This window comes from Sphaerodactylus townsendi, linkage group LG02 (genome assembly GCF_021028975.2).
Source record: "Sphaerodactylus townsendi isolate TG3544 linkage group LG02, MPM_Stown_v2.3, whole genome shotgun sequence".
In the NCBI taxonomy this organism is placed as follows: domain Eukaryota; kingdom Metazoa; phylum Chordata; class Lepidosauria; order Squamata; family Sphaerodactylidae; genus Sphaerodactylus; species Sphaerodactylus townsendi.
In genome coordinates, this window is record NC_059426.1 from 30,902,246 (window position 1) to 30,970,330 (window position 68,085).

The 68,085-nt window shown below is 43.4% G+C and overlaps 1 protein-coding gene across 2 annotated transcripts; it reads right to left on the bottom strand.

The window, feature by feature from the left end:
* Positions 1 to 2,823: 2,823 nt before the first annotated feature.
* On the bottom strand, positions 2,824 to 57,832 carry LOC125427466 (collagen alpha-1(XXVIII) chain-like). Of its 2 annotated transcripts, XM_048486939.1 has the most exons (37): positions 57,716 to 57,832; positions 56,045 to 56,205; positions 52,715 to 53,283; positions 50,578 to 50,598; positions 48,508 to 48,567; positions 47,220 to 47,273; positions 46,421 to 46,465; positions 43,123 to 43,149; positions 42,848 to 42,892; positions 42,147 to 42,191; positions 41,276 to 41,329; positions 36,838 to 36,906; positions 36,398 to 36,466; positions 34,987 to 35,055; positions 34,074 to 34,142; positions 33,536 to 33,604; positions 33,376 to 33,444; positions 31,437 to 31,505; positions 30,274 to 30,345; positions 28,417 to 28,485; positions 26,932 to 27,003; positions 25,361 to 25,429; positions 24,391 to 24,459; positions 23,770 to 23,838; positions 22,570 to 22,638; positions 20,298 to 20,366; positions 18,172 to 18,240; positions 17,747 to 17,815; positions 15,726 to 15,806; positions 14,938 to 14,973; positions 14,086 to 14,122; positions 11,510 to 12,067; positions 10,320 to 10,561; positions 8,541 to 8,622; positions 8,302 to 8,454; positions 6,465 to 6,653; positions 2,824 to 5,402 (listed from the first exon to the last, which is right to left on the bottom strand). In XM_048486939.1, the coding sequence occupies exons 2-37, from the start codon at positions 56,196 to 56,198 to the stop codon at positions 5,395 to 5,397; spliced, it is 3,639 nt and encodes a 1,212-aa protein (XP_048342896.1). In that variant the 5' UTR covers positions 56,199 to 56,205; positions 57,716 to 57,832; the 3' UTR covers positions 2,824 to 5,394. The 2 variants fall into 2 exon arrangements, with proteins under 2 accessions (XP_048342896.1, XP_048342897.1); XM_048486940.1 differs by lacking the exon at positions 8,302 to 8,454.
* Between the last annotated feature and the right edge of the window lie 10,253 nt (positions 57,833 to 68,085).

Sequence of the window (68,085 nt, forward strand, 5' to 3'; positions counted from 1 at the left end):
GTCCCGCTCTGTAGCTGATTGCTAAATGGGATCTGCATGTTTAGAAGCAGGTAACCTTTGAATTCCAGCTTCTGGAAAGAGGCAGGCAGCACAATCCGGGGGGGGGGGGGTAGCTGCGCTACAGCCAGGGACAGCACTGCCACGGTGCTGCTGCACCAGCTCCTAAACGGCTTGCTGCATCACAGCCATCAACCCAACAGCAATGCTCCCTCTACCTTTGTGGAAGTGCTGTTTGCAGCACAATGACTGTGCCACTATTTGTCACCAGCACAAGTTCATGCCAGCAAATGGGAGTCTTCCTGGGCCACAAGGGTTCAGAAGGCTGACTAATGGTGGCCCTGACCCCAGGAACAACCCCCTTTGGTGCCAATCCAAGCATCTGTGCTCCTGCCGTGGCTGCACAAGTGCCCTGCAAAGTCCTCCCACACTGCCAGTATATGTGCCAAGAGGCATTTACCCTGGCGCTGGGGTCATGCCGCTTCCTCAGTCCTTTCATCATCATCCTACCCCTCACCTATGGATTTCACTTTTGAAGATACTGATTGGTCAGTATAGGAAGCTGGATGTTGGATTAGATAGGCCTTTGGTCTAATTCAGCAGAAATCTTCTTAGGTTCTTAAGAAAACTCGCCAAAGCATAGTTTTCAGAATTCACTACAGAACAGTGTTGAGACTGGTACCAAAATATGTGATGGCTAATATTCCTGCAATTAAACAGAAAAGCATGCTAGTGCATTGCACACACTCTAAATGCTACACTACTAACTACAAGTTTGTTTTGTAAAGTATCGTGTATGTAAAATCACTTCCACCCCAACTGACTGTTGATCAAAATTGGGTCTCTTTATTTAAAATACTGAGGTCCTTTTCATTGTTTACATTTTTCGTGATACCATATGTTCTGTGGTAAAAGATTTTGTCATGCGACGTGACTAAAGCAACAATCTGATTCTTAATTAAAATGGTGAGATAAGATGCTGGTTTTACAAGGACAGTCTAGGATTTTTCTGCATGTACAGTAAAAGCACAGATACTTAATTAACAAAGAAATATTTTATTAGCTAGTATATATTTAATTCACAAAAGCTCACCGCGCTTGTTTCATGAGATACACATCAGCCACTATCAGTTTTTGTAAAACAAGAACAAAAATGTCTTCAATAACCTCTTGCTGCATTTATGAAGAACAGACAATAACATTGAATTTGTGAACATTCTGGTATTGGCATACAGTGACAACATAACTTTACTGGAGCACTGATGTTATTTGTCTACTGATGCATACATTTTAGACAGTTATTTGACGATTCCTCAAAGTGAAGAACTGAACTGTCTCCTTGACAATTTCCCCTTTTGGTTATGTGACAGTGCAACTCTAATCAGAGTTATGCCATGTCAGAGCCAGCATAGTATAGTGGTATAGTGGTTAAGGTGTTGAACTAGGTCAGTGATGGTGAACCTTTTCGAGACCGAGTGCCCAAATTGCAACCCAAAACCCACTTATTTATCGCAAAGTGCCAACACGGCAATTTAACCTGAATATTGAGGTTTTAGTTTAGAAAAAATGGTTGGCTCCGAGGCATGCGTTACTTAGGAGTAAGCTTGGTGGTAGTCGGTGGCTTTGCTTTGAAGCAACTGTGCAACGCTTCCAATGGGTGAATCACAACCCTAGGAGGGTTTACTCAGAAGCAAGCCCCATTGCCAGCAACCAAGCTTACTCCCAGGTAAAGGATCGCACTTTAGTTCTTTGCATGAAAATCAGTGGGGTTTAACAGCGCTTAACAGGGTTACCTATACTTCTTCCCCAAAACTAGGTCTTAGGTTTAATGCTAATAATCAACCCCAGCGGCCCAGGCCAGCCTAGATGTGTGTTTTGGGGGGGCTATTTCCCCCCCCCCCATGATGAACTCTGTTTGTGCGTGCCCACAGAGAGGGCTCTGAGTGCCTCCTCTGGCACCCGTGCCATAGGTTCGCCATCACTGGACTAGGTTCTGAGAAACCCAGGTTTGAATCCTTACTCTGCTAAGCAAACTTGCTGGGTGACCTTGGCCTAGTCACACACTCTCAGCCTCGACTCTGGTATTCGGATGGGAGAGCTCCAAGGAATACCAGAGGCAGGCACTCGTAGACCACCTGCCTTGAAAATCCTACAAGGTCACCGTACCTCAGTTGTGACTTGACAACAAAACACCCCCACACCCACCCCAAGCCTACTGACTTCAACTCTATTTAGGATTGCCCTGTCAGTCTGCATAGTATTTAGGTCACTCTCGTGACTCTTAAAACTAATTGGGGATGTGTTGACTGCATACCAGCATTAACTTTCTGCTCAGCCTGCAATGTTAAAGCCTCCTCAGTGTATAGTGACTAATAAAAGGGAAGCCTTTCCTCTGTTTCACGTGCCTTATATTTTGAAGTGCTAGTGTCTGTAAGCAAAGAATAAGGTTTATTTTGTAAAAAAACACAAAAAATTTGCAACAGCCACAAAGCACCTGGTAGTTCTGAAAATACAAGATTTGTGTTTGCGAAATCTAGCCCTGCTGTATACTTAGAACAGCTTGTTAATTATAAGTGCAGATGGGTCATGACAAGAGCAAGGTGCAACTCATTCCCCTCTGTCTATCTTCAAGGTCGTTTCCTTAACATCCCACAAAGTGAGCGTTGCTGTTGGTACTGTCCCAATGCTATAGACTCAATCCCTCATATCCTGCTTTACTGTTCGAGGTATAATGATATTAGAACCGATCTGGGAGCTTTACTACCTCTAGAATTTATGTTTCTCTCAGACAAACTAAAAATGTCTAAGCTATTGAACAGCCCTCATGTAGAAATTTCTGAAGCAGTTGCTACATTTTTAATCCATGTTCTACATGATATATAACAATGATCCTGTTTTTGTATTTGGAATGTATGGTACTTCTGGTTTATGCCTAATAAAGGTTTTTGGATTGAATTGGATTGGATTTGTGTTTGAACGGCTTTGAGGAAGCTTTAGAGGTTTACTGTGCTAACATGATATTCAAATTGGCTTCATTGTGGCTTGGGCCTTGCTGAAAATGACCACTGCAAGACAAAATGACCCCAGAGATGTTGAGGACTCTTTCTAAAATAGTATGAGGAAGAAGTCAGAGGTCTGCACTGGCCATGAAAATTTGTGTGCTGTACTGTTCAACAGAAGCCCAGCGCATTGCTGAAACACATTAATGTCAAGCTCTGTTCCTTTTGTGAGAAATGTGTGAGAGGAAGCATCAAATTGCAACTTGATTATAAACAAATCTGTCCAGGATGGGAATCTAAATCATATTTAGTTACATATGTCTGATGCTGTGTATCAAGAATGAGTTTGACGCACCATTTTAATTATTGTGTATTGTCAGATGTTAAATTTATCTAATGGCAGTAGGAGTTTGAATAGCCTAACTAGCATGTTAGTGCAGCATAGACATTTCATGACATACAGCTCTGAGAAAATTGGGCTTTCGCTGTAGTTTTAATACAGCTTCCACTTCATAATGCTATTTGACAGAGTGTGCACCTGTGTGGCTTTTTTTGCAATTTTTCAGCAATTACCAAACCATATTGCAAACTCAAGATACAAAAAGATCCTGATAGAAAATCTACAGAATACAAATCATGTGAAAAAGGCTTGCAGCTACTTAAAGAATGATTAATTTGTCATGATGTATGTCTCAAAGCAGCCAGAAATCATTTGAAGAAAAAGAAACTGTGAAACATGAAATAATAAAGTTCCAATGTGTTGACCAATAATTCTTTGTTACTGTTTTTTTCCCTTTTTTAGGCTTTGATACAAGAAAGAAATAGCTGATGCAGATCTCCTAATTTGATGCATATTTACTTAGAAGGAAATCCTACTTTGTTCAGGGGGCCTTATTCCTAGCTAGGCTGCATAAATATTTAACTTCTAACCCTAATATTTGCTGAGTAACTTTGGCCGGTGTAGCAATCCTCAGTCATTACTCCAGAATAGTCCTTATAGTACCTGAAAAAAAATGTAAGGAGGCTTTTATGGTGTTCTTGATAAAGGCAGAAACAGCAGTTATGGACTCCAGAAGCTCTTGTTAGATTATTGGACAGTTTTGCAAAAACCATAGGAACTGACCAGATTTCCTGGAAAATCTAGCACCTCTAGATTCCTAAATTCCAAAGAGTTGTACCACTAAACATTATACAGAAAGCACAGGTTTCTTAACAGAGGAAAAAATAAAGAGGCAGGGAGCATTTGCACAGAAGACTTGGTAGTCGAGAAGAGATGCTTCACCTTTCCGCCCAGTGATCTTGCCATTTTAACTCGTTCTAACTCACTTTCTCTCTTACAATTGTGGTTAAGTCTATCTAGTTTCAGTGAAGCATTTTTTTAGGGCGGGATTGGTGGGTGCAGGACAGAACAACCATCCCTCCCACCACAGTCCTTGACTATTTCCATAAAACACCTCCACCTTTATATTGCAAAATATCATTTTGAGGAACAAGTGTTTGCTTCTCTGCTAATGTCTCAGGATTTATGGAGTCTACCAGATGCTATGTAGTTAAGCCCAGCTAAGCACACTGACATAAATATACTTAAGTGTGCCTAATTGAATAGGATTAGGCTGTAAAAGGACTGATGGATTCTAGGAGACAGATAATTGCTGAGAAATGCATCAAGCCCCTTTAAGGGGCTGGAATGTTGCACCTTCCCAACCGGGCTTGTATCTATGCTGCATTGCCTTTTTCCACCTTCCAGTAAGCTGTATTGTGGAGCAGAATTATTAGGAATGAACTATTAGTTTCAATTCCTTCAATTTATGTTATTTTTTTTTAATTTAATTGAATTTGTATACCGCCCTCCCCTTGAGTCTCTTGCCTTGAAGGGTTCTCAAAGCAAGAATATCATTCTGTTTACTTCTGCAATTTATGTTTTGAGTAATTCTGTCTAATCCATATGACCTGTCTTTGACTTCTGAATTTTTTTTTGCAAAATTTAGAGGTGCAATTAGCCTAACCACCCCCCTTCCCTTTTTTGCAATCTATGAAGCATGAGGTTTCAGTTTAGCTCCAAATCAACGGTATAACCATGTGTAGATTTTCTCTCGTCTAAACTTTTTGTTCTTCAGTAGGCTTTGACTGGAGTAATTTTGCATACATTTGAATTTCTAGTTTCTTTGATTCCACTGTGTTAACACTGTATCTCCAAATAAATGTGCATTTCCAGAAACAGGATACCAACTGCTCCATTGACTCCATTTACTAGAATAAGTGGCTTGGGGATAGCAGCCTTAAGTTCAAAACATAAAACCACCTTAATACATATACACCAAATCTGTTATCCTTTGGCTGGAATAAAGGCCTTTCCAGTTGAAGTCTCCTTGGTGGACCTCTCCATTAACATTCTTCTTCAGACATCTATAAAACAGGGCAAGTTATACAGTTGTACCAGTAAATATGAATTTGTCAAATATGAACTTGTTACTTTAAACCAAATAGTGTGGGCAAAACCAACTAAGGATTATAAATATTTTCGGAAAATAATGGAAGCCCAGTCCAAGGGTATCTAAACTATCCGAGGGTAATTTATGGCTCCTTCCGCACAAGCAAAATAATGCTTTTTCAAACCACTTTCACAATTGTTTGCAAGTGGATTTTGCTATTCCGCACAGCTTCAAAGAGCACTGAAAGCAGTTTGAAAGTGCATTATTCTGCATGTGCGGAATGAGCCTATGAAGGCTTTCAAAAAAATATGGAAAGCGTTGTAGGAATACTTTACTGACTTCTGGCCTTACAATGTGATGTTATAATTAAAGATCGTTACAACAATCTAACAACTCATGATGGATCCATCCATTCATTAAAATTTCTCACATTGTCTTTCCTTCACTATCTTCCTGTACTGAATCACCCCGTTGTTTCTTTTTTTCTGTGTTAGGGGACACGGATTGACTATCACTGGAGTGGGCTGTGATTGGCTCCAGCTGCAGTTAGTATCCAGTGCTACACTGCAGCTTGAGGGAAGAATTGTGCTGGGTGAAGGGGTTCTGCCATTGTGGATTGAAAAAACAGTGCTGGGGGGGGGGGCGGGTCGTCAATATCACTTTATTTGTGCCGTGTTCTTGATACAAATCAGGATCTCTATCCTGTGCCACAGGTCTGAATCTCTGCTGTACAGACATAAAATGAGACAGGTATAGTCTTTCACGAGTAAACTTAATGTTTACATATTTTCTACGCTTTCCAATCTTGTAGTCCAGTACTATGATTGTGTACTTGCAAATATGTTCCACTGAGTCTGTTAGGATGTACTCCCTGGTAATTGTCTACATTGGATTTTAGTCTTAGGCTCTGATCTTGGGGGGAAGAGGAGGAGGAGGAAGGATATGCATAGTGATCCGATCTGTGATAATGTTTTCATTCAGAAAATTCAACACATTGGGGTAGTTTTCAACAGTGGAACAAGTAATTGATTCTTACCTCCGGAGAAAAATACACAGGTCTTTTTGCAGTCTTCTTCACTTTCAAAGCGATTCTCATTGCCATCACAGCCACCATACCAAAACTGAGCACAAGAATTAGCTTGCTTATCATAATACCATTTTATTATATATGTCCGGCATGGTCCTTGATCTAATTGTAATTTACATTGTGGAGTCGGGGTCTTTTCTTAAAAAAAGAAATAACAAAAAAACTATCCTCAGCATAGTACTTTTCAAATAATTGTGAAAGTAAAGCTGCCTCTGGAATAATTGTAATGTTTCAAAAATTTGTTTTACAAAATTGCTCACAGAGAATTAATAACAGATTTATGCATCTAGTCCAACAAGTTATTGTACAAAGAGATGTTTGATCAATCTCAAAATCAATGACCACAATCCAGAGAGACAGGCATGTACCCCCTAGAGCATAGGTGTCAATCTCGCGGCCCTCCAGATGTTATGGACTATAGTTCCCATCATCCCCTGCCAGAATGATGCTGGAGTTTGACACCTGTGCCCTAGAGGCTCCTACTTTTTCTTTTGAGGAGTAAGCCCTATTCCTTTCCTAATAACAGATCACAAACTGTGGCTGTTTCCGCACGGGGGAACAACAGCGCCCCAGGGATGGAAAAAACCCGGTCCCTGGGGCGCTGTTCACACAGGAGGCCGTCCTGGCCCCCCCTCCCAAGCAGCGTGAAGATGCTGCTTCCGAAACTCACTCAGGGGCCGAGTGTTTTGGAATACGCCGGCTGTCACCCGTTGCCAAGCGAACAGCAACGGTGGAAGCCGGCGTATTCCTGTGGCGCTCCCGAACAGCTGCCTACCTTTTCCCTGCCTTCCATCGATCTGAGGAGGGAAGAGGACACGCCTCCTTGCCTCCGTCGCTTCAGCCATCGCTCTGGTCAGGGGGCATGTCCCCTGGCCTACTCCGAGTGACGGAAGGCAGGGATAAGGTAGGCAGCTGTTCGGGGGGCTGTATGGCTGTGCGGAGCCTGCTCCGCCAGCAGTACAGCCTGTGGGGCCGTTCGTGCGAACAGCCCCAGGGCTTGCATCGGCATCAATCATGCCGATGCAAGCCCGCAAGCCTGGCTGTGCGGAAACAGCCTGAAGCCCACCAGAATTTCAAGAACAGCTGATGTCATGGCACTGAATTTACTTTTGAGAGGTGGTGAGGGAGCCATACTATGTGTACACCGCTGATCAATCTGCCTTGAGTCCAAGTGACAAAAGCAGAATATAAATAACATAAATAGATAAAATTATGGATTGTGGCCACTGCCAACTAAAAGAGGAGAGCCATATAAGCATCTTGCACTCTTTAGAGGAAGGGTAGAAACAAAAAAGAAGTGGATGATTACTAGGGACGGGTTTTTGTATGTATGTGGTGCCACTCTTAACTGTGAAATGCCTCTGCAGGCATATCTATAACCATCAAAGACTCCTCTATTCTCTCAAGCTTTTGTAGGGATGTGATACGGAAGCATTGTAGTTTTATCTACTGTTTTATTGGTTTCTTCATTAGTTTCACTTGTTTTATATTAGTTGTACTTGTTTTATATTTTTGTGTTAATTTATGTTTGTTTGTAAGCCATTGATGATTAACCTCTAATAAATAAAGCTATTATATACATACACAAAGAAATAAATAAGATTTCCTAAAGAAAGGCATAACTCAAATAAATACACTGATGAACTCACATTAAGTTACCAGATATAATTTCAGTGTGGACCATCTAGTCACTTTCAGCTACAGATCACTGGAATTTGTTTACTTGCTCTTAAATTTATATGTGCATCAAGAGAAATAAATATAAAACTTAGACTTATGTAACAACCTGGCTTTAGCGTAGGTGCTAGGGAAGAAGCTGGCGAATGGGAGGATGACTGTGGTTTTGATGGCGGTATTGATGGCAGTGGTGGCAGAGGTGAAGAAGATGATGATGGTGATGAAGATGATGATGGTGGTGGTGATGATGTTGATGTCACTACTGCAGGAATTAAATTTAAAAAGGAACAGTTTGGTTTTGATTGAGAAACATGACATGTTAGGAACCAGATGATGAAAATCTATTACCTTCAGTATTTTCTGGAGACAAGGATCGATTATTCAATCCAGTGTTAGAACTTTCATAAAGTCTCTTGGGTGATTCTTTCGCCTGAAACAAACATTCAGTTCATTAATTCTAACATTCAGGGAATCTAAGAAAATCTCAAAAAAGAATGTTTTAATTTAATCTTATTTCAGGCCTAAGTACATGTTACAAAGTCCCTAAGTCCTATCTGGGGGCCTTTCCCCACTTACCTTAAGCCCCGCGCTACTTGAGGAGAGTAGCGCAGGGTCCCCCGGAACTCCCCACGAGAGGGGTGGCGACAGCGAAGCTGCGCCGCCGCTGTCGCACCCCCTCAGTGCGCAGCATAGGGGGGATAGGGGAGATTGGGGAAACGCCCTGGGTCTGTCACAAGGAATTTCAATCAAGATACATGAATTTTCCACTGGGGATTTAATTCCTAGGAATGTAAGGGGTGTTTCAGATTGGGACCATGGCACACAAGGAGAGGTTGTTTAAGCCTTCCTTCCTGTGCCATTTTCCTGATCTGAAATTGGAAAGGGCCATGCTATTTGTCCCACTGGGGAAGCTTACATGTACACCATCAATACACTTGAGGCTGCTAATAGGACAAATAGCACTTCCCAGAGCTGTTTCAGGACAGGAGAATGGTTCAGAGGAGAAGGCTTAAACATTCTCTCCCCATGGGCTATGCTTCCTCTCTGAATTGGGCTGCTGCATACTTGGGAATGAGTTCCCAGTGGGCAGTTCCAAGTGTCTCATTTGTCATGACAGTTAGATCATGGTGATCATATCCTATCCAGCAGAGGTATGAGTCAGCAAGAAAGGAATGATCTGACAGCTGGAGAACAGCAAGCAGACCGGTTCTAACCAGATGCAAGAGACCTTTACAGTGATTGGTGGAACCATGTATATAAGCAACAGCAATGTACTTTGTGTTTGTTCCTTAGGGAAACAAGTGCCTGGCGAAGCACTTTGTTGGACTGCTTAATATACTCTGTATATAGTATATTGTACATAGAGCAACTCAACGGTAAAAGCCTTCTTTTGAAAGAAACAGCTGTGTGGAGTTTTTCTTCATGAAGGTGGGGGTTTGCTGTACATGCCCACTTGTCTACTTTGAGTAGTACCGCTCAAGTCTGCTATCAACTATCCCAGTGGACAATTCATAATGCCTCATTGACTATCTTTGTGGCAGATCCAGATACAACCAATTTGTAATATGTAGATAGTTTCTCAGAAATCTCAGATATGTTTGCGCAATTTACCTTATCCTCAAAGAACCGCTCACAGCTATATGTTTTGAGTTTAACAAAAAATCTGCAAAGCTCAAATTATTAAAATTAGTTTTAAGGCACAGTAAAAGCACTAACAAAGGTGATTTCAGACTTCAGGTTATAGTGCCGTTAAATTAACAGATTGTAACTGCCTTTGGTTTTGAACTAACTTTGGTCCTCAGACAATTTTGTTCCAGAGAGGCATCATAGAAATACCCTAAATAAAATAAACAAATGGACAAAAGTCTACAGCTAACCATTTACACTGTGTTCCACAGTAAGGCCCCTTCCGCACACGCAAAATAATGCGTTTTCAAACCACTTTCACAACTGTTTGCAAGTGGATTTTGCTATTCCGCACAGCTTCATAGAGCGCTGAAAGCAGTTTGAAAGTGCATTATTCTGCATGTGCGGAATGAGCCTGGGTTTCCTAAAAAGAGATATTAAAGACAACTCATTTACTGCAAGTAAAAGGAATTCAGAAAATATCCAGTGTCTGATGTATACCGGGGTTAATGGCTGAGAAAGCTGTTCAGGATTTATGGAATTCTCTTTCATGGGTGTTTCATATGTGATAGATGAAACCGACTGTCCAGTATTACTGTTAGTTTGAAATAAGTATTGAGAAGGATGAGAAACTATTGAGAGAATGGATGGTCCATTTATGCCTCCTCCGTTTCCAAGGCGATTATATATCAAGGCACCATGTTCATCTTCACAAAACTGGTTCACAAGTTTGGATTCCAGAGCTTCAAAGAAAAGAAAAAAAATCATATATGGTGAAACTTACATATTTTGGTCAAGAAATAAGATTATCCATGTAACAGTGATCATGTTTCAACAAACATAAAAGTGTAACCATTTCTTTGGTGTTTGTTTAGCCTGGGGTTGTTATTTTTTCACATTTGGTGCTCCAAAGTAACTGTTAGTATTTCTGTACCTACAAATGGGGACCCACGATACTCATGGGGAGAGATCCCTCCCCCATTACAATTTCCTACTTAGAAGAAGAGTTGTAGTAGTTTGGATTTATACCCCACCTTCCTGTAAGGAGACTCAAGGTGGCTTACAAGCTCCTTTCCCTTCCTCTCCCCACAACAGAACGGTGGATCCCCAAATTAGAAGAAAAATCTGTGGGGTAAGTGTGCCCCCTATCTTCAGATTTAGGTATCTGCAGATAGGGGGCACACTTGGGAATTAGATATGTAGATATCTGTAAAGGAAGCATAACGGATCGGATCTAAGTAACTTTTCCACTGGAGAAAAGGGGACCAGCAGAAAGGCTGGAGATCATGGAAACTTCATGGGCTAAAGCCATGTGGCTACAGAGCTGTAATAAGGAAGGGAACTGGACAAGATAAAAAAGCTGTAATATTGTTGCACATCATAACTTATTGACTGTGTGTGTCCACTGATTTTCTTTATAACTTTAGAGTGGGGGTAGTTCATTAATAAACATATACAAAAGCAAACTCAGTTTTGCATTCTGTCTATTTTTAGATGTTAGACAAGCACAAAAAAGATCTCCTTCTGTAAAGGATATATGTAAACATAACCTAAGAACAGTGGAAGACCATTCAACCAATAGTCCAGCTATCACAAGGTGGAGGCACCAAAAGAAGGGAATCGCTAACCTGAACATGACTTGTGAGGCAGATAAAGTCTTTTCTGAGCAGGGATTATACGTACTCACTCACCTGGAAGAGTATTAAAGTCATCTATGAGATACATATGCTCTCTGTCAGGGTCTGATGCAATCAGATTCAATTCACGCAAAAATTCAACTTGGGTTGGATCCGAGGCGTTTACAATTCCAATCGCATACATTTCAATGTTGGCTGCATGAGCTTCTCGGACAGCAAAATCCAGCTTAACAGCTTCTCTCTTATCTGCTTGGCCATCGGTTAAGACTATAGCAACTTTCCTTACACCAGTTCGGGCCCCGAAAAATCCTTCCTGAGTAGCTTTGCGGATGGCAGTCCCCGTGTAAGTACCTTCGCCCATATATAACATTTTCCTGATGGCTTGTTTCACATCCTGCTGGGTAGTGTATCTATTAAGTCCAAATTCAAGCCGAACTTCCAAACTGTAGAGGACGAGACCGATTCTGGTAGCATTTCTGCCTACGGTCACTCTGTCTACTAAAGCAGTAACAAAATCTTTGATTATTTCAAAGTTTTCCGGACCAACACTTTCCGAGCTGTCGATCACAAATACAAGCTCCATGGGTATCTCCTTGCATTTAATACCACAGCCTGTGTAAGAAAAAAAAACAAATCCTGAATATTCCAAATTTTGTTAAAGCTACAGAGCTCATAGTCAACCTTCCTTATAAGTAATGTATGTAAGCAACAAATTATTAATATATTTTAGATTCAGAGATCAGCCAGGGGGAACTGCTGGTGAATGTAGATTTTCCCCACATTGCCCTCATAACAGTCTCTTATAGCCTCCAAAAAGATTATTCCTGGGACTGATGTGTTGGAATAAGCAACTTCTGCATGCCTGGACACTGGCGCTGTGTATCTTATTCTAACTGTGTTGTTGCCTCTCTTGTTTGCCATCCTTGTCTGGGCCAGGAGACCGCCCACTAACTTCCTTTCTTCCCCATGCTGCTCTGTCTTCTTACCTGGCCTTCGTCCTGAGCGCATGGACAATGGCTACCTGCCTTGGTGGGGCTTTCCCACTGAAGCAGTCTCTCACCTGCACACACGTGACAGTGCGTTAGAGCGCCCACTTGTCGTAGGGAAAGTATTCCTTAGATTAGGGTTTCTTTCTAGCTACCTTTTTCCTGCAACAAAGCTGTGAACTGGAGATGCTTGAATAAATGTAAGTTTTACCTTTTACATTTATCTCTTGGGAAGTTTCTATAAACTGCACTCACACACACTATTGGGCTGATCCATAATTCTAAACTAAATCTAACATGAGGGACTCATGTGGATAAACAGCTTGTGTGGTTCAGTAAGGCTGCAGTGAGGAGCAGGGAATGATGGAAAGATCAGCCCCTCTTTTTCCATGATGGACACTTATGGAAGAAGGAGGGCTGCCATTTTGCCCCCTTTTCGTCCCTATTCCCTGTGGCTATCTGTCCACATGGGTCCCACATTGCCTGAAATCATCTTTCCAGTGCATGGACCTAGATATAACTTTTAATCGAAGGTGAGATAGCTGGAAGTCAACATATGATGTGTAGCACTGTCATGTTTTCTTTGTGTTTGCATGTTTTGTTTGTTGTATGTGTGAGAAAACAAAAATTATATTAAAAAAAGAAACCAGTAAGCTTTGAGATGTTTGCAAATAGCATCCTTAGCCCCTCTCTGATGCCCATGTACCATCTGTTTATTTTTGGCAATTTGCCGGCCGCCTCCTAGGGTTAGGACCGGATGCCATCCACCAATTTGAGGGTGGGTTGTACTGTTGCTACTGTTTTAACTGGATTTTATGGATTTTAATGATATTCGATTTGTCTTTTGTATACTGTTGCTGTTTTCTGTCTAACTTGTACACCGCTCTGAGCCCTTCGAGGATAGAGTGGTTTATCAAATCGAATAAATAATAATAATTAAAAAAATAAAAATACTCTGTTGTGAATCTTTGAGCCACAAGTGGAGAGACGGTCATTTTCCTAAAGAAAGTCCACAGGTACTTGTCTAACCTGATCCAGGATTATCTAGCAATCGTAGTCTCATTCTAGACTAAGGGTTGGACCCAGACAATTTTTTCACTCTCACCTAATTCCTGTTCTTACTATTGCCCCCAACTCACATGTGCTTTGTTTATGAGAATCCCCTGGACCCCTTTTCAGAAACAGAAATGCTAGTGAGATCCAATCCTGAAAATTGTTTGGATAGATTAAGCATTCCCTGCCTGCCTCTTTGTTTTAGGAAGCTTTTCTATATTACATTTCAGAGCTCCTGCCACAGATGCAGAGGCATAGCAAAAAGGGAAAAGCGCTCAGTACACTGGCGCGTACTCCGCCCCCCACCCCGCAACGCCCCTCCTGCCCCTGGAACACCCTCACCACACCCTCACAGGGGTACGCGCCCAGTGCATCACGTACCCCCATCCCCTTGGAGCTACTCCTCTGCATAGATGGGCTACTAAGGTCCACATTCTAGCCCCGCTTTTTGATGCTAAGCAACAGGAAATGGTCAGTGAGCTTTTGATTTTCCCTGGAAGTTTTAAATACCCTAACAAATGTTCTGATTGGAACAGAAGATAAAAAGGCAAAAAGTGACCTGATACAAGATAAGGCCTGTTGAAAACTTACCACAGATCTCTTTAATCAGTTTAATGATATCTTCTCTCTAGGTTAGAAAAGACACGGACATCATCTGACAACTGCTTTCTTTCCAGCAATAATTTATAACATGGTTTCTCCCGCACAGATGTAAAATTTCAGGCATTTGTTATCCCTAGTGAAGTGGCCGATATCATTCCTCCTATGAACTGAATTAAATTAGGAATGCTGTCCCATTAAATCAGTGCTTGAAGTTCATTGTGGATGAAGAAACAGGAGCAACGTGAAGAAGTTTATCTAATGTCTCCATAATGTACAGAGGAATACAGTTCCCAAGATCTAAAAATGTAGTAATCTTTCACCCTAACAAAGACATTTTTGTGTGGATACTAGTTGCTGGTACTGTACATTCCACATAGGCTAACCTTACTGTCCACAATGTAAGTGATAAATGTCAACATCTTCCCCTTGAAGTTCCTTAAGTCAGAAGAATGTCTTTGCCACCCACTCAAATAGATGTGCCAAGGCAGGTAAGTTGACTGACCAGGGAATCTTTCTAGGTTGGAACATCTGGATGGGTGTTGAGTCTAGTTCACTGAACTAATATTCTGATTTTAAATAGATGTGCTTCATGCTTTGAAGTGTGTCTTGATCTCACAATAAAAACCCCCACCTTGTCTGTATGGATCCCTTTGCCTTGAGATTCCCTAATGTTAGGGAGATGTTTTCAATGCTCTTTGTTTCCATTTCTCAGAAAATAAATAATATTTGTTAAATATTAGCACTCTCCTTTTTTCTTATTCTAATAAATACACTGATTGTTTTCCCTCTTATGAGTGACACAATTGCCTTATAGACACTTATTTACAAAAAATTGCTTACTGTGAGGCCTTGCTCTCCTTTTGTTCCAGTTTTGCCCTGAAATGAAGATTTATTTAGTTATTTCCAAATTTCTTAGTAACCTTTGATGTAATTCATAGAGAAGATTTCTACTGATTTGGTATTAGGATATAGTCCACCATGATTTACTGTTCTCACCAAACAAAACCCTGATGGGCTAATGAATTTTACACTCTTAACATGTGTAAAAGGGTATAAACACTTTCCTTCACAAATATCAGAAAAGGGCATTTTGGGATATTCAGTATAGCTTGCTGTCCTTTGCTCTGAACTGCTCCTGCATATCTGTCCCCTTGTGCGATGAAAAATGTATGTCTATGTCAGCTCTGATTGGCCAGTCCCTGCGCTGTCATAACCCACCTCAATCTCCAGCCAATCTCTGACAATTTCTGAAGAGGTGAATTAAAAATAAAGTGCTGAACAAACATCTGACCAGAAAAAAACCTCCCATAAAGCGTTCGAAAAACTGAAGTGGACACTCAGTCTAAAGAGCTTGGTCAAGGGGAAGCAGTAAACAGCATTCTTTCCTCAAGCTGTTCAGTTATTAACTGAAGGCTGGAGATAGAAAGCAGAGCTTGTCCTACAGCAGAAAAACTCTCAAAGATCTAATGGGTAAGTATTTCCTTAATATGGGGACAGGGAAAGTTTGCTTAATATTTTTCTCTACACCCAGAAATTCCATGCTAGTGCGAAAACTTCAGGTGAATTTATTTGTAGGATCATAGAAATGGACTTAAAGACAAACTCAGAAATATTGTCCAGGTACTTACAGGTTCCCCTGCTGCTCCAGGATCGCCCACATTACCTTTCTCTCCTTTTCTTCCTCTTTCACCTGCAGCTCCACGATCACCCTTGGAATTGATTACACAACATCCATAGGACACTGTAATTATATCTAATTATTTCCATTTCAAATCTCATGCACTAAGGGAAAGGCTAGACAATATTTCTAACATAACAGTGGGTTTGCTATCAAAATTGACTGGAGTATATAACTATCAAATATTGTTTAAAGTGATTTTTTTCCTGAAAATTCTCAAAGCTAGATAATACAAACAGTCACAACTTAACCCTGGAATATCCTGAATGCACGTTTGGCAAAGATGAAGTTAAATCTCTTCACTTAAAATGACACTTAAAATTGGATTGTATCTGGTGGCTTCAGAGTATGATTCTCCATCCCTGTTGGTTTTTTAAGTGTTTCCAAATAACTTTATTTGCACAATAAATTCAATGTTGTGATAAATTGATGTGTATCATTGAAACATTTTGTCAAGGTAGCATAACATAATATTTTTGTAGTGGGAGGGTAGAACATAGCTGTGCAAAGATGGCTGGTAGAAATGGGGATCTGCAGGGGAATAGGAAATAGACAAAAACGGTCCCCTTGGTCAATGACAATGTCATTCTGCTAACCCAATAGCCATTAAGATGTTGGCATAACACCTTTGTATCCTTCCCACTCCCTTAAATTTCCTGAGATAAGACAATCTGATTGTAAACATGGAACTTCCATTTTGTAAATGTCTAAATTAATGTCTTTGGGGGCTTCAGTTCCAATAACAAACTGGCAGATGGAACAAGTAGCTGTTTCTCTAACAAAACTGTGAGTTCTAGAAGTTACAGCAGCTCATCAGCCTACAAGATTATGAGCAGCCCAATCCAGATGGAGGGAAACTCCACCATGACCAAAGATACTGCAGAGGAGGTGGCACCATGCTGCCTCCAATGGAGCTTTTGGTGGTGCAGCAAGCAGTGGGAAAGAAAAATGTGTTTCAGAGTGCTATGCCAGGATATTCCCAGACTATAAGCCCTCCCTGGGCCGTCATCCACTCAGGTGCTGGTGTAACACCCTGGCAGTGCTCACTGGCATCCAGGCACCACACAGTTCCATGGTGGGTTTGGCCATCATGGAACTGTGTGGTGCCTGGACGCCATTATCTTTGCTCTCTCCACCAGTGTAGGTGCCTTTTAAGCCAGCCGGTTCGGGTAAACACGCTGTTGTGGGCCTCTCCTGCTCCCCAAAACTAATCTCCTTACATCCTAATAGGGTCCTAAGGCATGTATTATTTCAGCATACTATATCCATATTTGAAAATTTGCTTAGTCTTTTGGTATCTCAAGTAGGTTTTTCCCTATTTTTATTTTTTATAGATTACAAGGAACCCTAAACAGCTAGATGTGAGTCCAGTAGCACCTCCCTCCCTCCCTCCCTCCCTCCGTCCGTCCGTCCGTCCGTCCGTCCGTCCGTCCGTCCGTCCGTCCGTCCCTCCCTCCCTCCCTCCCTCCCTCCCTCCCTCCCTCCCTCCCTTCCTTCCTTCCTTCCTTCCTTCCTTCCTTCCTTCCTTCCTTCCTTCCTTCCTTCCTTCCTTCCTTCCTTCCTTCCTTCCTTCCTTCCTTTATTAAATTTTTAAACCGCCCACCCCTGAAGGGCCAAACAGGCCAAACAATGTTACACACAGTGGCCGAAACAACATTACACATCATAAAATAACTTAAATTAAGCTAAAAACAGTTTACAGAGTTCATAAAACCTAGCAGCATCAGAACGGTAAAACAGTACAACAAATTATAAGAGTATGGCCTTAGAGACCAACAATATTTTTGGGGTATTAGCTTTAGAGAGTCAAAACTCCCTCAAATCTGACAAAGAAAGATTTGTCTCTCAAAAGCTCATGCCTCAAAGCTCAAATTTTGTTGGTCTCTAAAGTGATACTGGATTCAAATCTAGCTATTCTACCTCAACTCAAATCCTGAAAATTTTTAATTAAAATACAGTTCTAATCCATACCTTTGGTCCAAGAAGTCCTTCCCCAGGAGTTCCACGAGGCCCTGGTATTCCTTGAATTCCTTGCTCACCCTATTGATAATTAGGTCAGAAATGTTGTTATTTAATATTTTCTATCACAAATTAATCCTAATTATTACACGTTTGGTTTTAGGTATAAATTTTAAAAGAAAGGGAATTTTACTCAAGCTATTTTTTTGTCAATAAACTGATGTCAGAACACACTCTATGAATGTAATTATTCATCTTTCAGACTGAATTCTGCATTTGGGCATAATATCTTGCAATCCTTATTCCACCAGAGGATTCCACCAAACCTTGCTTCGCTTCTAAGATCTGATGAGATCAGGCTAGCCTGGGCCATCCAGGTCAGGGCAACTGTTACGTTTAGACTAGACCTAAGTGTTTCCTTCAGTTACATGTGATACCTTTGGTCCTTGGATACCTTCACCTGGAGGTCCTAGTGGTCCAGGTGGCCCTTGTCGTCCAACATTACCCTGAAGGGAAAAAGAACGTAGTTTCCTGAGAAATAAAGACCTGCAAAAATGTGATTTCATTTCACTTCTCAAAAAGATATGAAAGATATGAGAGACTCCTTGGCAGCAGCTGGCAGTCAATCTATCTTAAAACCCAGTCCTTGCCATATATAGTTAAAAGTATCGCTTTGATTTCAAGAAGGGATTTACTTCCACCTAAATATGCTTAGCTGTTTTGTTTAAAATGTTTATATGCTGCCCTGTCTCCTTAAATTCAAGATGGCTAACAAGGCAACATTGCCACTAAATAAAATACAAACATTAACAAATTGAAAACCATCCACAACATAAACAACTCAGCTAGATCTGAGTAATCAGTTGATCCTCCACTAAATGCTCTGAAATGAAACCATCTATGCTATAATCCACACATCATTTACTCCAACCCGTCAGTGCAGAAAGTGGATTGTGGACCAATGTCCTAATCTCGTAATTTTTAAAAATGAAGTTGTGGCTAGCTATTTAACCTAAGCAAAGGCAATGTACTTATGCAATGAGAACCAACAGCAGAAAAAGAATGTAACAACAAAAGCACATTGCATATAAAGGCTGCTGTGTGGTAATTACATTTATGTGTATTATGTATCAAACCTATATTCCAACACCCTTAAACTGCAGGCTGGAAACTGAGTAGCGAAGGCCGGTATCACCCGGGCCCACCCTGACCCTAATCTTCATGTGGAGATTGGGGGTGAACGAGTTGGGCTGGGCCTGCTCACAATCTCCACGTGAAGCTCAGGGGTGGGGCGAGCTTGCCAGTGTTCAACTATACCCCTGCCCCAACCTCTACAATTTGGGGTCAGGGCAGGGGCGTAACGAGGCAGCCCTGGGCAAACTGTAGCCCTGGGCAAAACCTGAGTTGGATGCCCCCCCCACCCCCATGGGCGGCCACTCCACCACAACCAAATTTCTTTTTGCACCAGGACATTGGTGCCTGCAGGGGGTGCATTTTTAGACATATCAGCACCAAAATTTCAGCATATCATCAGGAGACTGTCCTTATGCTACTCCCCAAGTTTGGTGAGGTTTGGTTCAAGGAGTCCAAAGTTATGGACTCCCAAAGGGGGTGCCCCATCCCCCATTGTTTCCAATGGGAGCTAATAGGATATGGGGGCTACAGATTTGAGGGTCCATAACTTTGGCCCCCCTGAACCAAACTGCACCAAACTGGGGGGGGGGGGTGCCATCATCTCCAGATGATACCCTGAAATTTTGGTGCCGATACATCCAAAAATGCACCCCTTGCAGGAACATCCTAGAAATTTGCCCAAGAATCTTTGTTCTGCTTTGAGTTTTCTGCATTGCTGTCAATGGGGGTTGCAGGCTGGGGGGGGCACATTTCTGAAGGCACAGTCTCAAAACTTTCAGGGTCTCATCAGGGGACTGCCCTAATGATACCCCCCAAGTTTGGTGCAGTTTGGTTCAGGGGGGCCAAAGTTATGGACCCTCAAAACTGTAGCCCCCATCTCCTATTAGCTCCCATTGGAAACAATGGGGGATAGGGGCACCCCCTTTGGGAGTCCATAACTTTGGACTCCCTGAACCAAACCTCACCAAACTTGGAGGGTAGCATAAGGACAGTCTCCTGATGATACGCCGAAATTTTGGTGCCGCTAGCCTAAAACCTGCGCCCCCTGCAGGCCAAAAAATGAAAACCACTAAAATACCCAAAAACGAACCCAGCATTTTGATGCCCCCCACAAGGTGATGCCTTGGGCAGCTGCCCACCTTGCCCAATGGGCATTACGCCAGTGGGTCAGGGTGCAGTTGTGGGGGGGGGAGGGCGGCAGCCCTGCAATGCACCCCAAGAAAGTGGCATCCAGGGCTCCAGCCCTTCCCTGCGCCCCCTGGGTGTAACTTCACTTAGGATGGCATTATTAGTCTTTAAGGTAGCATAAGCCTCCTCTTTCTAGAAGCAACAAATTAGATATCTCTCTGAAATTAATGAACATAGTTATTCATAAAATGCACAAAGTTTAAAGCAATTCAGCATAAAGAGGGATCTAATTCTAACTTACTTTTGACCCTGGAAGGCCTTCTCCTGGGGGGCCTGGGAGACCAACTGGTCCTCTGATACCTGGATCACCCTGAAAATTTAAATTTTCATGCTGTCACAATGTCCAGATTTACTCTATGCCAAACTCAATGAGCAAAGGAAGATTCAGGAGGAAAATGGAACACAATCACAATCCAAAGCCCTTCCCCTAACAATATAATCCCAATGTACAAGTACTTCAGAATAAATACCTTTGTTACAAAAGGTTTACAGTGCAGTCCTAAACAGAGTTATGCCTGTTTAGACCTATTAACTTTATTCCTATACAGAATTGCACCCTCTGAACTTAAATGAACTAGAAGGGTGTGATACTGTTTAGGATTGCACTGTTAGTCACTGCTACCTTCACCAACAAGAAAGGGAAAGAACATACAGGGAAATCATAGTCATAAGAACCTTATGTTGCTGATTGCATCTCCAAATCTCACACTGTTTTGACTGCCAGGTTTCCTCCAGTGATCAGCAGAGGGCATCAGTGCATGCACTGAGCTTTCTCTATTCACTGGATAACCATAACCAGCTTCAAAACTCTTGCCACAAATTGCACAAGTCATTCCTGGCAGCTTTCCTACTTTTCATGCCAGAATGTACTCTGTCAAATGGATGTGCTTCTGGTTTGTATACATGGTGTCAGTTAAAAAGTTCTGTGTGCAGAAGTTGCAGTGGCGTAGTGGTTAAGAGCAGGTGTACTCTGATCTGGAGGAACCGGGTTTGATTCCCTGCTCTGCCGTCTGAGCTGTGGAAGCTTATCTGGGTAATTCAGATTAGCCTGTGAACTCCAATACATGCCAGTTGGGTGACCTTGGGCTAGTCACAGTTCTTCTGAGCTCTCTGAGCCCCACCTACCTCACAGGATGTTCGTTGTGAGGGGGGGAAGGGAAAGGAGTTTGTAAAGGGGGGATTATAAATCCAACTCTTCTTCTTGTGTTTATCTCTCACATTCTAGATCAAGGAGTATAAATATTTTATCTCTGTGGTCTATCAGCTGCATAGCCATCTAATCCAGCAGTATAGGGGCTAGGAGTCAAAACTGGATCACGAGGCTAGGAGAGATGAGGGGGGAGGATTAGGGAGAGTTGGGAGATTAGGGGTCTGGGAAGCTCAATGGCTAGTTTGGGTTTGTCACAAGGGTAGTGTTTTGTGCGATGAACTAGTATCTAAGAAACCAAGGTTTAACTCCTAACTCTGCTATGGAAGCTCACAGGATGCCCTTGAAGTGGTTACTCTCTGTTCACCTATTATACTGCACAGGATGACTGGTTTTTGCCATTGGGAAAATATATATCCAAATAAATAAATGCAACCTGTTTCTCAACAATGCTGCATATTTAAAAATACATGAAAAATAAAACATACACTTGGTTGTTGTGGGTTTTCTGGGCTGCACAGCCATGGTCTGGTGGATCTTGTTCCTAACGTTTTGCCTGCATCTGTGGCTGGCATCTTCATAGGTGCATGTTACACACTGTGTCCACTGTAACACACTGTGTAACACACTTCTTTCAGTGATACACCTCTGAAGATGCCAGCCACAGATGCAGGCGAAACGTTAGGAACAAGATTCGACAATACATAAAACATACACTTTTTTTTAGTATTAACTGATGGGAGACTCTTGCATTTTATTGAGGAAAAGGCATCCTCTGAAAACAGCAGCAAGTTTAGAAGAACTAAATTTATGAAGAAACTCTTGCCAATTGCTGCAGGCACTGTGACTGCTGAACATCCATATGTATTTAACTGAGTTGAGTTACTTGCACACAGAGTATAACAGTGTGTAATAGACTTCCCTCTGTGATACACCTCTGAAGATGCAGAGGTGCACAGATGCAGGTGAAATGTTAGGAACAAGATCTACCAGACCACGGCCACACAGCCCAAAAACTGCACAACAACCAGCATGTGTTTTTGTAATTCAGTGCCACTAACAGATTGCCCCTGTTATTAGTTACTGCAATCCATTAGAGATACTAGATAACATTTCTTATATAGACTTATAGCACACTGTGACATTTTAATACAAAAAGCAAGACTAGAATTATTTTTAGGAAAAAACCTCACCCCTATGCACTAGCTAAGCAACCCTGCTAACAATATTAGTGTATTTATGGGAAGATGCTGCTACAGAATTAAACAAATCCCAACTAACAAGCACTGTGCTCCTCTGAAATGCATATGATAATCAACATGGAAATTAGAATTGTATATTTATAATTCAAATTAGTGGATTGTACCTTTGGTCCAGATAATCCAATCCCTTCAGGGCCTTGCTCCCCAGGTGCTCCTGGAAGCCCAGGAAGTCCCTGAAAATGGAAGGTGGAAAGAGTAACTGTTCATCTTTCTGACACAACATACATCCAATGATCCCTGTTATGGAAATGCCTTTGTTTAAACTTTTTGCAGCCCACAAAGGGATTAGTGGCATCAGACTTGCCAGCTAGATCAGCTCACCTGAGGCATGGGAGCATTCTATAGCTGCAGGCTGGAAACTTATCTGCTATTGCCTGGCATTGCTGAGGGAACCCGAAGCCACTCGGCTTTCTCCCGGCAGTTTCGCCAAGGGCTGCCAGGACTTGTAGGCAGCCCGCAAAGCGCATAGTGGCAGTGGGCATGCTGGCTAGATCAGATCTATAGCCAAGGCAAGGCATTGCAGGTTATGAATAATTAACGGCACTGACAATTAATGGTCAAAAGTGGCACACATGGGGCAAACTTCCCAAAAAGCAGGTCAGGCAATCCTGTTGTCTTGACAGAGGGAACCAGAAATGCCATTTGCAGCCACTCCTGCATGCTCACCTGCACCCTGGGGTCACCAGCAGTGTAAATAGAAAAAAAAATGGGTTCGTGAGAAACAAACTGAAGCATTTCCTCTCGGTCTAACTTAATTCTTTCATGGAAACAGGCACCCACGTGAAGGGAGAAACCGGGATAAAATAGATTCGGTTTTTAAAATACCGAATGTAACCCGGTATGATTATGCTGTGAAGAATCGTCCCATACTCAACCTCTTCCTCTCCATTTCAGTGAAAGGGAAATCCTGCATTCAAGATCCTGCAAGATCGCTTCAACTGGGAGTGAGTGGTGTGCGAGGAAAGGTGTGTGAAGGGAAAACACACAAGGCTGATGGCCATCCACCACATATAGAGAAGATGGAGAATAATGTCCAAACAGGATAATTAACTCATTGAAGGCAGCTGAAATATTATGCCTGACAGGGTGATTCTCTCTTACTCTCTGATCTTGCTCATCCTTCTTTTTCTAATCTCAGACAATCAAGTCTTTTGGATTATGAGGGACTTACAGCCCAATGGAATATAATTGCTAGTATTTACAGTGCCATCCCAAGCATAATTACATCCTTCTAAGCCCACTGACTTAGGTTGACAGGAATTAGTCCGTAAACAGTGCTTCAGACACAATATTTTTATATTTACTGTCGGGCCTGGAAATCCATCTCCCTTTGGCCCGAATGGTCCAGGTGGTCCTGGGTGTCCACGGTCGCCCTGTTGGCAAAAAGAAAATGCTTGCTTTTTTCAGTTTAAGGCATATATCTCAGAGGTGTACCAGCAGAAAATGGCACCTAGGGCAAGACCAATGTTTTCCGCGCCCCGCCCCCCCAATGTCCCCGGGCGCCAGTAGGAACATAGCTGTGGTTGGAACCTAGCCAATTGAAGGGCTTCACTTTTCGATGACTTAAAAGTTCCCATTCAGAATGTTCGAGTGCTAATCCCTCTTCCCTCATGAAACCATAGAGCTATGGGTCGGAGAGTCTGGAGGACTCAAGATAATTAAGGAGAGGAGACACTTTTTTCTACTGCTTTACAAGACGATTTCATACCCCCACCCCCCACTGGCCTCTCCAGATGGCGATGGCCTGGGGCGCTTCCCCAGAGAGGCTGGCAGCAAAGGGTCAATTTTGCGGGGGGGGGGGGGGAACGTAGCGCCTGGGGACATGTGACCACCCATGTCCCTCTGGCAGATATGTCACTGATATATCTAAATTACTTTCTGTTGTATTTGTTCACTTTAAGTTAATCTACCAAACTGATGATTACCTTAGCACCAGGAATCCCTATTCCCTGTTCTCCAATTGGGCCAGGAGGTCCAGGTAATCCAATATCACCCTTCAACAAAAATACACATGTATTACAGAATGTTGAAATAATTATATATTATATAAGACATGCAATGCAATCCTAATGTATACTCAAAATGTAAGTGTGTTTAGGATTGCATCCTTATTTGCTGTAGCATGTTTTCCACTTTTTTGTGTAACAGACAATTATTTAATTGAAAACTAGTTTTTTCATAAGTATTTACAGCTAAAACTTGCATAAGTAACTTGTACTTTGATTCTGAAATGCCTAAGAGGGATATCTAGTCAAGAAATTCTACAGGTTGGATCCAGTGTCTCCTGTTCATTAAATCAATGGTGCAGTTTGGTGATTTTAGACTTAACGGCCTTATGTGCTATTCCCTTTAGATGACAATCTGCATTTTAAACATGAAGAAGATACAGCTTGTTTTGCTCTTCCTGCTATGTCCATCAGTTAGGGCTCTTGATTTATGCCCCCAAATCTGTCCCTGATGAAGTTGACTCCAAGGATTCCTTTCTTTGACAAAGATTTCCTCCAATGGAGTAGGAATTTTGAAAAACATAGCAACCTACCATAGCTCAGGTTCAAGGCCAGAGGTGGGATCCAACCAGTTCTCACCACTTCTCTAGAAGTGGTTACTAATTTTTTTCTGAGTGCTGAGAAGGGGTTACTAAAGCAACCTCCCTGCCCAACAGGGACTGGAGGTGCGTGTGTGCGGCGGCGCCACTGTTTGAATCCCGCCACCATCGGAACCTGTTATTAAAATTTTTGGATCCCACCACTGTTCAAGGCCCTTTAATATTACATAATCCCGTAAACTATGTAGCTTGTAAATGTGACTCTACCTTGGTTAAAGTCACCACAGTGTCCAGTTGGTGTCTATATTACTGTGATGAACATGATAAAACAAGAGAAATACATCTGTTACCTTTGGTCCCATAATAGCTCGTCCTGGAACACCGGGCATTCCAAGACGTCCTGGAGCACCAGGTTCACCCTGCCAATAAGAAAAAGAGAATGTAATAACATTGGTAAAAATGGATTCTCAAGGTATTAAAAAGGGGTCCCCAACATGGTACCTGTGCGCACCATGATGCCTGCCAAACCTTTCCTCATGACTAAGGTGACCAAATGGTCACCTTTGTGAACCGGGACGGGCGGGTAGGCAGGCGGCCGCGCGCGTGGGAGGCTGCCGCACTGCCTTGCGCCCCAGAAGGCAGCGCGGCAGCCTTCCAAAAATCGGGGCACTTGAAAAAACCTGCGGGATGCGGGACTAATTGTTTTAAGGTGGGACTGTCCCACCAAAAGCGGGACGTCTGGTCAGCCTACTCATGACCGTCAAGTGTTTTGAAAGGGTGGTTGGGTCCTGGCAGGGCTTTTGCCCAGCAAGGGTTTGAATGGTTTTTGGAGATTTGGCTGGCTGTGTTGGCAGCCGGTGAGCACATTGCCAGCACAAAGGAGGGCGAGCCCCTTTAAAGTCTCGGTTCACCCCTCCTTTCTTCCGGTGATGCTAGCCCTCTCCAAGTGTGGCTCCCCTTTCCCTTCCACCCTTGCTGGGGCAGCATCAGTTGGTTTAGCTTCTCCCCACCCTGAGCAGCAACCGCTGAACTTGATGGAACTTTCATCCAGGTAGACATACACAGGATCACATTGTTATTTGCGCTGAACTCAATGTAACATTAGTTAGCTATGACAAATAATGTTGTTTTTAAGGGGGTTTAATCTTCATAAACATTTTTTCAACTGGGTTTTCAACTTTTTGTCTCTTCTCTTTCATGAAGGTTGGAATTCTCTTGTTTTTTACGTTTGTGTTGTTACTAGCTCCCTACCCAAAGTCTTAAGACATATTTTTACTCAATTTCCCTGCTCGACTGCTCTTAATTCTTTCTATCACTTAATGAAAGTATAGTTAATTTGCAGGATTGCTTCTTCATTATTCCCTGCACCCCAATGATCAGTTTATGAATTTTCAAACTTGGTTTTAAAGGGTTGTACAAACTATTACATTATATTAGTAGCATCCATGGCCTCTCCCAGCTACATGAATATTCTGGCATAAATGGGTCTAGGAAGGCACCTTTATGGCAAGGGTGGAGAGAAGGGGTAAAGTGCACAGTGAACAAACCCTGCTTGGATCCAATGTTTCCATGGACAGAAGGATTTTCATCTGCACAGTGTGATTTTCTTGTCTCCTTCCCTTTTGGGACAGCCCAAACTGCCCTCCGAAATGCTGCTTGGGAGGGTCCCCAACAAACAATGTTTTGGCTTGTTGTGGTGGTGGTGGTGAGAACAACTCATTGCACAGACAGACGTGGAAGTGTTCCATTGGATCAAAGCCATGGTCATGCTTTCACAAACAAACCAAGGTTTGTCATGACGACTGGATGCAGCCATAGACATTGAGAGCCAATATGGTGGAACTGTCTTCACCAGTGGGCACTCAGTTTGCCAAGCTGATACCAGCTATGGTAATACACAATAGTAATAAAATAATAATACTTTAGCTCCTGCAGGTCCAGCGACGCCAGTTGGTCCTGGTAGTCCACGTATACCTCTTTGACCTTGATCCCCCTAGAAAAAAATATTGTAAAGTTTTTTTCCTAGATAGCTTCTCAAATCAACATCATAGACTTTTTTTTTGGGGGGGGGGGTAAAAAGAGACTCCCTCCTTCCTCTTTCACCATTGGAAAAGCTGGTTGAATTCAAACCTATTACTTTATCATACCTGATGCTAACTATGAGCCTACTGATTAACACAACTTCTCTGCTTGAAATCACTCGGCTCCCTAAGTCAAACTACAATTGTTTGGTGAAATCTATAGGATGGATCCTAACCCCTGCTTCCATTTGCACCCTTCTTCGCCCATTGTGGAGGCAGTCCTCCACTGTGGGGTGCTTTTCTCTGAAGCTGGGTGTTTGTTAACTCACTGAAAGATGCTCGTCTTGCATGAGTGGAAGCTTCCAGATCTGGAGTAACGCTTTCTGGAGTGGTGGACCATGACCACAAAAGAAAGTACCTCAGCACAGGAAGAACCAAAGTTTAGACTCCAAGTCACTGTTCTAACACACAAGCTGCAGCTGCAATGCATTGTTTGACACTATAAAAGTGCAAACACCGGATCATTACTGACCCATGGGGTGACATAACATCACAGTGTTTACTAGGCAGTCTATGTTTACCGGATGATTTGCATTGTCGTTCCCAGTCGTTTATACTTTACCCCCAGCAGGCCAAATATTCATTCTACCGACCTCAGAAGAGAGGTTATGAGGAGAGGCTGCAGCGTTTGGGACTCTTTAGTTTGGAGAGGAGACATCTGAGGGGGGATATGATTGAAGGCTATAAAATTATGCATGGGGTAGAAAATGTTGAGAGAGAGAGATTTTTCTCTCTTTCTCACAATACTAGAACCAGGGGGAATACATTGAAAATGCTGGGGGGAAGAATTAGGACTAATAAAAGGAAACATTTCTTCACGCAACGTGTGATTGGTGTTTGGAATATGCTGCCACAGGAGGTGGTGATGGCCACTAACCTGGATAGCTTTAAAAGGGGCTTGGACAGATTTATGGAGGAGAAGTCGATTTATGGCTACCAATCTTGATCATCCTTGATCTGAGATTGCAAATGCCTCAACAGTCCAGGTGCTCAGGATCAACAGCCGCAGAAGGCCATTTGCTTTCACCTCCTGCATGTGAGCTCCCAATGGCACCTGGTGGGCCACTGCGAGTAGCAGAGAGCTGGACTAGATGGACTCTGGTCTGATCCAGCTGGCTCTTTCTTATGTTCTTATGTTCTTATGATGTAAGGCTGAGTCAACCTTGAGCTGGCTGCCTGAAACTGACTTCCATCAGAATTGAACTCAGGTAGTGTGAGAAGAGCTTTGATTGCAATTCTGTAGCTTACCACTCTGCGTCACAGGGCTCTCTCCCAGATACTATATGAGCACAATAAATCCATAAACACTTAGAAAAATGTCTTGCCTTTTCACCCTGTATCCCAATCCCAGGAGCCCCTTCTGAACCACGAAGGCCAGGCAATCCTGGTTCTCCCTGCAACAGACAGCAATAGAATATAGTTGTAGTCATTGTTTATACTATATTATAGGTGTGGTTTATATTGTACTGAGCTCTGTATCAGGAAGCATAGCTGATCTAACTGGGCTGAATGTCCATCATGAGCTCAGTAGGTTGCAGCACGTTGCCCTTTCTCCTAGCCTTAACCACCATTGACCACTAAGGTATAATAACCACTAAGGTATAATAATGCTAGCTTACTTTACTGAATTGGTGTGCAAACTACAGCAAGACAATATAGAGGCAGCATTATAGAAATGATAAGCACAAAACATATGTTCCTTAGCATACTGATGGATATTTCTGTGTTTGTGTGAAGTGCTATGAAGTTGCAACGGATGTATGGTAACCCAGCAGGGCTTTCAAGGCAAAAAACTAACACAGTGCTTGGTCGTTATTTTCATTAGTGAAGTAATGCCCTTTCCTCGTCTTAATTTTGAATTTACAGTCACATGAACACATGAAGCTGAATCAGACTCTTGCTCTATCAAGATCAGCACTGTCTACTCTGATGGGCAGTGGCTCTCCAGGGCAGGGGCGGAGCGAGGGGAAACTGTGCCCGGGGGAACATGTGCGTCCTGCACCCCTGCCGTGGTGCTGCCTGCCCCGCCCCTCCATGCCCCTCCACTCCCTGACCACGCCCCCCACCCCGTTGGCACTACACTACTGCTCCAGGGCATTAGGGAAAGGTCCAGTGTGGTGACAGCCAGTGTGGTATAGTGGTTAAGAGTAGGTGGATTCTAATCTGGAGAACTGGGTTTGATTCCCCACTCCTCCACCTAAATGGTGAAGGCTTATCTGGTGAACCAGATGTGTTTCCGCACACCTACATTCCTGCTGGGTGACCTTGGGCCAGTCACAGTTTTTCGGAACTCCCTCGGCCCCACCTACTTCACAAGGTGTCTGTTGTGGGGAGAGGAAGGGAAAGGAGCTCAAAAGTCACCTTGAGTCTCCTTATAGGAGAGAAAAGGTGGGGTATAAATCCAAACTCTTCTATTCATATCACACTCTACCTGATCCTAGCTGCAGATGTTGGGAATTGAACTGGTACCTCCAACATGCTAAGCAGATGCTTTACTATGAAGCTGCAGCTGTTCCCCATTCAAATCACTACTCGTGGTTATACAATATCTGCCCAATTCTTTATGTACATTAGATGATTAGAAGAATAATTTGGATTTATACACCACTTTTCTCAACTGTAGGGTTCTCAAAGCGGCTTATAAATTCCTTCCTTTTCCCTCCCCAAACAGACACCTTGTGAGGTAGGTGGGACTGAGAGAGTTCTGACAGAACTGTGACTAGCCTAAGACTACCTAACAGTCTCATGTGTAGGAGTGGGGAAACAAACCTGATCCACCAGATGAGAGTCTGCTGAGTGGGGAATCAAACCCGGTTCTCCAGATTAGGGTCTACCGCTCTTAACCGTTATACCACACTGGCTCTATCACAGTTCACTATTTTTTCACCATCGAGTCACAGCTGACTTAGAGCGACCCCAAAGGGTTTCTAAACAAGAGACATTTGGAGGTGGTCTACCACTATATCCCTCCGTGTATTTCTTGGAGGTATCCCTTCCAAATACTAACCAGGATCGACCCTGCTTAGCTTCTGAGATCTGACAAGAGCCGGTTAGCCTGGGCTATCCAGGTCAGGGCCAGTTCGCTAATCGCTGACCATAAATGAAAGTAGCCATTTGTAAGGCCATTTATTTCCTGGAAAAGTATTCCCTTCGTAGAAACTTTAGCAAACTTAGAAACAAACCTTTTGTCCTGGTGCACCGTCTTCTCCTGGAAGGCCAGGTAGGCCTGCCAGCCCTGAAGAACCTGGTTCCCCCTAAAGCAAATAAGAAATGGAGAAACTGGATATTAGTCCAGATCTAGAAATCTCGATGAGCATACCTGGAATTGAGCTTGAACCAGGCACACAGTCCCCAGTACCGGATCTCTGAATACAGCTCCTCTATTTCCAGAAATGTGGCTTCACCAATGATAACATGGAAACGAGTGGCTCTTTAAAAACACACTTGTTTGATTTGCTAGCATTAACTGTTGTAATTAAAATCTGTCATATTAACAGGGAGAAAAGAAGATTCTTCCCCACCAGTTTCACTCTCCAGCCTTTCTGTGGGCCTTTCCCCACTTACCTTAAGCCCCGCGCTACTTGAGGAGAGTAGCGCAGGGTCCACCGGCACTCCCCACGAGAGGGGCAGCGACAGCGCAGCCGCCACGATGCTGCCGCTGTCACGCCCCCTCAGCGCGCGGCATCTCTGGCGGTCTTGCAAAGGGCGCCTTTTGATGACCCCGCGCAGCACAGGGTCGTGGGGACGCCGGGGCGCGTGGCATAGGGGGGATAGGGGAGAGTGGGGAAAGGCCCTAAGTTACTATAAAAATACTCCATTTAATTCCCCTTCTGGCTCTTCCATTTCCACAGAACTGCTAACGAAGCTCCCATGAATCTGTAACAGAATTGCCCCTTTAAAAGTTCAGTATAGAAGTGGCTGACACTAAATTGCAAAATTCAACATGTGGAATAAAGATGTCAATGACTTTTGGATGTGCTAAAATAAAAGTTGAGAGGAAGGGAAGGCTGAATCCAAACTCTTTCCCTTCCTGATGGAGGGGGCTTGAATCCAGGTTTTTCATCCCCTATTGCTCTTCTAAATTCACAGTAAAGATCCATTCTAAGATCCATTCTCAGTAGCAACTTGTGTTTCAGCATGACTAGATAACATGTGCACAATGCCATACCAGGGAGTCTGTTGCTGATGTACCTATCCTTGGATTGAGGCTATGATCTACTGCTGAGCGAGAGAACAAACTAGTTTCTTAAACTGTATTCCCTTTTTATTTGGAAATCCAGTTACAATGTGATTTTAAAATAATCGGAGTGGGAAGGCTTATAAAAGCATCAGAATTAAATCTTACCTTTGCACCAGGTTCTCCAAGACCCCTTTCTCCAGGAGCGCCAGTTTCTCCTGGCAAACCTTGATCACCCTTAAACAAAAAAGCTAAAAAGCATTAACAACATAAAGATACATATAAACATTTTGCTCAATGTCTTTTCATTCCCATAGAGGCAACAGCAACAATCTCAGTTTAAGCCGCTGGCCCATTATGCATGGAGTGCTTTCTTTGGGGCTCTTTGCTCTGCAGTGGGGTCATTGTGGAATCTCCTTGAGTCTCTTTGTTTACATGTAAGCAGGTGCCCCACTGGTTACATCTTGCCTGTCCCCACTTCTGGGTCACTCCCAGTTGTTGCAAGATTGCCAGATATGTTTTTAAAGCCTTCTGTCCTTATACATAATTGCCTAAGGAATGGAATGTCTCACAATGAATCCCCAGCTAGTGAGCATGCAGGACTCACTAAGTGATTCCTGAGTGCCCATTGGTGGGCAACATTCCATCCTGTCCCAGCCTGCCTTCTCCTGACCCAGGAGCCTCCCACGGACCCAAACAACAAACTGGCATGCCGGGGCAGCAGCTGGTCACCAACCGCTGCCCTGCCAAGTCCGCCCCAAGCCTCCCCAATGCATCCTCCCCACACCTCAAACAACCCTCAGGACATACCTGACAAGGACAATAAGTGCTGGCCTCAGGTAAGTCTAGCTGGGGCTGGTCTTGTGCCGCTCTCCTGGGGGAGGAGGGAGGGGGAAAGGGTCCCCCACCTGCTCTCTCCCCCACGTCTAGAGCCCATTTTATTTTAATTTAGTATTTTTATATTGATATTTTTGTGTTATGTTGATATTGTACTTCTCGTAAAGAGCCAGTCATAGATCCCCTGGAAATGCCCATGAAGAGTGAGGCAGAGAAAGACCAAAAGCAGCAGAAACCCCAAAGCGAGGGGTAACATTGGGGTTTCCCTGCTCTCACTTACTGTGGGGCTTTCAGGATCTGCAGTGACGTAACACAGAGGGTATCTGCAAGGAACTCTCTGCCCCAAAGAAAACATTCCCTCACTGTGGGGCAGAACAGTGTATAATCAGCCACTGAATGCATGGCAAAATTCAAATTCTTACAATATTACCATTGTTAAAATCACTGTTTGACACCTCAGTAGAATCAATATTTCTAGGTCTAACAGTGCATTCCTAAGCACCTTCCTGGCAGTAAGCCCCACTGGACAGATTCTGTTTAGGATTGTTCTCTTGATTTGGTTAGATCTTGAGAAAGATCACAGCTAGAGGTACTCAACTGTTGGTCAATGGCTCCCCAAAAGCTGCTTTTTAACCAGCATAGAAGCATCTTCAGATTTATTGTCAGCATTCTTAGGACTGAGGATGAGTTCACACAGGATGTTGATCATTCAGTGATTGCCATATCAAGTGGTGATGTGCAGGCATGAATGATCCACTGTAAATCAGCTGCCAAGCAAGAGTTGGATCTAACCTCCCATTCGGAAAACACAGAAGATTTTCCCTCCTTTCTTTCCTCCAGCAACATGATGCAACATCCCATGGCAAGATGCGGAAGGAAAGTCAGCCTGCCCCCTTCCCCAAACACTGTTACCACAAACAGACACAGTCCAGGGAAGGTACTATTTGGCCTGTTTATACTACTGTTGGCCAAGAAGCCCATCCCCCTGACTTTTTCTGTTCAGGTAACAATGCAAGGTGGAGACATGGACATTCTTTCTTACCTTCACTATGGTCTGAACCAGAACCAGAACGTGAACAACATATTGAGGAGAATACACAAATCGTGTATGACTGAGATTGAGTTCATACATCTGTGCTCCCCCACCCCCCATGAACTCTGCCTTAAGGAAATCAACCCTAAATCCCAAAATAAGAATAAGCCAACTTTAAAAAGTCATATTTAGCATTAAAATCAAGGAGATGGTTCAGTTACAGTTGAATTTTCTCACCTTTGGTCCAGCTAACCCCTGTCCTGGGGGCCCTCTTGGCCCTGGTGGGCCTTTTGGGCCTTCTACTCCCTAGAAAAAAAAAGTCAGAACATTCATCTGGTAGAAATGTTTTACTCAGTGTAACATCTTTTTAAAAAATGCCTTACACACCAAAACTCACCTTCTCTCCTTGAATTCCAACACCGGGCAATCCAATGGGCCCAGGCAAACCAGGAGGGCCAATTTCACCCTAACAAAACAAATTTGGATGCTTTTTACTGTGTTCCAATGCACAACAATCCAGTAAATAGTTTAATCTTCATTAGGTACCAGTCGACATAGTCCCTCTGAAGCTAATTGCATAGCCTCACAAGCATATTCTATATTTTCTAAGGACACGTTTAGTAAACTTTATGCTTACCAACTTAATGGCAGTAAACAACACGTACAGTCTCTGCTTTTTTTCCCTTCCAGAACTTAACTTTCCCACAGACTCAAACGCTTTTTATTTCACCTCACGTTTTACACTGGGGAGATGTTAAAATGGACTGGGGATAATTTATTGGCCATCCATCTATCTGCAAACTACAGTATTGTTCAATGGCTATTGAAAAAAGCAAATTATTTTTGCTTCATTAGCTCCTTTGTGAGTAGTATCGGTCACAGAGCATTCTGTTTTATTTAGACTGTATAAATTCCCTGACATATTTACTGCTTACCTTCTCACCCTTGATGCCAATGCCTGGTTGCCCCCGAGGACCTTTTGGGCCATCAAAACCACGATCTCCCTATACAGAGAAAGGAAGTTAAATCTCATTTAACAAACATGATCCATACTTTCATCTTAGATCCTGTTTAGTTCAAATGGAGGGGTTGTGGAGAGCAGATTGGAACCAGACTAAATTGTCAAATGGGAAAATTGAACTTGCTTGTCTTCCTCCTACCACTGCAGTTCTTTGATTTCCACAAAATACTGTCCTCCAGGGAACTATGGGACCCTGACACGAAGGGGGTTCTGCAACAGGAAGGAGGAATTGGTAGAACTTGCCAACTTAGTTTGGATCCAACCCAATGTAATGTGTAATTCAAAGTACTAAGAATGCAAAGAAAATGCCTGGAGTTGTGTTTTGGTTTTTTTTGTATATCAAAGAAGTTTTTCCCCCAATTATTTCACCATTTCATTTGTGATAAATGAATCAATGTTTTATCTTCTTTCCATTTCAAATATGTTTGATCCAGTTCTGAACTTGGCACATCAGTGGGAAAAAAACTCAACGCACATCACATATAAACACAGATCCCCAGATGGACAGAAATGTTGGTAGATGGAAAGCTGAAGAGACCTTCTTAAATATAAAGTCTCACATCATGAGCAACTTGTTCCATAATCAAGGTCTGTTAGATGAAAGAAGGAATACCATCTTTCCAGTCTCCCAGAGGTTTTGGGAAGATAGGAATGATGACTGCACATCTGGGATTGCCATAGAACGGAAACTGAAGGATTTCTTTTTACGTTTCAGCTCTTCCTATTTGGAAATGACAGTGGCTTAATAATTTAAAAAAACAAGCAATGGACCTTCGAGGGCCATTGATTTAAAGAATACATTCCTTTAAAATAATAACTCTTTATACCTTTGGACCTGGGAGACCTTCTCCTGGTGATCCTCTTTCTCCCTGAATACCTTGTGGTCCTTGAGGTCCCTACAATGATATTTGTAGAAAACAAGTCAGGAAGAAATCAGAGTTGCTTTGATCTTGACACATCTTCGTGGCTTGGAGCCTCGTTGCAACCTGTCCCAAACTGCTGTAGGAATAGTATATTCATGAGACATCAAGGAGATAAATATGCATGGCAGTCATTAACAAGTTATGCGGGATCACACTAGCAGTCTTTTTGTCTTTCTTTCTGGCCCCAGCATCACTGACAAAAAGATTCGAAAAGACTTTGCAATGTGGGGGTTTGCCCTTGCAATAATTCAACCAAGCAATCAAACATGAGCTCAGCTTCGACAAAAGATAATTATAGGATCACTTGCACGCTTCAAGTTAAACAAGAACGTAAGGTTCCCCCTGAAGAAGTTTAGAATTAGATTCAGAGACAGCCCAATCCAAATGGGGGGAGTGAAGAGTGGCAGCCAGGGATGGTGCCGCAGCGCCACCTCCAAAGAAACCATCTTCTCTCCTTAGGAAGCCCATTACAGGAATGACTTACGCTACCCCTGTAAGTCTGCACCACAAAAAGGAGGAGTTCCCAGATCATTCTGCCCATGGGAACACCCCCAGGCCATCCCCACCAACACGGGCATGAGCCCTGATGTGGAGGGGCACCAGCACACACGGCAGTTTCCTGCTGCCAGCAGAATAGCCCCTCTGCCAGCGTATTTGCCCCAATACCAGCAGAGTTAGCACCCACATTGGTGCAACCCTGTGCTGCTTCCAAGGTTCTATTTGCTTCCCCCCACCTCCAAGTCAGGCCCTTTCCCCACTTACCTTAAGCCCCGCGCTACTCTCCTCAAGTAGCGCGGGGTCCTGGGGCACTCCCCACTACAGGGGCGGCGACAACGCAGCCACCCCGACGCTGACGCTCTCGCGCCCCCTCAGCGCGCGGCATCCCTGGCGCTCCTCAAAAGGCGCCTTCTGATGACCCTGCGCAGGGCGCAGGGTCGTGGGGACGCCCAGGCACGTGCCAGAGATGTCGCGCGCTGAGAGTAGCATTCAGCAAAGGTAAGTGGGGAAACGCCCTCAGTATTTTCTCAAGCATGCTCGTTTTTCACACCATCTTGTCTGTTGAGGAATCTCCCACGTGCCGCAGAGTATTGTGCTGACAAAGGTCTATATAAGACCCATACTCGCATACGGAGCTGATCGTAGTGTCACCCCATGGAGAACAGGACACACCTCTATGGCACCCCAAAATGAAATCCCAGTTCCATTATACCCTTCCCTGAACAGGAGCTCTGAGGTTTACTGCAAAGGAGAGCTGTTAGGAGTATTCTTTCCTGATAGATTCCCTCAAGGGGATTCTCCCAACAGAAATACATACCGGTAAACCTGGTTCTCCAACCCCTGGTGGGCCAACAGGACCTGGTCTTCCCGTTATACCAATATCTCCCTTCAGAAAAAAAAAACCAAGTCATTTTTTATTTGGCCAGAATGCAATTTTTTTTAAAAAAAATCCTTAATGATAAAGAAATAAAGCAAGTCTTTTTCTAGGATTAATCACTATTTTGAAACAGCAGTTGAAGCAAATATCCAGTTTCGGTGCTGATAATTGTACCAAGAGCTAACTGTGAAGTGTTGGGTGTCTTTGTTTTAAAAGAATGATATGAAAGTATTTGAACTGCATCCAGAATACCTTTCAGGTATCACAAAGACATCGTTTATTCTTCTAAGTTATAATCCAGTCATATATTATTTCAGCAGCTTCCCTCCCACCCCTTTTTGTTGGGTTGTCAGGTATGCTACATGATTGGCATTTTTTACCTTTGGGCCAGGTAATCCTACTCCAGTTTCTCCAGTTAATCCAGCAGGGCCAGGGAGGCCTCGTTCGCCCTGAGGGAGGGGGAAGAAAACTCGCTTTTAATTTTTTTAGGCTTTTATGGAAAATAGATTTGCGTCTGTTGTCTAGAATGTACATGTTTACAGATGTGCATAAAAATGACAACTAACTTGACGAGAAAGAACTTATGCTAATGCAAACTGAGAACAGAACAGAATCCAAACTGCAGTGGTCTACCGGTCTGATTAATTATATGATGGACGATTGTTTTCATGGAGGGAGGTTAAGAAAAATGAAATGTAGCAAAAATGGGGAGGGGAAGACATGGATTAAAATGGTAAGCTGGAGGAGAAAGAACTGCTCAAACTGAAAGTGTTAAAGACATCCACACATGCATTTATTCAAGTTTCTGTCCCATTCACATATAAAATTAATACAACAGAGAATCTGAGCGTGTGCAATAATGAATATGACCAAAACAAATACAAATTGAAAATGTAAAAAAATCCACATCTTTAATGCTGGGATCCAGGAACTGGATCCAATAGAGTGTTTTCATGGATGGAAGGACTAGCTGAGCTTTAGAGACAGCTGAGCTTTAGAGACAGGGCAGGGGATGAAAACGACATTGTGTGAAGAAGAAGAAGAAGAAGAAGAAGAAGAAGAAGAAGAAGAAGAAGAAGAGGAGGAGGAGGAGGAGGAGGAGGAGGAGGAGGAGGAGGAGTTTGGATTTATATCCCTCCTTTCTCTCCCGCAGGAGACTCAAAGGGGCTTACAATCTCCTTGCCGTTCCCCCCTCACAACAAACACCCTGTGAGGTGGGTGGGGCTGAGAGAGCTCTGAAGAGCTGTGACTAGCCCAAGGTCACCCAGCTGGCGTGTGTTGGAGTGTACAGGCTAATCTGAATTCACCAGATAAGCCTCCACAACTTAAGCGGCAGAGCTGGGAATCAAACCCGGTTCCTCCAGATCAGAGTGCACCTGCTCTTAGCCACTGCTCTTAGCCACTACGCCACTGCTGGTCCCTGGTGAGTTATACCATAGAGTTTTCATGGATAGCCACAGCATCGCTGAAAATAGTTACATCACATCCAGGTTTTGTCATGCAACGTGTGATATAATTTCTGCTCCTGGAACTTTTTCACAGGTCTAGGAAGCAGAAGCGGGAGCGCAGACGCACCAGCACAAGCCCTCCCTTCAGAAGTGGCCAACTGGTAAACCTAGTCCACTCACACTGACTGTCTTGCCTGCACCCAGAGGCGTAGCTTCAAAGGGGCGGGGTGGGGGTGTGACGCACCGGGGGGCGTGCCCCTGTGGGGGTGGGGTGAGGACGTGGTGGGGGTATTCTGGGGGCATGGTGGGGGCGTTCTGGGCAGGATGGGGACGTTCTGGAGCGCGACGGGGGGGCAGAGGATGCACCACTGCACTGGGCGCTTTCCCCCCTTGCTATGCCTCTGCCTGCACCCTACCACTGCAGCTCAAAATGTTTCTTGAAATGCTGTTCCTAGTAGCAGCATTTGGGGATAGTTTGGGGCTGCAGCAGAAGAGGGGAACTGAGAGAGTCAGGCTTCATGGAAATCATTCTGCTTACCGAAACATTGGTAGATCCAAGCCTGCATGCCACACACATGTAGCTGCCTTACAGTGAATCAGACCATTGGTCCAAATGGATCAGTATTGCCTAATAACACAGGCAGTGTGTCAGGAAGAGGTCTTTCACATCAGCTACTGCCTGGTCCTTTGAACTGGAGATGCCAAGGACTGAGCCTGGGACCTTCCGCAGGCCAAGAAGGGGCTCTTCCACTAAGTGCCAGTCTCTCTATCATTTATTTGAATGGCACACCTGGGTGTATATGTGTATGTGTGTGCATGTGTGTGGTAAGTGTGTTAACTGTCAGAGCAGTAGGCAAGAGGAAGCCAAACACACACTGGATCCAATTTCTTTAAAGGGTTATGTTTTATATGGACCTCAGCATTCGCCATGAAATGACAGAAAGCATTAGCGTGAACCCAGTTCTCACTGATCAATACTGACGTATTGTTGTTGAGAGAAATGCCCTTGAAGTAAAATTGCTTTCTCCCACCTGAAGGAAACAATTGTGCCATGTAAAGTCTTAACAAGATGTTATTTCTGAGCTACTCTTTCATGACTCCCTGCGGCTTTAAGCTGTACAAATCTTTAAATGGGCTGAAGTGTGCCTTGAAGGAGATTTTTGTGATGAGGAATCTCACGGAAGTTTTACTTTTGGAGACTGACACAGTCTCTATTAAATATGAACATTTAAGGAAGAAATTCCTTCTCTTTAGATTTTTCTTTACTTATTTTGCAGAAACTCTCTGTGGATACTGGTATTGGTGGGTTTTCCGGGCTGTGTGGCCGTGGTCTGGTGGATAATCTTTGTGGATAATTTTCAGTACTGCTAACATGGGTAGGACTCAAAGGTTCATTATGTGTGGAATGCCTTTTATGAACCTCTTCGCTACACAGTGAGGTCACAGTGAGAACTCCTCATCTTTCCTTGTTTATACACAAGGAAGTACCCAATGGCCTGCTGTATGGGTTGCCTGCCCTTACTTCCAGGTTGCTCCCAGTTGATCACAAGATCGACAGCTTAAAAAAAAACGTCTTTAAATTTTATATTGATATTCTTCTATGGCACAGCCTTGCTCCCTCCCTCTGTTGCAGAGCTGGAGAACTCAGGAGGAAGAACTCAGGAGCAATCGATCACTGATGGTGGAGGAGTATTCCATGGCCAGGCAAGCCCCTCCTCCTCCCCCTCCCGAGAAAGCAATGGGAGCCTGAAGGGTGGGAAAAGGGGAAGGGAAGAGGAGGTGGGTGAACGCAAATAGAGATATATCGATATTCTTCACAAGATCGCTTTTTTCTTTTGAGCCCTTTAAATTTCATGCCAATATTTCTCATATCACTGTTGTGCAGGATCATTATCATTAATTTGGGGGGTGGGAAAGGGGGCCATCTATCCCCTGGAAAAACTTCTGATGAGTGGGGCGGGGGAAGACTGGAAGAAGTAGGAACCCTGAAGTCAGGGAAAACATCAGGGTTTGCCCCCTTTCAGGGCTTTCAGAATTTGTGGAGCCATAAAGGTAAGCATGTCTGCAATGAAAACTCTGACATGGACAAAACAGACCTCACTGCAGAGCACCAGTGTATAATTGGCCACAGTCAAGCAAGTGGTTTAAAGCACCGGCATCATTATCAAAGCCACAAAGCAATTGTATTTTTTACGTTACTGTACCTGCCCCAAAGAAAGGAATTGGCTAGATGATATCCATTTGTGTTACTGTAGAAATTAGGGTTGCCGTCGGATAGTTATGCCTGGAGTTCTTCTAGAATTACAACCTATCTCCAGGCTACAAAGGTAACTTCCCTTGGAAAAATGGCAGCATCACAGGATGAACTCTATGGCATTCCATCCCTGCTGAGCTCCCTTCCACCCACCATAGACTCCGCCCCTAAGTGGTCAGGAATTTCCCTACCCAGAATGTCAGAAAGTAAGATTAGTTGCCATCACTAAGCAGGATAACTAGCCTGGTGTTTGTTTTTTTAATGGATTCTGCTGTAGCAAAACGAAAAGCTATTTTTATGGGGGGATATCAAAGCAGAATAAAGAAACATAGTTCTTTAGATACCAATCTGAATGTATTATGAATAAATAAGCTCAACTCTTTGATTGAAAATGTTTTGCTTTTTGTTGGCAAATGATGTGTATGAGTCCATTAGGGATAACAAACAGTGAACCTCTTCCAGTTGCCTAAACCCAGAGGTGGGATCCAGCAGGTTCTCACCGGTTCCCGAGAGTAGGTTACTAATTATTTGTGTGTGCCGAGAGGGGGTTACTAATTGGTGATTTTGCCACGTGATTTTTGCCTTAGTTACGCCCCTCCTCTTCAGCAGTAGTGTGCAGAACTTGAAGTAGTCTAGCAGGAGGTGCACTGGCGTGCGTGGCAGCCTGCGCCTGCGTGCATTTATTTCCCGCCCAAAGATCGGTGCAGCAGCTGCCACAGCCCCGCCCAGGAATGCCCCGCCCCTGGAATGCCCGGCCACACCCCCGTCGTGCCACACCCAACCCCATTGGTGCTATGCCACAGTTTGAATCCCACCACCATGGGAACCTTTTACTAAAATGTTTGGATCCCACCACTGCCTAAACCTGTCCATCTTGAAAGCCTTCACGTTCTGTTTTAAGCAGCACATAAGATTGTTGTCATAGTTTCTAAGTACAATGGGATCTCAAAGTTATCTTGATTTGTTTTGAGGGGCTTCTGTGATCCTCTCCCCAGGATCACCTTAATCCCAAAACCTGGTGAATCACACCTGGTGTGAGGAAAAGCAAAGTGTGAGCAAGATTGTGATTAATGTTTGTTAACATTTAAGGATCAGATGGGTGCTGTGGATTCTTACCTTTGACCCCTGCACTCCTTCGGGCCCTGCATCTCCAGGTGACCCTTGAGGACCCTGTTAAAACATAAATATTTGATCAGAAACTTCTGCAGTTCTAAACTGAAGGCTGGATTTTCTTTGTTTTAGTCACGTGACTGATTTACTGATAATCTTCACAACTGTTTCCTTTCTTCATTATACTCCACGGTCAAATTAATGACAGTACTTTTTAATATCCCTGAAAATTTGTCATGTTCTCAGTACCTACCACCCAGTGGTGCAGTCAAGTAACTCTTAGGTATAAACTTAATGGTTTTTATGGTAGCTCCTTTCTGAAGAGGAAGAAGAGTTTGAATTTATATCGCGCTTTTATCAACCATAAGAAGTCTTACACACTCCTTCCATTCCTCTCCCCTTTGTGGGGTATGTGAGGCTTAGAGAGTTTTGTGAGAACTGTGACTAGGCCAAGGTTATCCAGCAGGCGTCATGTTTAGGAGTGGGGAAATAAACCCGGTTCACCAGATAAGAGTCTGCTGCTCATGTGCAGGAGTGGGGAATTAAACCCATTTCTCCAGATTAGAGTCCACCAACGCACAGTTTGTTGGAATATGCAATGTCTTATGTGCAAGAAAGAAGAGAAGAAGCTCTTCTGGGGGCAGTATATGGAAAGAGCGCATGCACACACGCACTCGCGCAAACATCACTACTTCCACTGCCAGTGAATTCCACAATACATTGGCATCTTCAGTTCTGTGGAGTTCCGGACCAGTTTTCTTTCTCTGTCCCCTCTGCCTGCATCTCTTGGTGTCAGTAATAAACTCTGTCTGCCAAAGTAAGACTCTATTTAGCATGAAAAAGATGAATCCTGGAGTAAATGTTATCTGCTTGTTACCTGGAGCCCTCGGAGTCCTCTTGGACCACCTGGACCTTCTGGGCCCTGAAGGAAAAGTGAACAAAAACCCCACAAATCTTTCTTTATGCTGTTCAAGCCATTTTTAGATATGATAAAATATAGCAAGTGGACAACTAGCAAGAAAAGATGGTACAAAATGTGGTAAGGATTGCTGAAACATGGGCCAAAAGTTCATGTGAAAGCAGGTATTTAAAAATCCAACATATTTTTTTACACAGACATCACAACCAAGTTGTTCTCACTTTCACAATACTCTTCTACCTCACTTTGTACAGTTATCACACTACTTGTACAGGATTAAGAGGAGCAACCCTGTAACTCTCTGTGGAATGCTGCTCTTGAGACACAGCCTAAACACTACATTTGGCTCGAGCCAAACTGGGTCCCCCCCGGCCCAACTCTGATCTTTTCACCAACAAATGGTACTTTGGAGAACCAAACTTCCCAAGCATTCTGGGGTTTAATTTGGCTCAGGATTATAGCGCAGGGGAAGAGGGACTTCAGACTCATCTTTCTGAGCTGGAATAGCTCCATGAGGTGTCCTCTGTGACCTGTTTGTATGTACAAAATTAGCGCTTCTATATAAACCTTTAGAGATTTCAGAGGCATTTAATAGGCATTAGTAAACCTTTACAGTAGAATCCCCTTTCTTGATAAGGAACCAAAAGATAGTTACTCACTCGATCACCTTTTATTCCTGGTGTTCCGCATTCACCTCTTTCACCCTTGGATGAAAAACATCAAATAAGTAATAACATCTCTGCATTTTTATTTGCACGTTTCTCTTCAGTATTTTCTTTTTTTCCCCCCATCCTCCTCCCATTTCCACTATTCTGTGTAGCTGATGAATATTTGAGGTGCTAAAATGCTGTTTCCCTACAATCAATAAATTAACATAGAGGTTCTAGTCACTGCAGCGGATGTTGGCCCAAGAAGGTGAAAAGAGAAAACATACCTTTTCTCCTTTGTATCCAGACTTCCCCTTAAGGAAAAAAACAAAACAAAATATCTTTATTAAATTGGTACTGACATTATTTTCAGAGTAAAAACTCCATTAGTACAAGAGAGCAGGTTCACTGATTTGAAAGGTTTAACTCACTTAACATATAGACTCAGTATGGTAACAGACCAGTGTGGCATAGTTGTTGAAGGTGAGACATTCTTTCATAGCCTAATGTAAGTCTCAGGGTTGTGAGGATAAAATGGAAAGGGAAGAACCATATATGTTGTCTGGGGCACCGCAGAGCAAAGGTGGGATCAGAGGTGGGATCCAGCAGGTTCTCACAGGTTCCCGAGAGTAGGTTACTAATTATTTGTGTGTGCCGAGAGGGGGTTACTAATTGGTGATTTTGCCACATGATTTTTGCCTTAGTTACGCCCCTCTTCTCAGCAGTGGCGTGCAGAACTTGAAGCAGTCTAGCAGGAGGTGCACCGGCATTCGTGGCAGCCTGCGCCTGCGTGCATTCGTTTCCTGCGCAAGGACTGGCACAGCGGCTGCGTCCTTGCCACAGCGCCCCTGGAATGCCTGGCCATGCCCCCGTCATGCCCCGCCCAGCCCCGTTGGTGCTATGCCACAGTTTGAATCCCACCACCACGGGAACCTGTTACTAAAATGTTTGGATCCCACCACTGGGTGGGATACAATTAGATGGATAGGATAGGATAAAACAAACAAAAAGACAGACAGGCAGGCAGGCATTTCTTGGTTTGTCTTGAACTGGATGGGGGTTATGTGAGTGCATATGTAAAAAAGATATCATTAGCATCAAAATCCCAGGGCTAGCTTTTCCATGAAAAACTGTTTCAGATTTCAGAGCAAGTTTTGTTTTCCTGCACAATAACATTTGTGCAGAGGAAGAAATCACTGCTGTACTTTCTGCTTCAGGTATGAAAGTATCCAAGACTGGAACTACAAAACTCCATTATATACCACTGCAAATGTCACTGTCTACCTATTTCCTTGGCGGTTCCAATCCAGGCATGGATTCTGTCAAACTTTACAGCACTAGTCATTGGCACAGTGTCTGATTTAACTGTAGTCATGGACATGTTTTGGAACAGGTAAACCATTTCAGTCACATGGACATTTTGTAACATCAACATCAAAACCTTTATTATAAAAAGAGTACAATTAAATGGTGGATGAAGAAATAATGTGTTAGTAATTTTAAAGAATGACTAAGTCAAGGAGTTATACCTATAACAACTGATGATCAAATTGTTAATAAAATGTTAATATGCTCTAAGCTTTGCAACAGAGTACACAAATTTCTCTGTAACTTCCCTAGAGTCATTGTCCAATAAGCACACCAGGTGATCGGGAGCAACAGCCGCAGAAGGCCGTTGCTTTCACATCCTGCATGTGAGCTCCCAAAGGCACCTGGTGGGCCACTGCGAGTAGCAGAGAGCTGGACTAGATGGACTCCGGCCTGATCTAGCTGGCTTGTTCTTATGTTCTTATTTTCTTACACAATCTTTTGATGTTCAGATAAGTCTTCTATCATGAGCCAGCCCCTGGGTACCTACCAGGCTACAGAGGACTCTGATGCAAAACCTGACAACACAGTGCAGCCAGAGTTGGCTGCTCCTGAGGAAGACCAGGCACCAGAGGCCAACTCCCAGCCCTTCCCTGCCTGATGACATTCAGGTGGAGGAGTCTGCAGATCCTCTAGGGCAGGGGTAGGGAACCTGCGGCTCTCCAGATGTTCAGGAACTACAATTCCCATCAGCCTCTGTCAGCATGGCCAATTGGCCATGCTGGTAGGGGCTGATTGGAATTGTAGTTCCTGAACATCTGGAGAGCCGCAGGTTCCCTACCCCTGCGCTAGGGAACCTAGTAATGAGTCAGCTGTGCACAGGAGGCAGATGCAGAAACAGCTGCTGCAGAAGCAAAGGAGGAGTGCTCGTATTGCAGCAAAATATGGGAAGATAGAAGTGATGAATCTGATGATTAACTCCTTGCAGAATCCCAACCCTTTGGACAAGGCTCTCTATATCAGCCTTCCTGTGAGCTTGCTTCTGCCTGGATGCAACAAGTGTGTTTCCTGTTGCCTCAGTGTGCCTAGTCTACTGCTGATTCCCAGCCTGTGTATCTGATCTCCTGTGCTGTCATCTGTTGAACTGACCCATGACTCCACCTTCACCTGTCACCTGCCTTGACCCATTGGATTGTCTTCTCACTACGCTCTTGTCTGCCACCTGTCCTGTTCCAATGCGTAGACTGGGACCTTGACCATATCACCTCTCTCAGCATCTCCCATGTGCCCCCTGCCTGCCTGCCATGCATTACACCTCTTCCTCTTGTTAGCTTGTAAAGCGAGAAAAGCAAATTATGTCTAAGAGTTGAATAGAAAGGGCAATTCAAAAGGACATGAGGGACAGAGTCAATTTGATGCAGCTCACATGCACAAACCCATTGGTGATTTGGAGTTTTTAATTGTCTCCCCTTGGTCACAGCTGAGGGGAAAACATTACACCTTGCCAAAGTGAGAGCTCTGCACTGATTGGGCTGTGTTAGCAGCCAGAAGTAATTGGCTGTTTTGGCTAAACTAAGGGGTAACCCCAGAAATAAGGTGGAGCAAGATTTGTTCACGGTGCTAATCAGGTATTGATGCTCCAGGTCGGTTAGCATTTGCTTCAGGGCACGATAGATTTCATTAAAAGTGCGTCAATAAAGTATCCTAGTGCTGGGATTTTATTTTTGACCAAACTATTCCATGCATTAAATTGTGCATCAACAACCTATGTTATCCTCCAAAACCCACTGAAGTGGTCTCCAAGAGCTAGTAAAAACAACTATTTCTGATTTCTCGAAATTCAAAAATAAACTATTATCTTTGCAGTAGTCATTACAACATGTCAAAAGGTGTTTAAGTCCCACCCTGGAACAGGAAAGAAGTACAGCAACGTTTTGACAACATTTTGTAAACAACTTTAGTGATAGGAGTGGATTAGGATGTTAAAATGGCCTGAAGTGGTGGCAGTACCATATTGCTTGATCCTGTTTGCCTGAGGCCCATTGGGGCAGTAGCCCTCCAAGAGTTTCCCTGGTCAATAACAGGGCCATTCTTCCCCCATTTAGTGAGGTAGGAACAATAACTGGAATAGTGCCTTGACCGCCAAGGTATTACTTAAATTCAGCTATATACCTTTAGACTGGGAGTAACTGGAGCAAATTAGCTGTTTTATATAAGGTAGGTACCCACCCCACCCCAATGGAAGAATGCAAATAAGAAAGAAAAATGAGTATTTACCTCCGTCCCATCTCTTCCTGGAATTCCATTTAAGCCTGGCTCTCCCTAGAAACATCAAAGTTTCATTTTAAACCTTGTAATATTAGGTGAACATTTCGCAACCTTGGGCCGGTCACACATTCTCAGTCCTGACCCTATCCAGTATTTGGATGGAAGATCTCCAAGGAATATCAAGGTTGTGACATGGACACAGGCAATGGCAAACTACCTCTGACCATCCCTTGCCTTGAAAACCCCACCAGGGAAAGCCGTAAGTCAGAACTATTATCTCAGGGCTATACAACATTATGTTGGGGATCCATAACTGGATTCTTCCACTTGTAATTTAGTGGTATAAGGCAGTCATAACCCCTGCCCACACACACACACACACACATACACACACACACACACACAGAGGGATAAGGGCTATGATATTAGGGAAGAAAATTTAAATGCCCATTCTCCCCAAGCCTTGATTCATGGATCCAAAATTTTCTTTTAGCTCTGGTAGGACAGGCGCACATGATTTTGTTTTCCTCGTTCCACCCCCATCCAATTAGAACTAAAAGTAATCAGAGGGAAATTGTGCAGGGAGAGGATTTAATCACCCTCTTCTCCAGTACACCATGCCAATCTATATCATCCTCCTATCTCTCACAGCTGCTTTTTGTAGTAAGTGGTTTGGAGGCTCCAGTCTGGGATTCACGTGTAGTATGGTCTGACAAGTGACTGAACATACTTTCATTTCAACATTCTCCCTTCCAAATTAATTTGAACGCTAATAAACATTTTACTCAAATTTCCCATGTCATATTACCTTAGCTCCCTTTGGACCAGTAGCTCCATCATCACCAGGGCGACCTTTTTTACCCTGAAAACAGTAAAACAATGAGGGAAAGTTAAGGAATTACCCTACATTCTTGACTGTATCTGTGAATTACATATAGGGGCTCTCTATAGGATTGCTAGGCTCAGCCTGAGGAAAACTGAGGGAGAAAAAGCAGGGATGTGGGAGGGGGGGGGTGCATCAATGATGACATGACATCACTTCCAGGAAAACCCAGAGGTGATGTCAGCCCTCACTAGGAATTGATGAAGGTTTTATGGTTTTACCATAGAATCTCCAGTGATTTCTAGAGTGATGTGACGTCACTTCCGAATTTTCCCAGAAGTGATGTCATGCCATAGACCAGTGACCATTTTTTAAAATGTTATTTTTTTCAGAGCAGTGGTGGGAAATGGGACTGGCAATTCTAGCTCTCAAGATTGTATGGAGTGCCTTGGAACCTACAAAAGCTGTAAAACTTTGAATGTAAGTTACCTCATCTCCAACAGCCATTTACTGCAGAGTGGCCCAGGCACGCACCCAGGCGTCCCCACGACCCCGTGCTCTGTGCGGGGTCGTCAAAAGGCGCTGTTCGGAAAAGCGCCTGGGATGCTGCGTGCTAAGGGGGCGCGACGGCGGCAGCATCGGGGCGGCTGCGCTGTGGCCGCCCCTGCCGTGGGGAGGGAGGAGGAACCCCGCGCTACTCTCCTCAAGTAGCGCAGGGCTTATGGTAAGTGGGGAAAGGCCCAATGATAACTTCCAGAGTTTTTTAAAAATCAGGTAGTAGGTGATGCAGAACTGCTCCTTTTGCAGGGAGTTTTTAACACAGAGGAGGTTTTCTGATTCTCTCTGATCCTACCTATGGTCTGAAGTAGTATGTACATGTCTCATGCATGGGTTGGGTCCAAAAGGACTTCAAGTGGAGATTTGCTGGCAGAACAGATCTGGTCAAAGGATAAATTGCTCCTGGTATAGGAGTACAATCTGGGAGGCCTACAGTAGGAAAGGAAAAACTGGCAAAAATGGTCCTTCTCTCATGTGCTAAATGAAGCTTCTTTCCACTTGCAGTACTGGATCATAGAGTTGGAAGAGACCACAAAGGCCATCAAGTCCAACCCCCTGCCATGCAAGAATACACAATCAAAGCACTCATGGCCAGCATCTACAAATATGAGTTTTATTCATTAGCTGTGGCTAATTAACAACTCTGCACCCGTAATCCTCATTCACAATAAAAGGTAAGCATAAGAGAAAGAAAGTTAGTAAAACAACAACTTACAGCAGGACCCGGTAGACCCCTTTCTCCTTTTTCACAGTTACATATGGGAGGCAGTGGACACTTGAAAGAAGAAGAAAAACAACCCAGAAAAATTAATCCAGTTTATTTAGCCAGGAAGATTGAGTTCTCTTTTATTTTTACATTGCAACATAATAGGAGCCATGTTGGATCAGACCAAAGGCCCATCAAGTTGAGCACTCTGTTCACCAAGCATTTAATTTATTTTATTACTTTCATACAACTATGAAACTATATACTCTTAGAAGAGTTGTTTTTCTCCAGTTCTGCAACTGGGTTTTGACTTTCACACCTCTTGATTTGTTACCCAATGTTCTTGTTCTCTTTCCACAACACAGTCAAAAGTTATATTTTTCTTTCTGCTCTCACTACCAGCATTGTTTTTTTCTGTACAATACAAATAAAATGTCTTGAGGACAGAAATAGAAACGTTTTGGAGAGTTCTGCACAGCTTTTCCCTCAAAATGTTCCATTTCAGCCCAAAACGGTTTTATTTGGAAACACTAAACTGGCGATCTTTTTTCCTGAAATGTTTTCAAAACACTTCCTGGTGTTTTATTTCTCCCACACAATATTGAAGCTCTCACTTCCGTTTCTCTCCTGCTTGCTGCCCGCCATTTTCTGCTGCTTCTCTGTGCTGTCCGCTATTTGCTAAAGTGTCCTACAGACCTTTTGTTATATCACAGCTGCCTGTCATTTCCATCATTGCTGTGCACTAATAAGGTCAGTATTGCCTGTCAATTATGCATACATGTTTTTCCCTTTTTTTTCTGTGAGGTATCTTCGAAACTCTGTAGACATGATATGAGAATCAGCAAGGCTGCCCCGATTTTGCATCTCAACAGCTTTAAAGATATGACAGTGACTTTTTTTTTTAAAAAAAGGAAAGAACTATTTTTGCCTGGAATGTTTTCTTTTTCCCCGTTGTGCAAACAAAAAAAGCCAAAACATTTGCACGTTTTAAATGTTCTGTGCAGAAAAAGCCATTGTTCAAATTTCAGCTTTCTGAGCAGTCTTAAATATCCTTCATGTTTGCCATTTCAAGAAAGAAATGTACAGAGCCAATTCCAGCTTATCTAAAGTCTGGACATGTTGTAGCTACCATGTTTCTCCAAAAATAAGACAGTGTCTTATATTAATTTTTGCTCCCAAAGATGCGCTATGTCTTATTTTCAGGGGATGTCTTATTTTTCTGTGTTCTGTTCGTTGGGCATGCTTCCAAACAAAAACTTTGCTACGTCTTATTTTGGGGGGATGCCTTCAATTTCGCATTTCAGCAAAACCTCTACTACGTCTTATTTTCCGGGGATGTCTTATATTCAGGGAAACACGGTATATTCACATAGTCCACAAGCTGTTTTCTACTTTCTTCTGCTGTTGAAAGGAAGTTCTACGTGTATAAGAATAATTTTCCTGACATAGAAGAAGAAGAGTTTGGATTTATACCCCACCTTTCTCTCCTGTAAGGGGCCCCAGGCAGCGAACAAACTCCTTTCCCTTTCTCTCACAGGGAACAAACTCCTTTCCCTTTCTTTCACAGGCACCTTGTGAGGTAGGTGGGGCTGAGAGAGTTCTGAGAGAACTGTGACTAGCCTAAGGGCACTAACCAGCCTTCATGTGTAGGATCAGGGAAACAAATCCAGTTCATCAGATAAGAGTTTGTCGCTCATTTAGCGGAATGGGGAACCAAGCCCAGTCAGAGTCCACTGCTCTTAACCACTACACCACACTGGCCTTCGAGTATGGTTTCAACTGACTGACTGAAGCAGTCAGACGTCAGGTGTGAAGGAACTTGCTGCCCATGTTAGCCAGGTCTCAGTTCAGACCAGGGCCATGGCACAGGGGGAGAAGGGTATTCAGCACTCCTTCTGTGCCAATTCCCTGACTTGAAATCAGAATGTGTAGCCCCTGAATTGGGGCAAATAGTGTCCTACTGAAGATGTTTTGGGTCAGGAATATGGGGGGGAGGGGAAGCTGAACCCCCACTTCTCTACTGTAGTCCCAATCATCTAAAAAAAAGAGAGATGAATATTGGGTACAAATAATACTCACCCCTTCTTCTGCCAGATCTTTCTGTGGAAATAGATATTTCAAACAAAATTAGTACTGTTGTAGGTAAAACAACACTGCACAAGGCCACAGACCTGAAATAATACAAGCACTGCTATCTGTTTTAATAGACAAAACTGGTGTGTCTTTTGAGCTATGAAGAAGAAGAAGAAGAAGAAGAAGAAGAAGAAGAAGAAGAAGAAGAAGAAGAAGAAGAAGAAGAAGAAGAAGAAGAAGAGGAGGAGGAGGAGGAGGAGGAGTTTGGTGCTTCTAGCTTAACAGTTGCACCCCTGACAGCAGGCACCCCCCAAATTTCCCCAGATTCTCCTTTTAAATCCACCCCCTTCAGCATGGATTTAAAGGGAGAATCTGAGGTCCTCAGTTAAGAACAAGAAGAAGAGTTTGGATTTATATCTCCCCTTTCTCTCCTATAGGAGACTCAAAGGGGCTTACAATCTCCTTGCCCTTCCCCCCTCACAACAAACACCCTGTGAGGTGGGTGGGGCTGAGAGAGCTCCGAAAAGCTGTGACTAGCCCAAGGTCACCCAGGTGGCGTGTGTGGGAGTTCACAGGCTAATCTGAATTCCCCAGATAAGCCTCCACAACTCAAGCGGCAGAGCTGGGAATCAAACCCGGTTCCTCCAAATCAGAGTGCACCTGCTCTTAGCCACTACGCCACTACTGCTCCTGCTATATAACAGATATAAATCAATAAGAAGACCTTCAAAACTTCAAATGTGTATCATCACCTGTTATGTACCAAAGCTTGTAAAGAAAACAGGACCATGAAATCAACCCTCTCCCTTAGGCCTCTCTAGCCAACCATAGAATCCTGGACAGAACTGAAATAAAAGGGCACGTGAAAGTCTTTTCTGGCCCTGCACAGAAGGGGTGGTTCAGTATATAATTGGCAAAGACAATTAAAAAACCAAATAAAGCTTTTAAAAGGAAGTTCAGTAATTAGCCCAGACTTCTCTTCATCCTGTTGGAAAGAGATATATGGCAGCCCTAATCTCATTCTGCATGGAAAACAGAAAGACAATGAATTAATTGCTTAGGAGAAGTATCATGTATACCAAATACTGAGCTTTGGAAGTGGAATGGTAGAAGTACAATCACTAAGAAAGGCAACAAATTAGTAATACTGAATGAAGAACATTTCAATCCTTCATAACACACAAGTTTTTAAAGAGATACTAAGGAATTTTTAAAAACATTTAAAAATGAATATCAAATCTTCTAAGGAGACATATATAATCCTGTATTCTCAGGTTAGTTTTATTTTTTTAAATTTAGTTCTATTTGCAATGCAATCGTTATCAGAGTTTACACTTAGATTAGTGTAGCTCTACTCTAGATTGCACTGTTAGACTGTGATCAGTAGAATGATGATTTTAGACTCTGGATTGTTTTATGAGCACCCCTTCCCAGAATGCACTGGGGAAAGGAAGTAGAAGAATAAAAAGGACGATAAACTGGGCCAAGTTTTATTGTCTCTTTACAGTGCTTTACAATGCAGTCCTATGCATTCAGGCATAGACTGTAGTAACTCTGTATAGGATTGCATTATTAGGGGCCTCTCTACTGAACTGGGGTGTGTGAGTATTTGGGTGATACCTTGGACTTGCCCACAAGTCCATCCCTACGGGCACCACTGATGATAAGTTTGCTGTTTGGGCCCTGTTCTTTTAGGTGCATCAGTAACAGCAACAGCAATATATATAATGTGATAATCAGAGGCCTGGGGCATGACCCGCTCCCCGCCTCCCCCCCCCCGGCTGCCCGCCCCCTGTGCCCCACTTATGGCAGCCCGCAGGAAGGCCGGGGAGGGAAGGGCTTGGTGGTGGGTGGCTCAGATCACCGTGGCAGGCGGCTTGGCTGGCAAGCGGCACCTCAGCATGGAGGGAGCCGTCAGGCGCCGGCTGGGACACCGCAGTGCAGAAGAGGCAGGCGTTGGGACCCAGCCAGCACCTCCCCCCCCTCCCCCGGTGATCGAATGGCGTGTCCCCATGGGCAGTACGTCTCTAGTGATAATAATGATATATTAATTATTTTAATGCAAGAAGCACACAGTATGCTTATGTACCATAACTTGTATATACTGTATATAGCCGCTACTGAAAATTTTGTCTCTCCCTACCATTTCATTGAGAATTCTTTCCACAATTCCTTTCTCTTGCAGATTGAAGACAAACCTGGATGCAGGAACGCTAGCAAGAAGCCGGAGCTTGGCAGCATTGGCCACCTCCTCAGCTACTCTGGTCATCCCCACTGTGAAGAACACAATACCTTGATGTTTAGCATCAGCAGTAGCTGAAAAAATGTCTGGGTTTCTTGGATGGTCTACTCCATCTGTCAACAGCACAGCAACTTTCACACTACCAAGAGTCCCTTCGGTCATGTACAGTTGCGTGAGGTTGGTGATTGCGTAGGTAGTGTAGGTCCCATGCCCTATGTGGGTTATGGGAGCGATGCGAGATTTAAAAGCATCCGGGCCCTTCCAGTCTTTGAAAGTTTGCTCTATGAGAACAGTGCTGCTATACTGGAGTAAGGCTATCTTCCAGCTGAGGGTACGTCCAGAGGTGAGTTGCAGTCCTTTCATTCTGTCCACTATCTCCAAGACAAAGTTTTTCTGCTGTTCGTGATTGAAGTTCTTAGCGCTCTCTGAGCTGTCCAGGAGGAAAGCCATTTCCAGGATGCAGTCTTCATCTAGAAATAACACACTGTTAGATAAAGACATTATGTGGACAGTGCTGTCAAGTCCCAGCCAACTTAGGGTGATCTAGTGAGGTTTTCAAAGCAAGAGACATTCAGGGAGGTTCACCTTTACCTTCCTCTCATAGTGACCCTGATAGGCCTTGGTGGTCTCCCATCCAGGTCAGGGCAAAGATATCACTAGTTACATCAGACTAGTGCCCTGATGATAGGACTGGTGGGTGGACAACTAGGTTTAGGGTTCAGAGCTGGTTTCAGATTTTGATAGGCCCTAGGCTGAGAGTGCCCAGGGACCCCCTTTCTTCCCCTGCCCCCACTGCACTCCCCACTTGCACCTCCCTGCCCACCTGACTGTGTTCTCCTCCCCTACTATCCACTGATGGATCTTTCTCCTTCCCATTCATTCATTTGCTAGCCCTCATTCATACACCCTTTCCAAACAATAGTGGGCCTTGTTCCCATTCTCTCCTGCATATCCTCTCCATAGCAGTACTGGGCAGTGCTTGCAGATGGAAGTGTGGGTGGTGGGAGGAACCCCCCCCCAGGCAAGCAGATAGGCAGCAGGGGAGAAGCATGGGTGGTACAGTTGCCAACTCCAGGTGGTGGCTGGAGTTCACCTGCAATTACAACTTATTTCCAGGTGACAGAGAGCAGTTCATCCAGAGAAAATGACTGCTTTGGAAGGTGGACTCAGTGGCATTATACCGCATGGAGGTCTCTCCCCTCCCCAAACCCTGTTCTCCTCGGGCTCCCCCCAAATCTCGAGGTATTTCCCAACCTGGCAACCAATGGGGAGAAATGGCAGTGACTTCCTAGAAGACATGGGGCTCAGCAGCTGCCCACCTCAGGGTTCCTAAAAAGCCTGGAGCGCAGTGACGTAGGTATAGATTTTTATGGGGGGTTCGGGGCGGGGCCATACCCCCACCTGCCCTGGGGGCACGGCCTCACCTTCCCAAGTCCCGCCCCCAGCCTCAGTGCTTATAAAAGCAGTTCTCCGAGGCCAGGGACGGCAGACTCCCCTGCCCCCCCATGTCCTGTCCTGCCCCACCCCACCCCACCCTGCCCTGCCATCCCCACCAGCTGGGCTCCCAGCCGGCAGCCGGCAGTCCCTTCTGCCCTCCCCTCCGGGCAGAGGCGTAGTTAGGAAAATGGAGACTGGTGCAAAATCTGAGTTTTGCACCCCCCTCCATGGGCGGCCACTGTGATGCTGGAATCCATCCTCAAACAGCAGCACTTTCAATGGCCCGAATTTTGCTATTCCACACCGTAAAATCCAGCTTCAAAGTACATTGAAAGTGGATTGAAAGTGCATTATTCTGCATGTGCGGAAAGGGCCAATGGTGTTTAAACTACGGAGCCCAGATTCTCCTTTTAAATCCACCTTAAAGGGAGAATCTGGGGTCCCCAGTTAAAACCACATTGAAAGTGATGCTGTTTTGGGGTGGATTTTCCCCCACCCTGAAACAGCATCACTTTCAATGTTTAAACTGGGGACCTCACATTCTTCCTTTAAATCCATGCCGAAGGGGGTGGACTTAAAAGGAGAATCTGGGGAAATTGTGTGTGTGGGGGGGGTGCTGTCAGGGTGCAATTGTTAAGCTAGCAGCACCAAACTTTCAGGGTATCTTTAGGAGACTCTCCTGATGAATTTTGGAGACTCTCCAGGTTTGGTGAATTTTAGTTCAGGGGGTCCTTAACTGTTGAGTTTTCACTCAAAGGTGTAGCCCCCATCTCCTATTAGCTCCCATTGGAATCAATGGGGGTGGATTAGTGAAATTTTGGTGCTGCTAGCCTAAAAACTGCAACCCCTGCAGGCCAAAAACTGAAAAAAAAACTTTAAAAATACAAAAAACCACAAACAGGGTGGGGGTGGGGAGCTTTGGACATGTAATGGGGGGGGGGTTTGAACCCGAGAACCTCCCCTTACCAACTTTAACACAGGCTTAATGAATGGAAATGGATGTGTGAAGCACTTCTTGTCATGAAGGTAAATAACATTATCTGTTAACATCCAATAAAACCGTAATAAAGGGGCAGGTTGTATTTTTCTAGGCAGTTGGCAAACCTAACTTGAGCATTTGCTGCTTCATGCTTCTATGCCTTTTCTAGTTTTTAGGGTTGCCAACTTTTATATTGGTCTCTCTAGCTGTCTCTTTAACATCAGTTTTATTTGCAAGCAAGTATCAGATGATATTATTCATGCAATGAAAACCTTGAGTTTCCCGTTTCTACTCATTAAACTGTGGCAAAATGCCTCCCACCCAAAAACTTGTATCAAAAATTGCAACTCTAGAGGATAACCGTTGATTTTTCACTCTATGCAGGCACAGAGGTTACAGGGGAAATTTACGAGGAAAGGTGGGGGAACAGATTCACTTTTCTGGTGCAGAATTATTCAGTGCCATAGAAATGCTGGTGAATCTGGCTAGGAAACGACAATGGGCAGCCGAAGTCACACACCTAAGACATAGAGGGGAGAACTATATTAAAAAGTGTTTGGCAAAACAAACAAACAAGAACCAAGAACACTTTACCAACTCATTTGGATGTCCTCCAGTTTAGCATACAAAGTACAAAATAAAATGGGACAAAATCTAGTAGTGATGGAAGAGTCAGTCTTTTCCTGAACCTTATGGTGAACATGTGCACAAGCTCTAGAATAGCCTTCCTATTTCTAAGCAGTTAATTTCCCTAAAGTGAAAATAAAGCAATGGCAGAAATTATAGTTCAGAAGCATCAGTTAAAATACAGTCACCTTGGTCGCTTGAGCTAGGGTATTTTTCTACTGCATTTGATAGGAAAGGTTTGGACTTTTGTTTTTTCACTGCATTTCTTTTTTCTTCATTGGTATTTTGTGCCAAAAATAGATGGTCAGCCAGGAACAAAAGCCACCATAATCTGAAGAACATGGTACACCTTGGCCAAAAGACACAAAAAAGGTGATTACAGATTGCAGAATGAACAGGAAGAGACAAATCTCCTTAGTTACCAACTCTGCCCAAAATATGAGTGCATATAAAGCTCTGAAACACAACCCAATAATCCAACTTTTCCAGCACACATTTTCTCTTGCATTGAGACCACTGCATGCAATGATGGCTTCTGAAGAATTTCAAAGGGTTAAAAATTTCTGCATCACATTTTGTTTTAAGGAGAGTGACGACAACTTATTTTTCTATTGACGTGTACACGCCCAGAGCCCTGAGGGGATGGGGTGGTATATCAAAACTAACGAACAAATAAAAAAATAAACTTAGATGGGGGTTATTTCATTTCCTACTCACAGAAGGCTACAGATTGTAAGCCTGCAGACAGGGTTTGATCTTTTTGACTCCTTCACTATGCCACACCTACTTTTTGAAGGGCCCCTTCCGCACACGCAAAATAATGTGTTTTCAAACCACTTTCACAACTGTTGGCAAGTGGATTTCGCTATTCCGCACAGCTTCAAAGAGCACTGAAAGCAGTTTGAAAATGCATTATTCTGCATGTGCGGAATGAGCCAAGGACTTTATAAAGAATAATAATTACACCAACCCTGCAAAATGGACTAGGGCTAGGCTAATACATAGTACTTTGCTTGAACAGACACTTGTATTCCTAGTCTGGATAATTCAGCATTCTTCCTGTTTCCTTCATTTATACCCCATGCTATTTCTAGAATACTCTAAGCAGTGAAACAACAACAACAACAACAACAACAACAACAACAACAACAACAACAACAACAACAATAATAAAAAGGGTCAATGGTGGGCAAATCTGCACAGCTTTTTCCCTTGCTTTTCCCCCATAGAGTGAGGTCACAGACTTGTTGAAATTTTCATCATAACTACAACCAGGTTTACAATCAGGTTGCCTAACTAGAACAGCAAATTAATTTATAATGTCCTGTCAGTGGACATCTCCCAGCAATGTTTGGTAATAGCATTACTAAGCATTTACTGAAGACATCCTTGGTAGTTGTATGCCAGCCATCGTAATGATAGGTGTAACCGGAGGGCATTGTTCCTAAAAAGGCACTCTGTTATCCAACACACAAATTACATTGATACAAGATGTCTCAACAAATATCTTTTGTTGCCCTTCAGCTACAGCATTACAGTTTTCCGTGGCTGAATTGATTGTGTACTTTGTGTGTTCCTTTCCACTTCACAGGGTGTGATCCACTTGCGAAGAGTTTCACTGGGAGTTGCTGTGCCACATCCCCAACCAAACCAGTCACATGAGAACCGTTAATGGTGATAAAAATCACTGGACACATAAATCAGAGTCGGGTCTTTTGTGTCTCTAATCTCAGGGGGGGAAGACATTATTCACTACAGAAATCCAAACAAAAACAGTGATCCCTCTAAACCCCCTGTCTTGATAAATGTGGCTTTCTCTCACAAGTAGCATTACAGTAGAGGGGGGAAAGCATTCTTACCTCTGGAATGAACAGTGACTGCTGCCCCGGAGAAGAAAATCTGCTTGATGTTCCTGCCTTGGCTGTTCCAAGCTAGAAATATCCCCTCTCTCTAAAAGTGAAGCGAGGAGGGGACTGTGAAGGGGAGCAGGACGAGAGATGAAAGTGTGAACAAAGAAAACAAACCACTCCCCCAATCCTGGGGGACCCACCCAAAGCTACATTCCCCCAACCCAAATTCACTGCTTGACACATATTTGTGCTGGAGCAATGTGCGATGTTTCATGGGCTGTACATTTCCTCAGGGTTAGTTTTGTCTAACTTATAAGAAGGGGGGAATGGCTTGTATTGGGAGCTTTCAGTTTGGAATTTTTATTTCATTTTATTTACTTCATTTTCACCTCTGCCTTTCTCTCCAGTGGAGTCCAAAAGCAGGTTACACCATTCTGGCCAATGGTCACCTGGTGACCTCATCCTTGGGTCAGCCAGATCCCAGTTCAACCCTAGTTCATACCACAATGGTGGGCAGACACAAAAATCTTGTGGAAAGAAGGGGTGAAGTCTGATAAATGAGTGGGCATGTTTAAACTTAATTGGGTGTGGTTTTTTCTGAAAGGCGTTTTCAGAAAATGCCAAAATGACAGAAAAAGGGGGGGGGGTAGCAGAGCAAGCTAATCAAACCAAGGAATAACTACTACACTTGAGCTACTGGTAGTGTGTGGAAAAACCAACCATAGTTAGAAGCAAAGTGCTCAATTTAATAATAAAGGTGGAACAGTCAGACCCAGTGGTGGGATTCAAATAATTTAACAACCGGTTCTGGTGGTGGGGTTCAAATAATTTAACAACTGTTTGTTTACAAGCACCATTCTAGGGGCAGGGTTATCATTTTAATAACCAGTTCTGCCGAAGTGGTGTGAACCTGCTGAATCCCACCACTGGTCATATATCACAAGAACAGCGCATGAACAAGAAGACAGACCGTTATAAGTCCATGCACATATATTTGCTAACCAGCTGGTAAGCAAAATAAAAGTTGTTGGGATTTTGCAAGTGCCTGTCACAACCCAGTTATAAAAGGGTTAACTGTTTGTGCGTAAACAAGTTGCCGAAGGTCACTCTTAATGACCTGATCTATTGATCAGCTATTGGTCAGTCAGATAGCCATTGCTTACATGTTAGTGAGCACGTGCATCTGAAGTTATAAAGTTAACTCTGTTGTTGTTTAAGCAGACACCCCCAGCAAACGTTTTGACTGTATCTTTGCTCTCTCTAGAGTGATAAATATGATTCTTGATATCCAGCATGTGTCAATCCTTGGAAGAGAAAGTATAGCCTCTAGTATTCAGATTTTTGATTCTCCAAGCATAAGAACATAAGAACATAAGAACAAGCCAGCTGGATCAGACCAGAGTCCATCTAGTCCAGCACTCTGCTACTCGCAGTGGCCCACCAGGTGCCTTTGGGAGCTCACATGCAGGATGTGAAAGCAATGGCCTTCTGCTGCTGCTGCTGCTCCTGAGCACCTGGTCTGCTAAGGCATTTGCAATCTGAGATCAAGGAGGATCAAGATTGGTAGCCATAAATCGACTTCTCCTCCATAAATCTGTCCAAGCCCTTTTTAAAGCTATCCAGGTTAGTGGCCATCACCACCTCCTGTGGCAGCATATTCCAAACACCAATCACACGTTGCGTGAAGAAGTGTTTCCTTTTATTAGTCCTAATTCTTTCCCCCAGCATTTTCAATGTATGCCCCCTGGTTCTAGTATTGTGAGAAAGAGAGAAAAATTTCTCTCTGTCAACATTTTCTACCCCATGCATAATTTTATAGACTTCAATCATATCCCCCCTCAGACGTCTCCTCTCCAAACTAAAGAGTCCCAAACGCTGCAGCCTCTCCTCATAAGGAAGGTGCTCCAATCCTTCAATCATCCTCGTTGCCCTTCTCTGCACTTTTTTCTATCTCTTCGATATCCTTTTTGAGATGTGGTGACCAGAACTGAACATAGTACTCCAAGTGCGGTCGCACTACTGCTTTATATAAGGGCATGACAATCCTTGCAGTTTTATTATCAACTCCTTTCCTAATGATCCCCAGCATAGAGTTTGCCTTTTTCACAGCTGCCATGCATTGAGTTGACATTCCCATGGAACTATCAACTAAGACGCCCAAATCCCTTTCCTGGTCTGTGACTGGTAGCACTGACCCCTGTAGCGTGTATGTGAAGTTTGGATTTTTTGCCCCTATGTGCATCACTTTACATTTTGCTACATTGAACTGCATTTGCCATTTCTTCATTCACTCACTAATGTATAAAGGTCCACTTGGAACTCTTCAAGCAATCCTTTGTGGTTCTTACCACCCTACATAATTTGGTATCATCTGCAAACTTAGCCACCACACTACCCACCTACTTCCAGGTCATTTTATGAATAAGTTAAAGAGCACTCGTCCCAAAACGGATCCTTGGGGGACACCACTCCTTACATCTCTCCATTGTGAGAACTTCCCATTTATACCCACCCTTTGTTTCCTGTTCCTCAACCAGTTTTTAATCCATAGGAGGACTTCCCCTCTTATTCCTTCATTGCTCAGTTTTCTCAACAGTCTCTGGTGAGGAACTTTGTCAAAAGCCTTTTGGAAATCCAAGTAGACAATGTCCACTGGTTCCCCCTTATCCACATGTCTGTTTACACCCTCAAAGAACTCTAGTAAGTTTGTAAGACAGGACTTGCCTCTACAAAAGCCATGCTGACTCTTCCTCAGCAGGTCTTGCTTTTCTACATGTTTAATAATTTTATCTTTAATGATAGATTCTACTAATTTACCAGGAACAGATGTCAAACTGACTGGCCTGTAATTTCCTGGGTCCCCCCTAGACCCTTTCTTAAAGATTGGTGTGACATTGGCCATCTTCCAGTCTTCAGGGATGGAGCCTGATTTCAGGGATAAGTTGCATATTAATGTGAGAACATCAGCAATTTCATGCTTGAGCTCTTTAAGAACTCTTGGATGAATGCAATCTGGGCCAGGGGATTTGGTAGCATTTAGTTTATCAATGGCTGCCAGAACTTCTTCCTTATCTACCACTATCTTCGCTAGTTCCTCGGATTCACCTCCTAAGAAGCTTGGTTCAGGTGCAGGAATGTTCCTCACCTCCTCTTGGGTGAAGACAGATGCAAAGAATTCATTCTCCAGTTGTAACATTTCCATGTAATTAAACACATTTTGGAAGAGTTTGCCTCCTTTGGGTTTTTTTAGACTTACTTTCAGTAACAGTAGCTAAACTGCAGGTTGGGTTCATTTACCACAAGCAAGGACCACAAACTTATACTGGCTACTAATCTGCTCCCAAACCAAATTCAAGGTGTTGGTTTTGTTTTTTAGAACCCTACAGGGCTTGGGATGGGAATATCTGAGGACCATCTTGTCCCCTACCTTCCCACCAATAAATTAAGGTGTATTTATTTGCTTCATTTGTACCCCATCTTTCTTCCCAGTGGGGACTCGAAGTGGCTTACAACATTCACCTCTCCCTTATTTTATCCTCAAAAGAGGGAAGAATGCTGGGGGGAAGAATTAGGAGAAATAAAAGGAAACATTTCTTCACACAACACGTGATTGGTGTTTGGAATATGCTGCCACAGGAGGTGGTGATGGCCACTTGAAATATAGCTTTAAAGAAGTCGATCTATGGCTACCAATCGTGATTCTGCTTGATCTGAGATTGCAAATGGCTTAGCAGACCAGGTGCTCAGGAGCAGCAGCAGCAGCAGAAGGCCATTGCTTTCACATCCTGCATGTGAGCTCCCAAAGGTATCTGGTGGGCCACTGCGAGTATCAGAGTGCTGGACTAGATGGACTCTGGTCTGATCCAGCAGGCTTGTTCTTATGTTCTTAGAGTCTTGTGAGATAGGTTAGGCTGAAAGAGTATGACTGGCTCAAAGTCGCCCAGCAAATATTTGTAGCATGAATGGGGATTTGAACCCAGGTCTCACAGATACTAGTCCAACACTCTTGTTTGTTTGTTTTCTTGTTTGTTTGTTTACTTACTTACTTACTCTTAACCACCATACCACCCTGGCAGTTCTAAAATCTAATATCACAGGGAGAAGGCTTTCTGACTGTCCCACCAATCAAAGGAGGTCATCTGGTGGGCATACAAGAGAGGGCCTTTTTGGTAGTAGGCTCATGATTATGGAACAGCCTGTGTGCCTGACTTCCTCACTTTCAACCTTTAGGACTCAGTTGAAGATAGTTGTAGCAATGACACAATTCAAATAATTTAGTTTTTCAACTCTATTGGTAGTACCAGTTAATTTGCTCATAAATTATTTAGAATTAGTCTACATTCAAGCAGAGATAATGGATTAAAGTTAACAATACTATCTCCACTGCATATCCTGGCCTGAATCATCCAGGAAGACCTGGAGTTGTTCTGCAGCTACGCTTTCCATTGCAGTGCTGCAGGAAGGGAAAATTATGCCTGGGGCAAAATGACACCAGTACCCCTTACCCCCCGTGCCCCCCCATCATACCTCACTTATTTTTTTTAAGTTAAAAGAGCAGCTTGCTCTGGATTGCGGAGGCTGCTCCGGGCCACAGAGGCGACCCGAGGGGAGGGGTGGGGAGGAATGGGGGGAGTGATTCTCTGCCCCCTGTACCCAGGGTGTTTGTCCCCCGCCGTCCCGTGGTAGCTCCGCCTATGTTTCATCATCTTGCACATAATGGGCAAATTAGACAGCTGGAGATAACTGGCCACATCATTTTCCTCCAGTACTGTTTTAGTGACCCAGGAAAGCTGCCCTGAATTAGGAACTGGTTTATAATGGATGTTAGCAACATGGTTTCACTTATGTGTGCATGCAAAAAAATGTAGTCAGAGTTGGTTCTTTTGTTCTTTATAAATATCTGAGTCAGCTTTTTTTAAAGAGGTGGAATCGGAATTCTTGTTACTGAAAGCAAGGTATGGTTATTCTCTCCACTTCATGCCTTCAAATGAAGTTCACAGATAATTTATTTTTGTGTGTGCACAAATTCTTACCTGCCAGGCATTTTTGTTATTAACTATTGATATTTTCCCTGTGGACAAGATTTCATTTTGCCCAGGTGTGTTCTTGCCTGTACAGCTTAGTGGGTCCTTGTAAGCTTTATAGCTGAATGCATAGATGCTTGACAGCATCCTAGCTAGAATTCCTGGTATGTGACATGCTGCGTACTATATTGGGCATTTCGAGACTTGTAGCTGTCTGAGACTATAATGCACCTGAAGTATGCTTTAAGGTAAGTGTTGAAGAAAGGGGACAAACATAGATAATTCTGAGGTTTGCTGAAGTTACTTTGAATAATAAAAGTGTTGTTTTTTTCAAAATTAAAAGTTTATACAAAAGTTTATTATTATGATTAAATCTAATAGACAAAAGGTAGCCAGGAAGTCAAGTGTTTCCAGCTGTACTGCTTCAGAAAACACGTTCAAGGTAAAACATTATAAAACAAATAGCATAATGCAATTCAAAATTGAGAAAACTCATCATTAAAAGGTCACTCACACAGCATAAAACATTAAGCAGCTTAAAATGAATCTTTTTAGCATAGTGGTTAAAGTGTCAGATTAGCATCTGGCAGCAGAGGTGTATCTAGAAAAAATTGAGCCTGGAGCAAAAATCTGAATCCCCCCCCCCCCCCCCCGGCACCCAGGTCTACTGCCTGGAACTGGTGTCAACGCCCAGGTCTACAGCCTGGAGCCAGTGAGGCACCCAGGTTTACCACCCGTAGCAGGCTAGCGTGGCCCAGGCCCAGAAACCCCACCCCCCTGATTCGATGGTGTGTGATACCCCATGTTCCTCTGGCAGATACACCCCTGTCTGACAGACTTCAGGTTCTAATCCCAACTCTACCACAGAAGCTTGATGGGTAACCTTGGGTCTGTGACATACTCTAAGCCTAACTTACCTCACAGGGCTGTTGTGAGGATAAAACAGAGGAGAGGAGAACGATGTAAAGTGCTTGCCTTTGTTCCCGATTGGGAAGAACACCCAGATATAGACAAATAATAATAAAATAGTTTTCAGGCTAGGAGCAGACCATAATAGTTACGTTAAAGGGTCAACCCCTTAATTAAAAGCCACAGTAAAAATAAATGCTTAAAAGAGCGTATGAAGTGCCAGGTAGAATTGCCACCAACCTGGAGGAAAAAAATGCCCTGCCCCATTAGTAGAGGTTCAATGGAATATTAAGAACATAAGAACATAAGAACATAAGAACTAGCCTGCTGGATCAGACCAGAGTCCATCTAGTCCAGCATTCTGCTACTCGCAGTGGCCCACCAGGTGCCTTTGGGAGCTCACGTGCAGGATGTGAAAGCAATGGCCTTCTGCTGCTGCTGCTGCTCCTGAGCACCTGGTCTGCTAAGGCATTTGCAATCTGAGATCAAGGAGGATCAAGATTGGTAGCCATAGATTGACTTCTCCTCCATAAATCTGTCCAAGCCCTTTTTAAAGCTATCCAGGTTAGTGGCCATCACCACCTCCTGTGGCAGCATATTCCAAACACCAATCACACGTTGCGTATTAATTACAAGGTGATGTTACTCATCTCCATGCCATGAAAAGCCTTCAGTTTCCTGTTTCCACTGCTGTTTCCACAGGGCAGGAAATCTTTTTTTCAGGTTGTTAGTAGTGCCAGGTAGACTTTAAGGGAAGAGCATTCCATACATAAGGTATCACCACTGAAAAGGCCCCGTCTTTGTTCGCCACCTGTCTCACTGCCGAGGTAGGGGCACAGAGACCAGGGCTTGTGAGGAGGAGTTTAACTGCAGAGAGGGACAATATGGATAGAGGCAGTCCTTCACATATACAATCTCCAATCCATTCAGGGCCTTAAAGGCAAGAACTAACAGTTTGAATTGTGCTTGGAAACAGCTGAACAGCCAGAGCAGATCTTTCAGCTTGGGGGTGATATGATTCTTGCACCCCACCCTCGATGTTATTACCGCACATCCAGTTGTAACTTTTCTTACAATTCAGAATATCAGTAGTCTGAGCAATCATGTAAATTAGGACCTTAGTGTCAAAGCGAAGCACCTGGTTTGCGAGACCTTTTTGTGTGTGCTGGTTGCTGGTTCACCACACAAAAGGTAGTTGTGTGACAGTTCTATTAAGTGCAGGAAACAATTTTCAGTCTGTATTTTGTTTTAGCTGAACGTGGGTTTAGCAACAGTACAGCAAGTTCAACTTAGCTTCATTTGGTAATGTGCAATTTCAAAAGGGACGTAAATATTATGTGTGACATCACAATCACGTGTAGCGGAACAAGGTTCAGAAGTCTAATATTAGGTAGATCAGAGGCATGTTTTCTGGCATGTTAAAGGTAATATTCTTCAGTGCTGAATATTTGTGATGGATACGATTTATCTCTTTGTCAAATCTGATGAACACAGACCAGTGGTGGCTGAGTGGAAATACAGCAAGCAACACAATCCTGATAAACACACCTTACAGAACCCCAATACAGCTAGTTTATATGATTAAGGGATTGAGCCCAAGATGTTGGCATTGTGGTGAACAGGGAGCATACTACATCCATATGTGGATAGAATGTAAAGAGGTAAAAAAGTTTTGGGAAAATTTTTTGAAGTATATAGAACAATTAGTAAAAGTGAAAATCGATATAAATAATGATTTATTAATGGTAGGAATAATAGAAGATAAAAGGGTAAATAGAACTCTGGGACCAATGTACAAAATTATGATTAGAGCTGCACATGCAGTGATAGCATTGGGCTGGAAAGATAATAAGAAATGGACAATCTCAAAATGGTTGGAATATGTATGGGAACAAATACAGTTAGAAATTTTTGAGATGATGGCAAAAAATATGCCGTGGCAAGAGAAATTAAGAGATATTACGAAGATATGGACAATGTTTGTGACCTGGATGAGAGAAGCCGGATTTAACGAAGAATTCTGGAAGAAGAGAATACGAAGAATGGATCTTCTGCTGCTTGCTTGAACAACAGAGAAAAAGAAGAGGGAGAGGGAGGGGGGGAAAGGGGGGAAACGTATAGTTAGAAAAATGTATGGTATGTAACGGTTATATAAAAATTCTATACAATAAATTAAAAAATAAATAAAAATAAACACACCTTACCTATTTCAGCACCAATTCCTATCAATGGCACATGGTATGTTTCATACTACCATGGTGGTGGAAAGTGCCATCAAGGCACATCTAGTTTACAGTGACTTGTAGGGTTTTCAAGGCAAGAGACAAACAGAGGTGGTTTTTGTTGGAAGAGAAGGACTTTATGCTGTTTCCTGCCTCAACAGAGGGGTTTTTACTAGTAAACCAAATGCTAGATAGGGACCTAGGGATTGACACCTTTACTCTATCATGCTGGCACTATCCCTTTGATGTTAGACTGATACTCCTTCCGGCTCACACTCTCACTCTTCTTCTTGTTCTCTAACTTTCTACAGCACCATGTGCGTAGAGAGGATGGATGCTGAGTGCATCCATCCCCATCCAGTTAGATTAGAGTAGTGAACCTACCTATCTACCTTTCTATCCAGAATGGAGTTCACTAATTAATACTCTTTTTATTAGATTAGAAACTACAAACGACTCCGTCTTATTCTTTGTGCCAAAGCTCACACGCATGTTTGGGAAATGCTTCGCTGTGCTCCAGCCTCAGTGCACTCTGCTCATTGTGCAAAGGTGTCCAACAGTTTTGCCATTACCTGCCTTGGCATAGCAACTTGGGAATTCCTTGGCAGTCTGCCATCCAAATACTAAGTGGGACCAACCCTCTAACTTCTTTAATCTAATGAGACTGGGCTAGCCCTGGGCTATGGGCTGTACTATCTCAGAAAATATATGGGAACTCTGTGCTACGATGTCCAAGTATGCAGAGGCAGCGTGTCAGGAAGCAGCCTTTTTTTCTATAGAACATTTGAATTGGTTCTTACATCAGTATCAAAACTGCACCAAACAGACCCCATATTGACTCACATTACAGCTGATAGTTATAATCAAGTACTACCTTCTGCAGCTACGTTGCCAACATACTGGCTATACTTCCTGTAGCTAAAACAATGATAGCTGGAAGAAAGAGTTCCCCAATTAGTTTTCCCCCAGATACTCTGTTCTCCCCATGGAGTGCCCCACACTTGTCCAGCTGGATCCAGATTTATAGTTGCTGGGGGAGAAGAAAACAGAGGTTGATGCCTTCAAGAGTTCCTTTCTTCATGCTCCTGCAACGCACCCGGAAATGTCAGCTGTATTTCAGAGAAATGAGTGAAGAGTTGTGCTGTCCTCATGTTATCTGAAGATCTTTCCTTTATATAGACAAAGTCATAAAACAACCATGACATTTAGTACCTTTTTTGCATAGAAAGAAAACCCCTTAGGATAAAATATTGCCCACAGTTTGCTCAAATTGAGTCTTCTTTATCTCAGTAGGCTGAAGCCTATGTAAATACAGTCCACTGACCCAAACCAAAACCTATTTGGTTGGTTTACACAGAATTTTCTTCTCAAGGACAACCCTTTAACAATTTGTAATGTCACAGAGCTTATATTATATTTGTCTTAGTTTAATTTATGCTCTGTCTGTTTATGTCTATTTTGTACACCGCCCTGAGCCCTTCGGGGGAGGGTGGTATATACATTTAATAACAATAACAATAACAATAACAATAATATGGTTGACCCATATAGGCTCATTCTGCACAGCATATTTATAACGAGTTGCAATAGTTATAAATGAATTAGTTTTCCATTTGTCAAAAGGGAAAATGAGTTTATCTATAATGACTGCAACTCGTTATAAATATGCTGTGTTTTTATGTGTGCGTGAATGTTGTGAATGTTCAACGTTGTTTTAATGTATTTTAATATTTTAGTGTCTCAGTTAGTAGATAAATGCCCCTTTTTACTAACTCTGTAATTTATAATGCCAATAAAGGCTTTGGAATTGGAAATTGCTGTGCAGAAAGAGCCATAGACTCCTTCACTGTAGCAGGTATTCCTCATGGTTAAGCAGTTTATAGGTCAAAAGATCTGTCAGCAGCTCTTCCCCCAAACAACAACAACAACAACAACAACAACAAACTACAGTAGGATTGCCAACAGACCTGTAGAAATATGTCCTGTCCCACAAGAGATTGTGGGACAGGACATTTGGAGGTTGGCATCCCTAACAGAGATCCAAAGTAGAATGTGTTGTTTACCTTTTCTCTATTTCATCCTCATAACAACACTTTGAGATAAATTAGTCTGAGAGTTGTGATAGGACCAAAGTCACGCAGCAAGCTCCCATGCCAGAACAGGGACTTCAGTTTCCCAGATCCTTTCCCATCTCTCTTAATCTCTATAACTTACTAGAAGGAAA

Bases quoted from the DNA above. Each gene is read 5' to 3' on its own strand.
- LOC125427466 (XM_048486939.1), bottom strand. From the start codon at position 56,198: ATGTTCTTCAGATTATGGTGGCTTTTGTTCCTGGCTGACCATCTATTT. The intron at 20,367-22,569 runs GTACAATCCACT...TTAAATTTTCAG, and splicing joins TTGGATTATCTGGACCAAAG to GGTGATCCAGGTATCAGAGG. The intron at 18,241-20,297 runs GTAAGTTAGAAT...TTTTCCCTTCAG, and splicing joins AAGGCCTTCCAGGGTCAAAA to GGTAATGTTGGACGACAAGG.